This window comes from Ceratotherium simum, chromosome 6 (assembly GCF_057802395.1).
Source record: "Ceratotherium simum simum isolate JZ-2026a chromosome 6, ASM5780239v1, whole genome shotgun sequence".
Taxonomy (NCBI): Eukaryota; Metazoa; Chordata; class Mammalia; order Perissodactyla; family Rhinocerotidae; genus Ceratotherium; species Ceratotherium simum.
The window spans coordinates 78,986,794-79,058,882 of NC_141905.1; positions in this window are offsets into that span (position 1 = coordinate 78,986,794).

The following is a 72,089-nucleotide window of genomic DNA, read 5'->3' on the forward strand; positions in this document are numbered from 1 at the left end:
AGCAGAAATGCACAAGTGTTCAGCATGCATCACATCTATCAATATCCCATTGACCAAAGCAATCACGTGGCCAAACTCAGAATCAAGGGATGGCGAAGTAGACTCCTTGTGGGAAGAACTGCCAATTCCCATGTAAAAGGATGTGGATACAGGGAAGGGTGTGGAATTATGGCCATCAGTGCTGCAATCTACCACAGGAGGCAGGTGGCCTAGGCTTGGCCAGACAATGGGCAAACCCAGGTGGTCCTCGCCAAGTGCAGCAAAAGGGCCCATCAGGGGCCTTTCCTGTATTGATACATAAATCCTGGGAGGAAGAAGCTCACGTTTCCACTGGGTTGCTCAGCTGAGGCTTCAAACAGCACATTCCCCACTGCTTCGAGAGGGCCTGCTTGCTGCAGGAGGGAATGAGACCAGCATTCAAAAGGAAGCAGAGATGAGGGTGGGTAAGACACATGCAGAAAGAAAGAGCCAGGCGGTGTGAAATCCCTGAAACTCTTCCTTTGTGTCTGCAGGTCACTCCAGAATCCAAACTAGTCCCCCGAGCTGATCCATTTTCCTGTTTGCTGTATCAGATGGTACTCAAGAGCATGGATACTGCAGCCAGCTGGCCTGCGTTCAAATCCCAGCTCCATCACTAAAGAACTGTGTGACTTGGAGGCAAGTTGCTTCATTTCTTTGTGCCTTAGTTTCTTCATCTCTAAAATGTGGATAATGAGTCTTACCTCCCAGAGCCATTGTGAAGATTGAATATATTAATATATGAAGGGACTTAGGACAGTGCCCGGCACCTAAATATTTGACAGTTATTTTTTGTTGAGGTTAGTTTGCATTGCATTTCTGTCACTTGCAATGGAAAGATTCCTGGCCAACAGAGTGACTTTCATGGGTGGCATCTCAGTTGGATTTGATGGAAAGACAAGGATACCTCACATGGTGGCAGAGCCCCTAACTTCACCCAAAGCCACTGACCTGCCTTCCAATTGCCAAATCTACCAACCAAGAAAAAGCAAACTGAACACTATTAGCTCAGATTAGTCTAATCCGTGACTGGTCTGATGAGTGCATCATCTGTAGAGGCATCGTAATTAGATGACTTTGTACATGAAGGCAACGTTCATGGGTATCAATCTCCCCCTTTCCAGATGTGGGTGAGGTTTGCCTGGGCCCAGGACTCAGTGGGCTGGGCCAGATTGCTGTGTGAGCTCGTGGAACGGAGTGTAGATAATCGGCCTCTAGATTCTTACTGTTCGGCAGCCACCAAGCTGCACCCCACCAATACGGGGCCCCTCAAAGGAAACACAAGGCTGCTAACGGCCCGGATACGCGGAGTCTGCGCCACCATCAGGGCTCTGCGCAGCCCGGCTGGAGCCCCCTATCCCTCCAGGTCTGCCATCCGGCTGAGTCTGCTCAGAGAACAACAGTTTGCAGTTGGGCTGGCTACAGCCTGCCTCCACATGGGGAATAAAGCCGAGCATTGTGCTGGGCTTGCAACATCTTTCCCTTCCCAGAGTTCCTGATGTGTTTGTTACCCTGGATCTGGTCTGAATGTTCTCTTTGTCGCGGACCTTCGCGTGCTGAGGTGGGTTTGCCTGCTCTGTGGCAGTCCTGGGTTAAATAAATACATTAAGGCAACACACACGGCTTGACACTGGAGCCAGCCCCAATAACTCAAATAACTCATGTGGCAAAAGACGGAGCTGCTGCGGTTTTGAATTCGTTTAAAGATGGATTTCTTTGTCCAGTTCCTTCGCGGGAGGACAGCATAAACCAGGCAGGGGCAGCCGTGCTCCGGTTCAGCGGGCCATTTTTCTCCAGCAAGGCTGTTTGAGAGTTTCTAAATCCTGTGCAGATGAACACAGAACATGACCTTCAGCCAGTTGCAGGATACCGTGCTGACATCACCACATAAATATACACTCCAAAGAAAGCCGTGATTAAGCTCCGCGCTGATTTTTATCACTTTTCCAGCACACCGGCAGACTGCCTGTTCGTCATGCACCTTCACAAAACTCATAATATTTAGAAATGTGCTGTGTTAGCCCCAGAGGCTTAAATAAACTAAAGCCTGTGAATGTTTCAATGTAACGAATTACCTTCACATGTGAAGTTATGACTCTATATGATACTCAATACTGCCAACATTGTCTACACTCTGCTCTTTTGGGGCCATACGTACATTTCTCCTTCTGCAATATCTGATTCAGACAGTCTTTTACGAGAAAAAAAATGTTTCTATTTCAATACCACTCTATATGTCCAAGACACTAAAGAATGAATGAAATTGTATATTTTTTAAAAAATCCAGAATCTCTACTCGAGGAGTTTGCACTTAAAGACCAATGGAAGGATGAGTGGGAGGGTGCAGTCATTATAATAAAATCAGTAAATTTCATTTTTTTTTAAAAGCAGAGACAAAAGATTTGTTTTCTAAATATATAAGAGATTCTCAAGCAGAGGCAATTTTGCTCCCTCTGGGGACACTTAGCAACGTCAGAGATATTTTTGGTTGTCACAACTGGGGCGGCGGGGTGCTACTGGCATCTAGTGGGTAGAAATCATGATGCCGCTGAACATCTTAGCTTGCACAGGACAGCCCCTTTTAGCGAAGAATCGTCTATTCCAAAATGCCAGTAGTGGCCCAGTTGAGAAACCTTGAAGCATAGAGCATCTGGGGGCTGGACCGCATCACCCACCAACAGGATGGGTGATCGTAAACTTCTTAAGATGCTTTCGTAAGCGCTAACCTTACCTTCCAGCAAATTTACTGGCTGCTAGATATTGTTTCAAAATTCCCATTCCCCATTTTCCTAAGCACAATGCCATAAAATGCCCAGTGATAGGCTTGCCTGGCTCAAAATTCAAGGAGCAAAAGGAGCTGCTCTAGTTTTTTTTTTTTTAACTTTTAATTTTGAAAATTTTAAACTCACATAGACATTTCTAAAATAGTAGAGAGTGTCCTTCATCCAGCTTCCCCCAATGACATCATGCATAACTATAGTCCAATATCGAAACCAGAAAATTGACTTCAGTACAATACGGTTAAATGACAATCTTATTTAGATTGTACCAGTTTGCTAAAGTTTTAAATAATAAAACACTTAAGCATGTATCCCCCCCTAAATAATCAACTTTATTCCTCTAGAAGTACTTTCTATGGAAAGCGAAACAATGATGATCTTTCTGCTTCTAAATGATCCTCATGGCCAAGGATGCCAGGAAAGGAAGTTACAGGTAGAAATAAGTGGCTTCTAGTTTTATTAACCAACCTCTACCCTCTTCAAAACTAAGACCCAAATGACACCTTCCTGCTTTCAGTCCCTTCTATTGGTTTTCAATTTGTCAGTTTACAAATCCCCCCCCCAATTCAAGTATTAAGCCTCATGACAAAATGTAACTACTTTCTCAACCTTCATGCCCCTGGGCAAGGTGTGAGCGCTGCAGCCACTGGGAAGCACTCTCCAGGGCTTTCCTGCCAAGACACACACACACACACACACACACACAAACATACACACACACACATTTTTAAGAGTCTTTTACAAATAAAAATAAAAGGAGAGCGCATGCCCCAGGCCTACTAGGGAAGATACTGTCTTGATCTCTACTACTTCACAGCTACCATGACCTTCAGAAGTAGTAAGTGATGGGCATAGGATACTAAATGCCGCCTTCACCCTCAGCTTCCTTCAAGAGCTTCAGAGAAGAGGCTGCGGGGGGCGGGGGGTGCGGTGCAGGTAGGGGGTAGGCCCCAGGTGAAGTTCATTAAGTTATTCTAGCCATAAAATAAAACATAGAAGAACAAAGGATGGCCAAAAAAGGCTCTGGCAGATGGGGCTTTAGCAAAGACTTTTAGAGTGCTGAGAAGGCCAATGTCCAGTGGGAGAGACAGCTCCAGACTATGAGTCAGAACTGAGTTCAAATGTTGTCTCTGCCACTTTCTGGCTGTGCGGCTGCAATGAACGAAATGTTTGTGCCCCAACCTCGCAAAATTCATATGTTGAAATCCTAACCCCACTGTGATGGTATTTGGAGGTGGGGCCTTTGGGAGATGATTAGGTCATGAGGGTAGAGCCCTCATGAATGGGATTAGTGCTCCTATAAAAGAGACCCCAGAGAGCTCTCTTTCTCTCTCTGCCATGTGAGGATACAAGGAGAAATCAGCCGTCTGCAACCCGGAAGAGAGCTCTCACCAGAACCTGACCATGCTGGCACCCTGACCTCAGACTTCCAGCCTCCAGAACTGTGAGAAATCAATGTCTATTGTTTATTAGCCACCCACTTATAGCAGCCCGAACTAAGACAGAGGCCTTGGGGAAGGCACTGAACTGAGCTTCAGTTTCTTTATCAGTAAAATGAGGATATGGGTACCAATCCTGCTAAACACAGAAGGTGGTTGTGAAGGTCCCTGACTTGCTTGATGTGAAGGTGCCCTTTATAGGAGGAGAAATAAACACAGAGTGTATGCTCACATGGTGCAAGTGAACAGAGCTACAGCCACACACACCAACATGGACAAATCCCACAAATACAATATTGAGTGAAGAAAGTTGCAAAAGAACCCATGAAGCGTGTATACCATTCATACAAACATGCCAAACCATACTATGCACTTAGTTGAAGACCACAGACCGACGTAGTGAAAGTACACTGCAAATGCATGGGCATGAGAAGCATCCAGTTCAGGGGAAGAGTTACCCGTGGGGACGAGGGAGGGCAGGGAAGGCAATTGGGTCTAACTGTGCAGACAATATTTATTTCTTAACCTCGGAGGGAAGCTGCATGAGCATTCCTTCCATTATTCTTGATATGTCTTTTTTGTATGTCTTTAATATTTCAAAATGCTCAAGATTTAAAAAAAGTTTTCCATCATTGTCAAAAGAGGCCTTAAGTGTGGAGTACAGGGGGGTGGTCGAGACCCTGGAACTGGTCTGAATGGGGCGCCATCACTTTGCGACTTTGGGCAATTCGCTTAACTGCTCCACGGCTCTGTGGTCCAGGTTCTCATCTGTCAAGAGCACCTCCTTCATAACACCTGGGAGGCTTAAACAAGATAATGTTTGAAGCCCACCTACCAGCGTACTTGACACATAATCACCTCTCAATAAATGTTAGATTTTAGCTACTGCACAAAATACACAGGATTGTGTGATCATCGTGATGACTCATCGATTGACAATGGAGCAGCACTGTGTGTAAATAATATACATGCTTCCATCTTCTGGCCACTGTAATGAAATATTTAGGACACAGAGTAATGTTATTATTCCAACCACAGATTTATGAGCCAGAATCTTACTTGGATAACTTGGGTCACTCCACTGAAATATCTTGTGGAGAGACAGTTGATTCTTTGTTTGGATTCTTGCCAGTAGCCATAAAAATTCTTTACCACTCAGTAAGGTTATGTATTATAGCCATGTAGGCATTCTGGCTATCAGAGCTTTCACTTTTTGGGCTGTGCCAGATAAACTTGAACATAAGACACATTCAACAGTTTCAAGATTTATGGCAAGAAATTCCAACCTCCTGGCCCAGGCCCATGCAAGTCATGTTACTTACCACCATATAATGTTACCCTGTGTAGCCAACTCACAAAGCAAGGTGCCTAGAACAATGTTAGGCTTCATTGCCAAAATACCAGTGAGATGGAGTAGACTTTAATAACCATAAGCCACATTTATGTCTCTATGTTCTCCAGCACTTGAGTCAATGAGGAGAAGTTTGTCTTTGCCATGTTGCTCTCAAGTTATTCTGTTAAAATTTAAGAGAGCCTTGCTATCTTAAAACAGTCTAGTCCTTGAGTTGGCCAGCCAACTGCTGGGATTTCTACTTTACAAAGAGAGCAGAGGGGAGTGGATTACAACCTGAAGCCTCAAGTGGCCTAATAAAGGTAAAAGTCACCTAGACCTGCCATTTGCAGGGTGGACGTCCTGTATTTAATCTGTTTTAAGAATGAAAGTATCTTTCTATCCTGAAACAGCACAATTGTACCCGCCTTTTCTTGGGCCTATAAATTTACTTTTCACATGTAGGTCTGTGAAGTACGGCCTTGTTGATTCAACATCTGGAACTACTCAGGTGGTTTGTCTCTGCCGACTTTATGAACAATAAAAGCAAACCACTGGATGATTCCTGGATATTTAAACTTGGGGAACAGGCATCCTGGCCTCACCACTGACAAACACAAGATTTTAATTTTCCCTGCTGGATCCAAAGGCAACAAATGTGGTTATGAATAGAAGGCTAAGTGTTCTCCTCAAAAATGGGCTACTTGTCTAAGATATAATTTTATAACTGTGGGGCACATACCTCAGAATTTCCAAAGTCCTTGCAAATCTCAGGTCTGTCCCCAAACCCAAGCACAGTCCCACTTTAAAGAAATAGACTAAAGCTGATGACTTCCTAACTTCAGTTTCTGCCAAAACTGGGAAGAAACCTATCAGACTACTGTGGAGCCTCCAGAGCCCGCCCCACTCCCGGAACTGTTTAATCAGAACCGTTTTTATTACATGGGCAAAGAATTCCCTGAAGAGGTCCCTGAGCTATTTGCAGCCAGTATGCAAATTTATAAATATCTTTAGGCATGTCATCAGAACCAAAGAGAATGAGTCCTTGAGGCCAAGTATGAGAAAGAAAAAACAACTGCACAGACCAAATGGGGAAATATAGAAAAATATATGATTGTGCTGTGAAAATATCACCTGATGGTCACAATGGATGATAAGCTGATATAAAGAATGCAAGGTCATAATATTACTAAGTGTTAAAATACATGGTAGGTTAAGAGTCTCAAAATGATGCACCAACAGAACTTTAAACATGGGCCACCAGGAACAACGCTGGCCTACTGCACTCTGAGGAATCGCTTTTGTTAGTTTCTGCATCCTCAATGCCAAGTATCATGCCTGGTACATGGTAGGTACTTAATATATGTTGAATTTTGGAATGCAAGTGTAAGTAATAGAGTCATGACTTTCTTGAGCAGAACATTACCAAAACTGCATAATAATTCCTTGACACTTGCCTCCTTAACTGAGACTTCAAAATGCAGACCCAAAGAAAGATATTGTGGCCCTTCGTACAACTTACTGAGACATAAATAATCCCTCACCTGTACACAGATTGTGTTCAGAGAGGTGACTTTGGAAAACAGTTGTTTGGAACTGGAGTCCCCTCCATTTCACTCTGTCCAGCAGCCAGGATGATCTTCTCAAAATGTAGAGGGGCCAGCCCTATGGCTGAGTGGTTAAGTTCAGCAAGCTCTGCTTTGGTGGCCCGGGTTTGGTTCCTGGGCATGAACCTACACAACTCATCAGTGGCCATGCTGTGGTGGTGACCCACATGCAAAATAGAGGAAGATTGGCACAGATGTTAGCTCAGGGTGAATCTTCCTCAGGCAAAAAAAAAAAAACCTAGATAATGTAGACACTTTCAGGGGCATACTCTTGCTATTTTTACAAGGTGGAAAAGCTCCTCCAGGACCCACCTCCTGCCTAATCTGCAGCTGTTTCCTGCATCTCCTACACCCTCACCGTGCTCTAGGCACACTGATCTCCATTATGTCCTTTCAAAGGTCAACTCTGTTTTCCCACACGGCCTTCGTATTTGAGACTTGGTAGGCCAGTTTATGATCTTTCCCACTTCTCCATATGGTCATCTCCAAAATATCCCAACACAAATGTCACTTCCTCAAAGAAACCTTCTTTGACCACTCACTCTAAAGAAGTCCCGGCCACCCGACCACATGGTCCTTGCTATCTCATCATCTTGTTTATTTCCTTCACAGAGTGGCAGAGGATGGGGTCAGAAAAGAGTAGAGATGGTGGGAAACATGGCTGACAAAGTATTTGTTTGGGGCCAAGTTTTACAAGGCCTTTGGAATCAGTGATGAAGTTCAGATAGTGTCTGGAGAGCAACCTGGCATCAGATGGGGGAGTTCTAGGACTGAATCACGTTGCATTGTGGACAGGAGGTGATACTGAGAAGACTGGAGGCAGGGAGCTCTTCTAGAAGCCACTTTAATAGTCCAGTTAGAGACGGGGATGGTCCATAAGGCAGTTGAGACACGATGAAGAATAGGAGATAAAGATGAGTGAAACAATTCCTGATCTCAAGGAACTTACCCAGCAAGGGGTGAAATCTAATACTGAAATAACTGAACTGCAAAGCCCTATAAGGGAAAAACTCCAAGCGGGACACCTCAAAGGAGGTGGTTCCCCATGACTGGTCCTGCTTAATTGACGTCATTTCCTCCCTCCCGCTATTAAAGCAAGGGTCTCATTCACTCCTCCTTTGAGCCTCATGACTTGTCTTTGCAATTTCAGTAAAGTTTGATTTGATTATTTTCTTCTGTTTTCCTTTTGAAATGAGATCAGCCTTCCAGATTGTTCCAACAAGATTTCAAAGTGAAACTTATGGAGGGCTAAGCTTCAGGCCTCTTAAAGATCTAGCACAAACTAGAAAGACTCTAACTTAAAAAAAAAAAAAAAGTACGTTGTTTCTCAGCTGCTGAATCTGATATAGAAATTTAAAAGGAAAACAAATAGTTATCATAAGTGCACTTTCTTTTACTAGATAAATATGTGAACATAACTTGCTCTACAGATTAAGTCAATGCACACACAGATGGCAGAGGGAAAACTGAAAGGCAACAGAATAAATATCGTTGTAGATAGTGATTCTATATGCACAAGGGGCACATGGCCATTTGGTGCTATTGTAGCATATGGCTGAATATTTGCCAAAAAAATTTTTTTGGATCCAGCACTTAACTCTTATGATCCGTGATGTGGCTTAAGAACTCTTAAGTAACTAATCACTAGAGAATTTTATTAATTGAAGCTCTATTAGATTCATCTGCTAATTGCTTTCCATTCAATGATGATTATATTGCTAACAGCACCATTAAATTGAAGCCACTGGGAATAAGTTTTGGCCAACATGGCAGGTGATAAGGCATGCAGTGGCAGAGTCAGGCAAGTCTGAGTTCTAATCTCTGATCTACTATTTATTAGCCACATGACTCTGGACAAGTTATTTACCCTCTATGAGCCCCAGTTTCCTCCTCTGTAAGATGGAGTTAACGGAGTTAACATACCTTCTAGGGATATTGTGAAGATTAAGTGAAATTTGTGCAATGTGCCTTGTACATAAAGCTCCTGAATCAATGAGAGTTTCCTTTCCCTTCAGGACCTGAACAAGATGATGATGCTCAGAGCCTCAGTTTCCCCCTGTGCAAGATGACTGCAAGCAGTGTGTTACTGTGCTGTGCGGAGAAATGCCGTGATATTGGGTAAAATGAGAACCAGGCTATAGTTTCTTTCCTAGCCCTCTATTAGTGAATATTGTAATTGCCAAAAAATTTGCTGGCTGCCATTCTGAAGGCCATGTAATTTCTATCTTTTCCAAAAACTAAGAGTAAGTCAAATAATTTCATGAGACTTTAAAGATATTACTTATTACTTCTGCACAGAATGAAATAACAAAAGGGATGACATAATAATTAATTCAAAATTTTGTTTTAATTAAGGTTACCTGGCATGTGCAGCAATAGTTGTGGGGTTACAGAAATTTTTCTTGTGTCTAATAAGCCAAAGAGACTTTTTGGCTACACAAATCGTTTATACTTAACACCAGTTTAATAGGTTGGCAACTGCCTTTTAATAAGTATAAAGTACGAAACGTCATGGGAGAGTTTTTAAAAATGTGTGAGTCCATATACCTACCAAGGAATACCTCACTTTTTACAGTCTTTCATAGGTTCTAAAGCACTTTTATTTGCATGATCTCATTGAATCTCCATTTTGCCCCTTTAAGCCCATTTAACTGGCAAGAAAACTGAGATTCAAGAGGTTAAACAATTTGCCCAACTGATAAGTAGTAGAACCTGGGCCCCAAATCAGGTCTTCCAAAGCCGAGTCTGATGATCTTTTCAGTACCACAGAGTTACTTCTACATGATACCTAACACTAAAGTTAGAAAATCAAAACTAGTAGTTATGGGCTGAGTTGTATCCCCCAAAATTCATATGTTGAAGCCCTAATCCCCAGTACCTCAGCTTGTGACTGTCTATGGAGACAGGGTCCTTAAAGGGGTGATCAAGTTAAAATAAGGCTGTTAAGGTCTGCCCTAATCCAGTCTGATAGATGTTCTTATATAAAGAGGAAATTTGAACACACAGAGACAGCGGGGATGAGCTCACGCAGAGGAAAGGCCATGTGAGGACACAGTGAGAAGGTGGCCATCTGCAAGCCAAGGAGAGGCCTCAGGAGAAACCAGATCTGCCGACACCTTGATCTTAAACTTCCAGCCTCCAGACCTGTGAAAAAATAAATTTCTGTTATTTGAGTCCCCAGTCTGTGGTATTCTGTTATGGCAGCCCTAGCAAACTAATACACAATAATACCAGATGAAAGAGCTTACACCAAAACTAACCACCCAACATTCATAAATGAACAATGAATTTAACCATATTTGTTCCAGGTTAAAATCTCTCTCTCTCTCCATAATTATATGTAAATTTTCACCTTGGGATATGAATCACTCAAGGTCCAATCAGGAGAAAGACACCACACAGTAATTTGTACAAGAAAAGTTTAATATAAAGAATTATTAACTATAAGATAGAATTGGAATAATGGGGGATTGGCTGCTAACAGATAAACAGAACTCTAAGGAACATAGGAATAGCAGATACAAGGAGCCGTCACTGCCTGTAGAGCTGGTGTCGAGAGCCTAAGGAAGAGCCACACCCCACCCAGCCCACCCTCAGGGCTGAGATACATTTTCTTGGAGAGGGCACTGTCATGGCTCACTGGACAGCAGGGAAGTTGCTGTGGTGCCATGCCCAAGGAACTTGTCAGAAATCTGCCTTTTAGGATGCCAGGGAAAATGGACTTCCCAGGGTAATGTCACCAGAGGTACTCCATTACAAAATGGCTCCAGGGAGACATGAGGGGAAGCTGCTGGCTACTAGGAGCTGGGGACAGTAGCCCTAGTCACCACAGAAACCTGGTGCTGGAGAAGTCATGTGAGGGGCAAGAGCCAGAATAGGACAGAACAATTCCTTCCTCCTGCAACGTCTCTCTAGCACCCTCTACTTACAAAGCTTGATATTATGCCAGCTGGCAAAGGAAACATTTGTAAAGGACTCTCTACATTTTCCCAGAACAGGCAATTAAGGGTGAATTTGGAGCTGAGAGACAGGAGATTGATCACTGGTACAGGATGACTCACAGCTGCACTGAATCTACGATTTTTGTCAACTCAGGTGTTTTGTCAACTCCTATAACCAACACTCTAGACCTAGTTGACAGCAGAACCAAAGAACTTGTGGATATTTGGAGTAGTCTCTCCAAAGAGAGATGCAGAATTTTAAGAGAGCAAAGGAAGGAAAAACTGACGGAGGCGAGCTGACAAAGCAGGTTGCCACAACTCAAAGCTCTGTATCCTTAACTGGAATCTCTCGCCCCAAACAATGAATATACACTCACGAGGTTGCACAATCTATAATGTGACCCAACTGCGACATGGGGTTCCTGGATTTTAATCTCCTGAACTTCCTTGTTCATAAAGTTATGTTTGTCTGAATCACAATATTTACAAGTTAAATATTTAAAACCTCAGTCTTCTTGGAATGAGCAAGTACTTAGTGCCAATATGTTTCTTTCTTAATCAACTCTAAACTAGTTCAATAATTAACTTCAAATGATAATTATCTCTAAAGATTTTTAATTGTTGAGAGGAAGAGAAATACAAAAAACTGCTCCAAACTTTAGTTTTAGATAATATGAAGTCAGTATCTTTTTTAACTTTTTACCTTTCTAGAAGGTTCTGGTTCTGCAAACAAGTAAAATACAGCTCTGAGAACCTTACCTAACATTTAAAGATGATGAGTCAGAGCCATGGAATGTTAGAGCTGCATGAGACCTTGGAGACCGTTCAGGTAGTTCTACTTTTCCTTTCACAGATGGGGAAACTGAGTCCAGGGATTTTTGTCCCAAATCACATGGTTACTGAATGGCTACATTGGAACTAGATCCAAGGTCTTGCAGTTTTCTCTAAATTTTCTATATGGCCACCTCAAAAAGAAACCATGCTGCATCTTCCATTTTCTGGAGTAAAGCAGAGGATATGGGGAAGGAAGAGAAGGAGAAAGAATCAAGTAGAGCCTGCTTCTTGCTGAAACTCTACCAGGTGCCCTGCTGGAACTGTCCTTAGAAGAGGTAAGTTGGAGAGAAACCGTTTTTCCCATGACTCCTTGGGCCAGTGTCCGGAGTGATCATATGCAAAACGCTTCAAATGTCTGCCTTCTAAAAGGAAACATCTGAAGGCATAATCATGTCTCAGGATGATGTAAGACACAAGCATTTGGATCCTATTTTTTCCTTGTTTTGCTTTCTTGTTGTTTGTTTCTTTTTGTATTTGGTGGCTTTGGTTTGTTTTGGACATTTAGAAAGTTGGGCAAAATAGCCACTCACGCCTAAGGAAAGAACATACTCACAGTGAGAATTACAAACTAGCACTAAGAACATAATTTTCTCATCTCTCAAACTTACCCAAGAATTTGCATACAAACAGGATGCTCATTGGCTATTCATATTTTTAAACCATTGCAAATATTTTTCCTGGAATCATGAGTTTTGACTTAGCCATCTAAAAAGCAATTAAAGTGTACAATTTATAAATACAGATGTGCTAGAACATTAGAGTATTTAACAAACATTATCCTTAACTTTCTAAGAAAAAACAATGAATTTTCCTCAACTCCTAGACTAGTAGATCTTGGGGGAGGGGAGGATGAGATTTCTGTGATTATCTGTCCCAGCTCTATCCCCTCACTCATAAGGAAATTAAGACCTAGTCCAGGTTACCTGACTTGTACACAGACATTAAGCCATTTAGAGGTAGGACAGTTGTCCAACTGAAATATGCGTGTTGGTGTGGCATGCTCTCCCAATGGTTACCATGTCCTCCCCATCAAGGACTTCTAACTTTAGATTTGGCAGACTTGGGGGGAGAAACAGAGTAGTTTGTCACCATCAAGTCCGAGGACTCCATGTTCTCCCGAGAACTGTCAAGGTCTGTTTGCTTTGGGCTTTTTTTAGAGAAATAAACTGTTTGGGCACAGTAATCTTACTTAAGGAAAAAAGTTATTTGGGCCATAAATGTCCTGATTGTAGGACAAAAATAAAAGTAGGGAAAAAAATCTCTCACCTTTTTCACACTTAGTATAAAGACTAATAACGGGCTGTGCTGACAGGCATAGGGTAGGGGGATGAAACAAAATTCAGATATCAAAATTGAGATCTCATTCCTATTACTTCAATGACACTCCTTACATGTGATGATCTTGTGAGAGGGATTGTGACAGCTTAATAGTCTTGTAAAAGTTTTAAGCTTTAAAATTAGGTGAAAGAGGGAAATCAGTGAGTTTTCCACCATCCCTCTGTCTCACATATTTAAATATTTTAGTATTTTTTTCCCCATTTCCTAAGGTTGGGGAATCTTTTGGAGGTTGGAGCTTTATTCCTCCTTTCCCACCCCCCCATTTTGCATTTGAGATAATAGTATAGGACTGCATCTACAAAAAAAGACCCTTTCTCCCAGTACCCTGTGACATCTGAGTTCCCCGTGCTGCTCAAATAAATCCGTGTCTCATTGCATCAGGCTGTCTAAACAGGTTGGGGCGCTGACAGACTGCAGAATCTTTCTCTCTCCTACTGGAGAACTGGGCATAGGACCCAGCAGGAAAATGGACCCAAGAACCTTGTCCATCCAGCAGCCATGCCAGAAGCACCAACTAAATCTAAAAACCACAGATTCAATTAACTAATCCCTCTACTAGAAGTGCCAAGAAGAAATAATCTTGTCATTCCCCCCTTGCCAGGAGCCCTCATCCAAAGCTCAACATGCTTTCGATTTTCCTAGAGCCTTCATAAAAAGAAATGTTATTTCAGGGCCACTCCCTGTTTTCCACATTCTTGACAGAGGTGTGTTTTTCATACTCTCCACAACACTTTACTGATGGGACAGTATTTGTTTTTAATTTCTGTACAGTATCTTAGTTGGTCTCATCTATGTTTTCATAATTAACTGAACATACAGAGCCAGATTCATTTTGAGGGCATCGTGAGTAATTATGTCCTGGGAATTTTTTTCCTGCTGAAAATATGTAAGATTCATCTTCCTGTTCCTTTCTGGTCACCTGAGAGCCTCAGCAGCAGAGATATTCAATTCCATCTTGTGAAATAACACCAAAACTATTTAGTGGCAATCCCCTCTGAACAATGCTGTAAAGACTGCACTTCGTTACAAACTTTATTCCCCCATCACACGAGCAGGATCACAGCTTGAAATGCGTGTTCTCAAACAGATGGGATCTACAAAGTGTTTTCCTGTCTATCATTTTCGCTTTTCTCTGTTTTCTTTACACTTTCCTGTCACATAAAAATTGGATCAGAGGCTGATTTATCACAGGGGTGACAGGGCACAACTGTGTCACATCTAAGATGGTTTCATGCGGCTTTTATCGACAACAGCCAAGGACAGAAGGAAGTTTCTTATTACGAAATTACCTTGAGAGTCACGAGCCATTTTATTGGTTAAAAAAATTTAAGTGTGAAAACTGCACCACAATGTTACTACAAACACATATTCTCTGTAGAAGTTTCAGAGTCTTAAACTGATGTGGTCCCATCAAAATGGAATTGAAGATTTGATTTGGAGCATCATTTTCTCAGTGAAAATGCTACTTATTTGGAGAGTGGTTCAGACCCACTTTAAGGTCTGACGTGAAGAGAAAGTTGCAAGGACAGGGTAAATCAGGTACTGAGGGTTGTCTGCCTGTCTAATTCATCTCAAATCAACAGCTGACTCTGGTTTATCGACCTCTGACCTCTGGGCCCGAGACATCCAGAATGTTCTTCTGCGTGGTGGTCATGGTGGCAGCTTTTGTTTTCCTTCGAGTAGGATGTTTTGAGACTCCATTGAGAAATAATAGTAATTTGTATGGAAACTTTCAAGTTGAAATTGTCTGTGGGTTTTCTGCTGCTTACAGAAATCCGAGCTACAAGCCTCCTCTCCCTGCTGCTTGGGTTTAATCACAAAAAATGAAGCAACCACATAAACAGACGCTTTTTATCGACTATAGGGCCCAACTTTTCCCTTCTTGAAACACGAGTCATTGGGGCATAGAACTTACACCATAAGCAGAAACCAGATACCCTTAGAATCAGAAGTCTATCCAATACTAATTGGATTAAAAATCATGAAGCATACTCCCAGACCGGAGCATTCAAATCAAATTAGCCACCATCTTATTTTTTAAAAATAAAGAATTAGTGCCTTGTGTGTACATCATCATCACAAGTTAATGAGGGAGGTAGCGTGATTGCAGCCTCTCATGTTACCGGAACTCAGACGCCACAAAATGCCCTCTTGGTTTTTTTTGTGCAAGAGCTGAGCGCGAATCTTAAAGTGCTACTGCTTCATTCTCCACGAGGGTAGTATAGCAGAAACTCCTCACTTTACAAATGAGAAAATGGGTGATGACAAGCGCAAGCCCTCACAGTGGTTTGGCAGCAGCACCTACAGGTGAGCCCCGGGTGTCCTCTCCTGCAGGGTTGTATGTGCTCTGGTTACACTCCCAGTGCGTCCCTTTAGATGGAGGGAGATGCAGTGATCACTCCAAGTAGGAGTGGAACCATCGCGCATCTTAGGCACTGGCTTGGGTAAACCAGAGCTCTGTGATCATCCTGGCCTCATGATACAGTCATGCATCGCTTAACGACAGGGATACGTCCTGAGAAATGTGTCGTTAGGTGATTTTGCCATGGTGCGAACATCATAGAGTATGCTTACACAAACCTAGATGGTGTAGCCTACTACACACCTGGGCTATATGGTGCTGATCTATGGGACCACCGTTGTCTATGTGGTCCATCGTTGACCAAACCATTGTCGTGTGGCGCATGACTACAGTATGTCCTACCTTAGCTCTTCACAACAGCCCACTGATAGATGAGAAAAGAGAACAGAAGCAAAGCAAACAAGCAGAGGACTTCTGCTTCCAGTCAGAATGTAGGAGAATGGGAAAGACCTTTGTTCTTGGGATAACAAGAGAAACTTGTGCAAAATAAAGAGTGTGCTTTTCTATTAGGCTACTTAAGAGCAGTGGGATGCAAGAAACCCTTGATGAACTGAATTCTAGAGAGAAGCGAGCCTCTTATGGGTGAGCAGCTTCCATACTGGGGGAGGAAGTAGATCCTCGTATGAGAAGATGGAGGAGGGTCTTGCCAGAACTGGGGGCACTTTGCAGGGACAAGGAGAACTCAGTGGAGCCTGAGAGGACCTTGTGGGCTGGCGGGATGGAAGGAATCTGGAAAAGCCCCAAACAAATCACTCAGCCCATAATTTTCCCCACCTATTCTACACCAGCCCCAAATTTGTTGAGGAGGCAGTAATGGAAGAGGAGCTAGAAAAGAGCCCTGGGGGAATTGGGTTTGGAAACCTAGACAGAGTTGAATCCAAAAGGAACCACCAGCCTCTGGAATGACAGCTTACCCCCTTCTTAGTTTAAACACTGACAAGATCAGAAAGTAGATCTACAGAAAGAAATGAAGATCACCTGAAAGTGTAAATAAGTGAATAAATGTGAAAGACAATTTTTATCAATGTTTAATTTATGTAAAAGGTGATCAACTGTTTAAAGCAAAAATAATAGCAACGTGCTATAGAGTTTATAACACATGTAGAAGTGAAATATATGAGACCCTAGCACAAAAGACAGGGGTACAAATGTGAGTGTACTGTTAAAATCTTGTAGTGGTACAAGATTAACTCAGTGTGTATTATATGAAGGATGCAAATTATAGTCTCTAGTGCATCATTAAAAACATAAAACAAATAGGCTATTTTTTCTCTCCCTCTTTCTGGAGAGAAAAAGTGAAGGGATGTGCTGCCCAGATTGCCTTCAGATGGAGGCACTCATTCCGTTGGCTCTGCAAGAGTTGGCTACTGTAGCTTCTCACTGAATCCCTCTCCAGAATTGCCCTTGGCCCTGGAAAGCAGCCTCACCCAAGGTTACATCCCTTTCCTGGGGCAGCCTGCATCCTATTACTCATTGACACAGAGGGCGCAGAGGTCCAGCCCTCGGGCCTCAACTGGGGAAAGTCCAGCTCCAGAGCTTCCCCGTGGGATTGACTGAGGCCTTGGTTGCAGCTGGATCACAGTTTAACTTCTCCTTCCGCCCAGTCCTGCCTCCCTCACTCCTCAGTAGTGTTGGTCCTGAGACCACTCCCAGGAAAGCTCCTGCATGCATTCTGTTTGGGGAAGTTGGTCCCAGGAGTACTCTGGAAGCAGGTCACCTGCCGGCTGCTGCAGTGAGGACCTGATCCCCTGTGGTAAGTGCTGGCCATCATGGCGCACTTGTTAAAATTTTCACTGGTAGTGAACTAGGACATGATCCCTGGGAGGGAAACGCTCTGATGGATTCAAGAGCTCAGGTATTTAAGAGTTCTGGAGAAAATAGTAATTATAAGAACTGTGGAATCTGATGGTTGTTGCTAGAAGCTATCAATGCACTGGAGAAAGACAATGAAAGGCGAATGGTGATTAAACATCAATATAAGCCAAAGTATGAAAACCAAAGGGCCCCCTTGGCAGCGTATGAAGAGATTCTCATCTTTTGCAACTGGAGGGCAGAGACAGCTGGGAAGCAGGCCCCAAATTTAATTCTAAAAGTAGAAGAGTTCAAAAGAGCAAGGAAGTCTCAACCCTGGCAGGTCTGCTATGCCAAGGTCAGGGCATTGGTTGGAAAGGGGTGGGAAGGGGTCAAATGAGTTGATATATTAAAACATCTCAAATCCCAGATCTCCTGGAGTTCTCTAGGCCTGAAAAGTATCCTACTCTATCCTTACAGGCTGATGTCTGCCTTTACAGATGATGACGAGATCTGCTTTGCATGACAATACACGACGGCTCCCTCCCATATCCTCTCTTCCCCCAGCAAATCTACTCCCAGCTCCCCTCCTGCCCCCAGACCAATAACTAGGGTCCAGTCACAACATCTGGCCAGAGGAGTGTGGTGCTAAGGGAGGAAAGGAACTATAGCCCAAAGGAGCTGTGGGACCCACCCAACACAGCCTACACGAGCCAGGAGGGTACATGTGGAGTGAATGGTGATGGTGCCTGACAGAGTGAGATGCAATGCTAAGTTGGATGGGGAATTGTACTGAGATGGAAGCACTCTCCTTTGATACAGCATTTAACATCCTGGCAAGGGTCCCAGGAGATGGAGCTAGTACCCTACCAGGTTGGCCCCTGGTAGCTTAGAAAATATGATGCTAACTGAAGTAGAGATGCCAGATCTGCCATGGCAGATGGTGGAGGAAGAGATCAAAAGGCTCAGAAAAGTGGGCAAGCTGGAGTGGATATACTATGTAAGGCACGAGAACCCAACAGCTCTTGTGTTCCACAGAAAGGCCTGGAATGACATTGCATTTGCCGAAGCAAAAAGAATGCAGTGGTGAGAGGGCAAGTGACATGAAGAAGCTCAGTGGTGGCTCTTCCCTGAAGGTCAAGGCTGTTGGTGGAGATCCTGGTACAGCACTGGGCTCCTTGGGAGCCAGGGGGATGATAGAGGCCAGGAGGTAGCGCTTACCATCAGATGCAAGGCATGTGTAATTATCATAATGAGCGGCAAGGTGGGAGTGGCAACAAGAGGGATCTGACCCTCAGGGAGCTATGGAAATGGTTAAAAGAATTTTCATTTCTTAGGGGAGAGACAGACAGGCAGCCAACAAGGGTATTGCTTAACCTATGCAACCAAAATAAATCAAGAATGGATAATCAGGAGGCCGAGGGCAGCCATTGCAATAAAAAGTTAACATCCCATTTCTCACACCTGGAACAGATCGAGTGGAGAAGAGGCTTGTCCCCCAGTCCTTCCCCCAAAGGGACCTGTGGCCATTTACTTGGCTAACTACTCTGAGGAAAGGGGAATGCTCAGATATTTTGAGGATTGTTGGACACAGGTTGTTTCTGACATTGATCCCTGAGGACCTAAAACATTATTTTGCTCCCCCGTTAGAGGGGGTGAATATAAGGCCCAGATAATAAAGTCCTGGTGAAGGCCCAGTTCACAGTGGGTTCACTGGGTCTCTAGATCCACCCAGCGGTTATTCTCTAGTCTCTGAATGTGTAATTGGAATGGATACCCTTGGTAATTGGCAAGTTCTCCCCACACCCACCACGTACACACACATTGGTTCCTTGGCCTCTGGGGTTACAGTTATCATAGTAAGGAAGGCCAAGTGGAAGCCTGTGAAATCTCACCTCCCTCCCCTGGCCAAGACAGTAAACCCAAACGAATGTTTCATCTCAGGGGAAATTGTGGAGACCCAGAAAAAGCTAAAGAATGCAAGGGTGATGGTCCCAACCTGTTCTCTTGTAATTCAGCAGTTTGGCCTCTGCAAACCCAGACAGATTCTGGAGAATTAATGCAAATTCAACCAACTAGTAGCCTTGATTGCAGCTGTGATGCTAGATGTGGTATCTTTGCTAGAGCAGATGACATGGAATGGAGCCATGGATCAGGAGAATGCATTCTTTTCCATCCCTATTAGGAAGGAAAACCAGAAGCACTTAGCATTCACATGAGATGAACGACCATATATATTTATGGTCTTGCCCCAGTGTTAGCTTAGCCCTCCCACCGTTAGTCATAATGTATTCTGATGGGACCTGAGCTATTTGGCCCTGTATAGAACATCACATTTGTCCATTACATCAGTGATATCATGTCAGTCAAACCAGATGACCAAGACATGGATGTTGAAGGCTTTGGTAAGAAACACATACTCATGAGGGTGGAAGATAAACCCAGCAAAGATTTAGGGATCTATCACGTCAGATCTGATTAAATGATGTCACAAGAAACACTGGAGTAGTGGTGGTGGTGGCGAATTGACTAGAAAGAGGCCTGAAGGAAGTTTCTTGGGTGGTGGAAATATTCTATACCTTGACTGGGGTGTGGATACATTTTTCAATACTCATCAAATTGCGCATTTAAGATTTGGGATTTCGCTGGATATAAATACTTCCATAAAAAAAAAAAGAAAGAAAAGCTAAAAAATTAGTGTAGAATCTCCATGTTTTGGGGAACTTAAGACTAACATTTTAACAACCCTTCACTCCCCTCACCCCAACATACACACCTTTTTAAGGGAATGATCAAGGAGGCTATTAGAATGGAAACCACAAGGCTTACACTAGAAGCTCTCCCAAGGGGAAGCATTTCTCTAAGACTCACAAGGACCTAAGAGACCTGCTGCTCCGGGCCTGATCCTGGCTAATAGGAAGGACTTGGTTTGTAGAGTGATTGGTACAGAAATCACAGGAGAAAGCAGGTACCTCTTCCGAGCATGAGGCTTTAGATTTAGGATGGCAGCCCTCACCAGGTGGGGAGAGAAGCAGGATTACATCTTACAGCAATGACACAGTAAAAAGTCCAAGCTTTGAAACCAAACAGGGTTGTATTCAAATCCCAGTTTTGCCATCTAATAACTGGGATTCTTGGCAAATTAATCTCTCAAAGCCTCACTTTCTTGATCTGTAAAATAGAAACACTACTAGCTTCCAGACAGAGTTGTTTTTAGAGTTTAAAGAGACAATAAATGGTAAACACTTTGCACAGTGCTGGGCACAGCATACATGGTAGTCTTTGTGACCGTTATTACTATGAAGGAGGTTTGGAAGGGCCCAACGGTGGGTCCTGACAATGCAATCTCAGAAGGCCCAATGGGCACGCCCATTTGGGTGGTGGTCGTAGAAGCCAGGGCTGCCGCACAGTAGTGAGCCCGTAGAAGGACCTTCGCAAACAATGGCAGACTAGAGCTTAACAGGAGACAAATATAAAAATGTCACATGGGCCACTGGGAAGTGTCATCTGGAGCCATAGCAAATGTCAGACAGCAAAAAGTCTGCTTTAGTTTTGTCCAGAGCAAAGAGCTCAGGGAAAGTTGGGATCCAATTCTACAGAACTCTTACAGTTCTCTCTTGCACCTATTTTACTTACTCAGAATGATCTTGATCATGAAGAGGAAAGAATAAAACAGGAAACTCATTACCTCTATAGTCAGAACAGGCTGAAAATATAAGCAGGCCTCACGGGAATCTGGTTAACTTTGAAGATGATTGATTCTAGAATGCTTTAGTTATTCAGAACTCAGTGATCTAGCAAGCTCTTGTATCTGGTGTGTTTTAGAAAATTTAGAAATAAGTTCACAAAACAGCTCAGGAGTTAAAAGAGAAGTGACAAAGTCGACTCACAAGAGGCAGGAGGGAATAGGAGAGGCCCCTTCTCTGGCCCCTTGGCCAAGGCTTATCGCTTCCTACTTGACCCAAAGCTGTGTGATCTGCTTCCCCATCCCCACAGCATGGGGACCTCACTGAGGCAGTCCACAGCACTCTCATCAAGAGGCGTGGACAGCAGAAGGAGAGGGAGACAAGAGAAAATCAGCATGGGGCAGACATCAGAGATCAAAGGACTGCAGCACAGCCTGGAGCCGTTCCGAGGGGAGGCATCGGGCCTGTCCCTGACCCAGGCAGTCTGGGTTCCAGGACCCTTTCTACGTCCTGAAATATTCACTGTACAGCTGATGACTTTGCCTTTGTCATGGGAAAAAAATGAAAATGAATTTTGGCTGTCCACCGCTGGTTTCAAATAGATTCCAGCAAGGTCTGCACCCACCTGCCTCACGAAGATAAATTTCCCATTATTTCAATAAACACAACAATAATGCAGGAAAAATTCCTATGAGAAATTTTTGTTCAAAGGCAACGCCAGCTGGTTGATTAATGTTGCATCTAAAGGTCAGAGAGAGATCTGCCCACTCTGTGTGCCTCCAGTGGGGTTTTGAACTTACAACTGGATGTCAACACTGTGGTAGCCTGAATAATGGCCCCCAAAGATATCCAGGCCCTAATCCCTGGAATCTGTGGTTGTTCCTTGTTGCAGACGTGATTGAGTTAAGGATTTTGAGATGAGGAGATAATCCTGAATTATCTGGATGGACCCTAAATGTAATCACAAGGGTCGTTATAAGACACTTATAAGGGCCACTTTTGAATCTCAGAGAGAGATTTGACTACAGATGAGGAAAAGGCGATGTGCCAACAGGAGCAGTGGGAGAGATGGAGGGGATCGGAAGATGCTGTGCTGCTGGCTTTGAAGATGGAGGAAGAAGTCAAGAGCCAAGGAGTACAGGTGGCTGCTAGAATCTAAAAAAGGCAAGGAAAAGATTGTCCCCTGGAGCCTCTTGAGGGAACCAACCCTGCTGACACCTGGCCTTTAGCCCCATGGGACCCATAGTGGACTTTTGACTCTAGAACTGTAAAGCAACCTGTGTCATGTTATACAACCAAGTTTGAGGAAACGAATACCACTACCTACCACTTCTTTCTCAAGAAAGTTCATAGGAGGGGTGGAAATATCCCTCCTCCGAATCAGACTCTCAGCTGTGAACGATTCTGTTCACACATTCTCTACCTCCAAAAATGTTGGTGGAGGGGAGTGGTGCAGTGCTTGTCAGACATGTGAAAAAATAATTCATGGCACATGCAGACACTGACACTATACAAGAAGCAGAGGGCTAAAACCAGTGTGGCAACATCTAGATGTATAAATCATTTTTTAAAATATTATCATTTTGTATAGAGAAGAAAGAGGCAACAGAAAAACTCTTTAACTGGCCTCTAGATCTCTTGGCGGCCCCAATTTTCTACTTCCTTGGTTATTTTTTTCTGCCTTTTTCTTTAACAGGTTGATTGAGATATAATATTTCACATACCATATAAGTCACTTTTTTAAAGTGTACAACACAGTAGTTTTTAGTACATTCACAACATTGTGCAATTGTCCCCCTTATCTAATTCCAGAACATTCTCTTCACTTTGAAAAGAAAGCTTGTATCCACTAGCAGTCACTCCCCATCCCAGTCTCCTTGAGGCCGCAACCCTAGGCAACCACAAATTTACTCTCTGTCTCTATAGATTTGTCTATTCTAGACATTTCGTATAAATGGAATCCTACAATAAGTGGCTTTTTGTGTCTGGCTTCCCTCACTTAGCATAATGTTTTCAAGGTTCATCCATATTTACCAATATCAGTACTTTGTACCTTTTTATGGCCTAATAATATTCAATTGCATAGATATACTATATTTTATTTATTCATTCATCAGTTGATGGACATTTAGGTTGTTGCTACTTTTTGGCTTTTATGAATAATGCTGATATGAATGGTCATTACAAGTTTTTGTGTCGATGTATATTTTCAGTTCTCTTGGGTATATATCTAGGTATGGAATTGAGGGTTTATATGGTAACTTTCTGTTCAACTTTTTGAGGACCTGCCAAACTGATTTCCAAAAACAGTCGCTGCACCATTTTACATTCCCACCAGCAGTGTATGCGTGTTCCAATTCCTCCACATCCTCGTCAATACTTGTTTTTGCCTGTCTTTTTGATTATAGCCATCCTAATGGGTGTGAATGGTATCTCATTGTGGTTTTGATTTGCATTTTCCTAGTAACTAATACCGCTGAGCATCCTTTCGTGTGCTTATTGGCCATTTGTATATCTCCTTTGGAGAAATGTCTATTCAGATCTTTTGCCCAATTTTAAATTGGATTGTTTGTCTTTTTGTTGTTGAGTTGCATGAGTTCTTTATATGTTCTAGATATAAGGTCCTTATCAGATATATGATTTGCAAATATTTTCTCTATTCTGGGGGTTGTCTTTTGACTTTCTTAATAGTGTCCTTAAAGTACAAAAGTTTTTACTTTTACTGAAGCCTAACTTGTCTACTTTTTCTTTTGTTGTTTGTGCTTTAGGTGTCATATCTAAGAAGCCATTGCCTAACCTAAGGTCATGAAGATTTATCCATGTTTTCTTTGAAGAGTTTTTAGTTTTAGCTGTTATATTTCAGTCTGTAATCCATCTGAAGTTAATTTTTATGTACGGGGTGCGGTAGAGGTCCGACTTCATTTTTGTATATGTTGCTATACAGTTGTTTCATCACCACTTGCTGAAGACTATTCTTTCCCCATTGAATAGTCTTGGTGCCCTTCTCAAAAATCAATTGACCATAGACGTATGGGTTTATTTTTGGACTCTCAATTTTGTTCCATTGATCTATATGTCTGTCTTTATGCTAGTACTACATTGTTTTGATTACTCTAACTTTGTAGTAAGTTTTGAAATTGGGAAGTTTGAGTGCTCCACCTTTATTGTTCTTTTTCAAGAAATTTTTGGTTATTCTGAGTCCCTTGCATTTCCATATAAATTTTGGGATCAGCTTGGAAGTTTCTGGGGGAAAAAAAGGTAGTTGGAATTTTGATAGGGATTGCATTGAATCGTAGATCACTTTGGGCGGTATTGTCATCTTAACCATATTAAGTCTTCCAATTCATGAACATAGGATATCTTTCTATTTATTTAAATCTTCTTTAATTCTTTCAACAATGGTTTGTAGTTTTCAGTGTGTAAGTCTCATACTACTTTGCTTAAATTTATTTCTAAGTATTTTCTTCTTTTTGGTAGTATTGTAAATGGAATTGTTTTCTTAATTTCATTTTCAGATTGTTCATTGCTAGTGTATAGAAATACAATTAATTTTATAAATTGATCTTGTATGTTGCAACCTTGCTGAACTTGTTTATTAGTTCTAATTGTTTTTAGCGGACTCCTTGGGATTTTCTATATACAAGGTCATGTCATCTGCAAATAGAGGTTGTTTATGTCTTCCTTTCCAATCAGGATGCTTTTTATTTATTTTCCTCAGCTAATTTCCCTGCTCAGAACTTTCAGTGCAATGTTAAATAGAAGTGGCAAGAATGAACATCTTTGTCTCGTACCCAATCTTAGGGGGCAAACGTTCAGTCTTTCACCATTATGTCAGCTGTGGGTTTTTTATAGATGCCCTTTACCATGTTGAGGAAGTTCCCTCTTATTCCTAGGTTTCTGAGTGTTCCTTGGTTATTTTCCTAAAAAATCAAAATTATGCCCAGCCTAGAGTTGTGTGGACTTCTGACTTTGTCAAACATCCTGTGCACTCCAGGAGGTTTTATCATATCCGATGCTCACAATGACAACCCCAAGACAAAAAGATAAATCATTCTGTCCTATCCCATGTTTCAGGAGGCACAGCGCTGTGTAAAACACTCTGAAATCTTTCTGTCCATGATGGTTTAAGTAAAGTGAAAAGCATTATTTCTCAAAAGGCTAATTCCTCTGCCTGCCCCATTCCCCACCCGAGCCCTGAGATGCCGCTCCCTGTTTACTTCCAGTTGTCCGTTAGAAGCAATATATTCATTCTAGAACCCTTCTAAGGAAATACTTAAGTCTTAAGCCTACACCTGTTTTTATTCCAAACTCTAGGTCATCTTCCTTTGTCCTGTATCTGCAGGTCTCCCTCTGTTATTTTCTATTCCCATAATTTTCAATTCCAGTGGAAGACAACACTTGGTCCTTGGGGAAGAGCAGAAAAAGGAATGAAATCAAAGCTATTCACAGCATTTCAGGGGATTTGTTTGAAGCTGCAGTGATGACCCCCCTCCATGTCCCTGCTGGAGTAAAGGAGTCCCCATGGGACCACACAGAAGTAGGACTCTATCCTCAGGCCCCTCCTGAGGGTGTCACAGAATGGCCCCTGAAGGGGCTGCCTCTTTGCTGGGCCTCAGGCCTCTGGGGTCTCTGGGGCACATCACCCTCTTTCCCGGTGTCCTCTGTGCAGAGTGTGGCTGCCTCAGCCACAGCCAGTGGCAGGGGCCCCCAATTCACTCCTCCGCCCACCCAGATACCAGGCCAGGAACTCTGAATAAACACTTCCCTGGGTTTCCTGTATCCTGATTCTCTGGATGACTAACTGTCTCCAGAAGCCTGAACAATCCAGTCATCTCAAGCCCCCGGGCTTGGATTTCCAGCTTCTCCTCAGAGGGCTCCGGGAAGCCTGACTGAAGTAGGTGCGGCCCTCCTAAGTCACCCTCCCGGAACTCTCGGAGCACAATAGGCTCCCAGGAGTTGAGTGAGGAGTCTTTATTGTAGACTTTTGCTCCTGAACAGGCTCCAGCAAGTAGGACAAGCACAGCTCTCTGTTTCGAGTCTCCGTGGAGACCATGTTCTACAGAGTTCCTCTGAGCACCAAAGCACCCCTCTTCTCATAAGAGAACCCCAAATCTCCTTTGAATAACAACTACTCCTCTCTGAGCATTGTGACTCAAACTGGTCAATTAGCATAATTTTAATCTCTAGTGACAGAGATTGCTTCAGGGACTGGCTCAGAACCCGAGTTTGTCCTATCAGAGTAAATCTTGGTACCTGCTCAGAAGCTAACAGGATGAGATATGTTTTTTTTCTCCACAGCCTCTAACCTGAAAGACTTTGGGCCCTGGAGCTGTTGGCTGCCATCCTGATCCACCAAATGTAGTCCAAGAATAAAGTCTATATGAAGGAAGGAGAATAGAGCTGAGGGATAAAGATGTTGTTTAACATTTTATGACCCCCTGGATCAAGCCATGCCTAAACTCAATTTATCCCCTGAACTTTTTAATTTCATGAATAAATAAAATCTCTTTTTGCCAAAACCAATTTGTTGCATCCAAAAGATTCCTAAAGGACGCAATCACCATGTCTATAGACATGTAGAAGGCTCAGGCCCTGCTCCCCTCCTCCTCCCCCGACCAGGCAAGTCTTCCTTCTCCACCATCTAAATCTTCCCCTTCCTTTCAAGTATTGCTCAAATGTTGCCTGGAGTGTCCCATGACTTCTCCTGTTTCACTAATTGTTTCCTCTTTGTGACATAATAAATATATATTTGGTCTCTGCTCCCAGTTTCTGACACAGTGCTCCTAAAACCCCTGTAGCTTCCTGAGTCACAGGAGCATCTTTTGTTCCAATGAGGTGACTCTTAGGTAACTCTTAGGCTCCCAGGTAACTTCAGGATGGGGGCTGCTCACCAAAAGACCAAGCCACGTTTAGATGCTTAGAACTCGCATCCCGACTCCCCACCCTCCATAGAGAGGAGAAGGGCTGGAGATTGAGTTAATAATTGATCGTGTCCATGTGATGAAGCCTCCATAAAAATCCTTAAACTACAGGGTTTGGCGAGTTTCCAGGTTGGTGAACACATCCATGTGCTGGGAGGGTGGTGCACCCCAACTCCATGGGGACAGAAGCTCATGTGCTTGGGATCTTTCAGATCTTGCCCTGTGTACCTCTTCATCCCTCTGCTCATCTATATCCCTCCATCATATCCTTTCAAAGAAACTGGTAAACATGAGTAAGTGTTTTCCCTAAGTTCCATGAGTCATTATAGCAAGTTACTGAACCTGAGGAGGGGGCGTGGGAACCCTGATTTATCACTGGTCAGTAGCACAGGTAACAACCTGGGACTCGTGATCGGTGAGTATGAAGTGGGGGCAGTCTTGCGGGACTGAGCCTTAACCTGCGGGGTCTGTGCTGACTCTGGCTAGTTAACGTCAGAACTGAATTGTAGGACACCCAGCTGGTGTCTGCAGAATCCAAGAACTGGTTGGTGTGGGGAAGAGCCCCCCATATTTGGTGTCAGAAGTGTTGTGAGTAGCAGAAACAGAGGTGTTCACCTTTACTTCTCTAAACAGATGTAATTGTGACCTATAACTTTGCATCTAATTCATCCTTTAGAGCTCTCCTTAGAGACTTCTTAGAGATCTTTACCCCAAACCTCATAAGCCTCTTAAGGGTAGGAACCAGGGCTTGTCTGCCTTGTGCCTGCACTTCCCACCCCCAGTAGGTCCTCAGAATTCATTCTGAGGCACTGTGGGCTCTACAGGGTCAGGGACCATGACAAATAGTATGTGGGGGTTACAATGGGAAGGAACTGGGGATGGATAATGGGCAGGACTTCTGTGTTTTACTTCCATATTATTATTTGCATCTTTTATAATATGACTATTTATTTTAAACTATTTTGCAAAGAAAACCCTCAGGGTGAATAACTGAGGAGAGGTGGTGAATTGGCCAGCACTCCTGCTCAGCTTTCTGAAGCCCCCGGAACCCCTGTCTCCTGTGGGAATCCCACACTTGCTGCTTTAAGCAGAGACCCAAGCACCAACCCAGGGGCCTTGACCTTGTGTGGGAAGAACCTATGCCCAAGAGGCAGGCATGGACAAACTGCTTCACAGAGTGTCTTATCCCCCAGAAAATCCCCAGCCCCAGCATCCTGGGTGCTGCCCAGACTCTTCAAATACAAAGGCAAATCAAATAAATAAAAGTAAATATTGTGCTCATAAGCAATAGAACGCCTAGCAACCAAGAACAAAGGAGGGCTGAAGGCAGAGGGTGACTTTCGCAGGCCCTTGTGTGTAAACTGCAGTAAAGATCTGTGATTTCTGTGTGAATAATACATTTTTGAGTGTTAAATTACAGAAGGTGTATGGGACGCTAAGGCTAAGAACCACCGGAGAGGTGACATGCCTAGGCCCCACCTTAGAGGAGAGGTCAGGGGTCACCTCGGCCTTTGTCCCAGTGACTGGCATCAGGGGAGGGGGAAGTCTCCCCCGTAGCTTTGGGACGGGGGCTTGATTCCGCCCTTTAGGGGCCCGGAGCCCTGAAACAACGGTGCTGCAACCTCATGCGTAATTCAAAAGAAAACGTTAAGACACAGAATCAATGTAAGAGATCTTATGTTTTCTATCATGACCATTTCAATGCTTTGTTAGAAATAATGACTATAAAGCACATTACATTGTTCTTATTAAAACTTTTTGATACGAAAACTTTTAAACATACTCAAAGTAGAGAGAATAGTATGATTTTTAAACCCGTCATTGAAGTTCAATATTATTAAAATTTGGCCACATGTGCCTCATCGATCTTCTCTTTCTTTTTCTTTGCTAAATGATTTGAAAGCAAATCCAAGACTTCATATCATTTCATCTGCACATATTTCAGCATGCATCTCTAAAAATTATGGTCATATTCTTATATAACCACAAGGCCATTATCATACCTAAGTTAATTTTGGTTGTTTTTGGCATCCTCCAATACTTAGAGCATAATCAACTTTGCCTGATTGTCTCAATCATTTGGTCTGCGTTCTTATGTTTTTAATGCTTCTTCTTTGTCAGTGCCCTGGGCGTAGGTTTAGATTGACTTTTGGAAATCTAGGATTATTCGGGATATATTGAAAGCAGGGAAGAAGCAAGAAAAAAGAAAAAGAAAAAAGCATTAAAAACAAACACAACATAGCAGTGGTATTTTTATAAGATCCATGTGGAATTTTGCTGGCCATTAGCTTTGCCCATATGGGACTCCCAACTGGGTAGGAGAGCATTCAACTGCCCCCGCCAATAAAGCAGACATCTTCCCTGGTGTCTTCGGAATCTTGAGAGCTTCTGAAGATTTAGAGTAGGAGGTGGATAAAGGGTTGTTGTCGTTGTCTGTCGCCATGGCAACTCTAACCAGGATTTGGCATTGCTAGGATTTTTCCAGTGGATTTTGAAGACTGCTAACCCTAGGTCAGAGTGAGCGGGAATGTGGATTTACAGATACACAGCTGCTCCCTGGCATGGCTTCCCCAAAGAAGAAGGAAAGGGGCTCTTCCGGGCCAGGGTCAGTAGCAAATGTGAAGGAAAGGGAGAGGAGCCATTGAAAGCTCACTTACTCCACAGCCTCCCCTTGCCATGGGGGTGGGGACGCATCGGAGTCCTGAGAACTGATAGCTCTAAGAAGAGTGAAAAACGCTCCTGCTTTATGACCTGTAACCCCACCTCTAGGAATTTAGTCTAAGAAAAAGCCAAAGTTTGCACAAAGATTTATTTTGTTTGAGCACGTCCCCTTTGAGCATTATTTACAGCAATAAAAAGGGTGGGGAGGATTACCTTAAGGCTCAACAATACAGGATTGGTTTAATAAATTATAGCTCATCCCTATGAGGGATACCAAGCACCCATTCAAAACATGCTATGGAAAAATACTCAATGATATGGGAAAATGTCCACAATGCATCAAGTGGGGAAAAAAAGAGGTTATAAAATCAGTCTGATATCAATCTCATTTCTAAAACATTAAAAGAAAAAGAAAAGAAAGGAGGGAGGGAAGGAGAAGTCTACACGTTAAATGTTTTTAAAAATGTATATACATAGTCTTTTTGCCAAGTGGTTGGATTTTTGCCTTTTTTCTTCAAATTCCTCACAAGGAACTTCCATCAATTTACAATTCAAAAATTTTTATAACAATAATAGTAAACCTAACAGAGAGATAGAGGAAAGAGAAAAAGAAAGGCATGGGACAGAGATGGGGAGAAGAAGGCAAAACTGTTTGAAAAGAAAAGAGAGCCAGCCCTGATGGCCCAGCGGTTCAAGTTTGGCATGCTCTGCTTTGGCAGCCCGCGTTCATTTCCCTGTCTCGGAACCACACCACCCGTCTGTCAGTTGCCATGCTGTGGCAGTGGCTCACATAGAAGAACTAGAAGGACTTACAACTAGGATATACAATCATGCACTGGGGCTTTGGGGAGGGGGATAAAAAAGTGGAAGATTGGCAACAGATTTTAGCTCAGGGTGAATCTTGCCCTGCAAAAAAAAAAAAAAAGAAAGAGAAAAAAGGAAAGTAATCCAGGCTAGTGGGATTGGAGAGCACTTTTACAAGGTTCACTTAGAATTAAAAACAATTATTTTACATTTGGAAAGGAAACAAAATAAAGACTTAGATAGTCTAAGGAATCATCTAATAAGTTGTTGGCATATACTCATTGACTGGACAACCTCAGGCCAAAATTTTCTTTGGAGAGACTGTGGCTCCCTTTCTTTATAAGACTAACTTCCTAATGAACCTTGACGTTTTAGGTTGTGAAGGATTATAAATAATTCATTATATCATAGAAATAAATTTGTACAATTTTTCTGAATGATCCTTAGGTAGCTGTTCAATCAATCGGGGAACCGGCATCGAGTTTCACGTAAGTTTATTAGCTAACAAGGGTCTCCTGCTCATTAAAAAAAGTGATGACAAAGTTGGGTACCATTTCTCTGAGGTTTTCTACTGCAGTCGGAAAGTACTCTCTGTGCTCGACTGCAAAAGCGTCCAGTTCGTGATGACAGGTACCAGCTAGCAAGCGGACGCATCTTAAAGAAACACGTTTCTTGGGGGAAATTGGCCTGTCAGCAGGGGGCGGTGGCATCATCTCACCCATTGTCTCTGTCCCAATTCTACAGATTTTGCTGGGGTTTTAGGGGCAGGGGCACGGGTCGGGGCACGGCCAGGGCTGGAGAGTCTCCAGCACTCCGTCCCTCGATGGCTCTGACGCCCATCCCAAAGCAAACTGCCGGCCCAGGGGGTCCCGCAGGCATTTAGGACAATGCACCTGGCGCCATGCCTACTGTAGCCACAACAAGCCGAAGGCCCCAGGACACACTTGGTTAATTCTCAGATGCTCAGGGCTTGTCGTCAGCTTGTGTCTTCAGCATCTGAGACTGTCTTCCTTTCTCTGACCTTGGTCCCCTGAGCTGCCCACTTGCATTTCCACATATCAGGGCTGAGGAGTAAGTTGAAATGACTCCTGAGAATGGGGCCTTCCAGTCATGGGCACACTATGTACCTATTACACTCAGGCTCCATCCTAAACATTCATCAAACAAGTATTTAACGAGCATCTACTGTATACCAGGGCTTATTCTAGGCACTGAAGATACAGCAGTGAATAAAACAAAGTTTACCTTCCAGGTAATAAACAACAGAAAGACAATAAACAAGGAAAATAAGGAAAAAAAATAGTGTGCCAGATAGGCTAGGGCTAAGAAAAAAATAAAGTAGCACACAGGATCAGCAAGTATGAAAGGTGGCTGTATGGATGGGTGGCCAGGGAAGACCCCACAGAGATGACGTGTATGAAGAAGTGAAGGAGGTAAGGGACTGAGTCAGGCAAGAATCTGGGGAAAGAGAATTCCAAGCAAGGAAACAGCAAGTGCAAAAGTCCTGAGGTCTGTTGTTCCTGGCATGACTTAGGAAGTGTTTCTCAATCTTTTTTCTATTATCACCCTCCTAAGGAGACTTTTTAGATTTTTTCTTTTCCTAAATGCCCCCCTGATGAAATTTTATTGTATATCTGTTTCTGTACTGTGTGTATATGTATGCTTTATAACTAAAAAGAATATTTTTTACTCTCAAGAACCAATTTTTGTGCCCTTGGGAGTGGTAACATTCTTGTAGAGAATAAGGGACATAGGCTCAGCAAGGAGGCCAGTGGCCTGGAGCAGAATGCGAGGAGAGCAGTAGGAGAGAAAATCAGACAGGTGAAGGACAGGTCCGCTCAGGCAGGGCCTTGTAGGTCATCATTTTTGAGGGAGATGCAAAGTCGCTGGCGAGATTTAGCCAAGGAGTGACAAGGTTTGACTTATGTTTCATTAGGACCACTCTGGCCATTGCGGGACATTATGGGAACACAGAAATGAATGACAACACTCCCTGTCTTGATAAAGTTTACAGTGGAGTGGGAGAGGCGCCTCTCTTTCTCTGTCCCTCCTTCCTCTCTGTTCCTTCCCTCCCTTCCTCACTGCTTCCTCCTTTCCTCCCTCCCTCCCTTGCCCAACCCCTTCCTCTCTCCTTACATCCCCCCTCCCTTCCTTCCCTCATTCCCTCTGTAAATATTTGCCCCGTGTCCCAGTTCTGGGCAGGTAATCAAGATGCCTGTCAATGCCCCGTGCTGAGTGAGAGGAAAGGGGCAGGCAGGATGTTGGGGGACACAGAGTAGGGGACAGGCTGGGGGCAGGGCTCAGACGGCTTCTGAGGAAGGAGTCAGCTGCAGCCAAGGACTGACGGAGGACTGGGGCGCCAGGAGAAGAAGCTGTCGAGGCACTTCTGGGGTAGAGGGCAGCATGGGCTAGAGCCAGAGGCATGGCCAGCAGGGCAGAGGCAGGAAGTTCAAGCCACGGTGCTTTGTTGGAGAGAGTGCACGGTGGGAGGGAGGTAGCAGAGGCTTGACTGGACACCAGGCAGGGCCAGATCTCGAGGGGCCTTAGAGACCACATTCAAGATCTCAGACCTCATGCTCCAGCATGGGGATCACACACGGGTTTAGAGCTGCACTGTCTCAGGGACACTTCAGAGCACTTGCGTTGGTGACAGCATATAGATGGTGGATTTGAGGGAGTGCGAGTGGAGGCAAGTGGCAGCCAGGATGCATTAAGGAATTCAGGCGAGAGATGCAAAGGGCCTGGGGTAGGATTTCAAGGATCCATGCTCTAATCCTCTCTAATCACTCTAATTATTCATCTTACTCTCAGGCAATAAGACGGAGTTAGAAACCAGCCTAGCATCAAAGGAAAACCCAAATCTGTTCAAATATGGATATAACTGGATAGACGATCAACAGGGACGTTCATTGTCTGCTGCTCCTCTCCCTTCACCTGTGGACACCATTTCCCAGCTTTTCCTGCACGTTTTGAATGACTGATGATAAAGCCAGTGAGAGGGAGGTCACAGACAGAACTCTCCCGGGGACCTGGGCAAGTAGGGCCAGCCCCATTGGCAGGAGAAGGGCCATTGGCATAGCCACATTTCCCTCTAAGAATGGAATGTTCTCCGTGGCACCATTACCTCCAGTGCAGGCAGTTCAGGAGGCCCAGCCGGGACACCTCCGGGTCCGTCTGCCTATGGCTGTCAGCATCTCAGCCCACGGCTCCCTGCTCTCTGCTTTCCTCTTTTCCATTCACTTTAACTACACTTGGGCAGATCGGCGAGAATAAATTAAGAACAGGCAGACAAGGACCTGCATCCAAAGCAAAGACCGACACTCCTCCTGGGGCCGGAGCCCACGAGGAAAACTGCTTCTGCTCATCATTTTTCATTTTCTAACAGCCCCGTCTTCTCCAGTTTCTAAATCCCAGGAGGAGCCAGTAGCAAGAAGCTTCCAGCGTCCAAGGCTCAACGTTAGAGGGAAATGAGACCTGGCGGCAGACCGCCCCCTCGCCCGCCACTTCACACTCCATGCCCCCACCCACACTTGGGGTTAAGGGTGACAGTGCAGAGGTCAACCCTCCCTCCAAGGAGCATGGAGTTTAAGCGACCAGAGTCCTGGCTGGCTGCTTTCAGCAAAGCTGGTCCCGGGTGAGGAAGGGCACTGCAGGGGCCCGGCTGCCTGGCGAGGCTTCTGACACTTGCAATGTGAGGTCTGCAGGGCCGGCTCGGGCCTGGACACTCCTGCTTGGTTGTCTTACCCGTGGCAGAGAGGATAGCTGGCTGGAGGTCACACTTGTTGTTTAGGATGCCAACCTCACACACTGGGAGGAATGCTCCCATGTCCCCAGATCGTCATTAACGCCCGCCGCATGCCCAACTCCTGTTGCTCTCCTGGGGGCTGATGCTACACATGAAAGGCACACGATGGAGTAGTCAAGGGGCTGGCTTTGGGGACAGTCAGTCCTGGGTCAAATCTTGGCTCCTACCTCATATTATACACTATTACGCTACACTACACTATATTATACTGCACTACACTGTACTATACTATAATATGCTGTACTGTACTATACTATACTGTTCTATACCACACTATGCTGTACTACACTACACTATACTATACTGTACTCCACTATACTATAATATGCTGTACTGTACTATACTATACTGTACTATACCACACTATGCTGTACTACACTACACTATACTATACTGTACTCCACTGTACTATAATATGCTGTACTGTACTATATTATACTGTACTACACTACACTATGCTGTACTACACTACACAATACTATACTGTACTCCACTGTAATATACTATACTATATGTTGCACTGTACTATACTATACTGTACTCCACTGTACTATAATATGCTGTACTGTACTATAATATGCTGTACTGTACTATACTATACTGTACTACACTACACTATGCTGTACTACACTACACTATACTATACTGTACTCCACTACACAATACTATACTGTACTCCACTGTACTATACTGTACTATAATATGCTGCACTGTACTATATTGTACTTCACTGTACTATACTGTACCTTGATATGCTGTACTGTACTATACTATAATATGCTGTACTGTACTATACTATACTGTACTCCACTGTACTATACTGTACTATAATATGCTTCACTGTACTATACTATACTATAATATGCTGTACTGTACTATAATATGCTGTACTGTACTATACTATACTGTACTCCACTGTACTATACTGTACTATAATATGCTTCACTGTACTATACTATACTATAATATGCTGTACTGTACTATAATATGCTGTACTGTACTATACTATACTGTACTCCACTGTACTATACTGTACTATAATATGCTGCACTGTACTATAATATGCTGCACTGTACTATACTGTCCTATACTATACTATACCATGCTGTACTACACTGTATTATATTCTATTGCTAGCACAGTGCCTGGCACTTAATAAGTACATAACAAATGGTAGTCACTACCATTATTTAATAAGCCCACCTCACTTGTCCATCTGGCAATATGACCCTCTGTCTGATCTCCCGGGTCCATTCAGACCCTCATTCTCCTCCACGCCCACTGTGTCTTACACAACCCCACTGGAGCAATGAGGGTAGTGTTTTCGATTGTCTGCTAGCTCCTCGGTGGCTGGGACCGTATCCTTTCACCCCTTTGTCCCCAGCACCAAGCACAGCGTCTGGCTGAGAGGAACACTCTGTAACTGCTGGAAGAAGGGAGAAAGTTGCGTACAGGGGTCTTCACTCAGGTAGGACCTTACTCCCTGTCCTTGTCGTGGGCCCGGGACTCCCTCCAATGAGGACCTCATCTTCTCTTGTGGGTACGTCCCGATCCCCACACAGCCTCGGTGCAAAGGCAGCTATGGGAGTTAACTGTCTCCCAGTTTCCCTCTTTCCAGTTTCAGGGACTGCTCCTTCTCCTGGCAGAGATTTCTGGCATGTGAACATGGCCATACTTACCCCTTCACACATTTATGGGCTTATATCTACATTCCCGGGTCTTCATCATTCCAGAAGCCAAGACCTAATCTGTCTTACCTGCTAGTCCTCACCCCACACCTCAACCTCTCAATCATTTTCATTCCCCCTCTGGCCCTGCTCCAGCCCCTCAAGTCTTCCAGGAGGGGCAGGGAGCTGATTCGCCCACTTGAGTCCAGGTGTGGGCCTCACGCCTGTGCCGGCTCGGCTGCCCTGGCTGATGCTGCCTGCTCCTCCTCCTCCTCCTCTTCCCCCTTCTCTTCCTTTCCCTCCTCCTCCTCTTTCTTCTCCCCCTTCTCCTTCTCTCCCTCCTCCTCCTCCTCCTCCTCCTCCTCCTCCTCACTGCCCCCATGGGCCCAGCCACACATAGGACCTTAGAGTCTGCCATTTCAAGTGATTTCCGAGAACCATCATTGGAAAAAGCCTTGCATCTATCAAACGGTGCCGATCTTATATGAGCTAGCACAAATCCAAAATTAAACTCAGCAAAAGGTGCTAATCTCATCATCATCATCAAACCCAGGCCCGCAACGCGAGGCACAGGAGGACAGGGGGCCGAGCTTCCGGGTTGTGTGAGGGAGGCTCCCGCGATCAGCTTGCCGCAAGATCAGGTTCACCGGGGATAATAACCACAGTTGCAACTACATGTGCTGTTTACATACTTTGCCCCTTGTCCTTGATATAGTCCAGAAGGAGCCCCGGGCAGCTGCTCAGCGCCTGCCTCTCGGGGCGAGCCACAAACTCTGGGAGAGAAGAAAAGCCGCCCCCACCCTGAAAGAAAAACAGGGCCCATGCAACGTCCAGTTTGGGGGTCTCTTCAGACCTGATGCCCTTGAAAGGCTTTTCTTTCTTTTCCCATTTCTTTCTTGTCTTTCTTTCAACAGCATTATTACAAGATGGAATTCCTCCTCTGCATAGAGAAAGAAAAACAACTCTCCTGGTGTTTTCAGTCTTTTAAAAACAGAGGTATTGGTACAATCCCAAGTCTTTGAAATGAATTTCCAGTAGTTTTTCCAGGTACTGCTGGAGGATTTGGAAATGAATAAGTAGTCCTTTAACCTAGTGCAGGAAAACAAACAAGCTTTATCATTCTGTAAAGATGTCACAGTGTGCCCTCAGTACTTGTCACAGCCTCAAAAGCCAGCTCCATCTATGTACAGTACTGCAAAAACAGCCACTTTCCCCAGCTCAGCATCTGGGATAGCTAACAATCTGGCCTACAAGCAATCTGTTAAGTACTATAATGGAGGCTTGCAGATTAACCTTGCAAGCTTGCAGCTTCAGGGTGTTCAGGGGGCATTTCCTCCTGAAATCAACAACAACAACAACAAAAAAGCATATGAATGTGAGCACAGTGCGTTAGAATTTCCAAAATGGTTTCTAAACACTCCGTCTCACTGCAACAGAGCAGTGCTGTTGGTAAAGCTGGGGATAAAGAGGAAGGCATCTGTAATTCGTGAGCTCTGGGTGTGTGCAATCAGATGGCGGTTAAGAAAGGCGAGGAACAGTGTAATTTGCTGGATTTGGCCAGGGCCGGGCTCCCGAGAGCTGGCGAGTTAACAGATTGCAGCCTAAGCTGCAGCTCGCATGTTTTCTGACTTGAAAGATAATGAAGCAATAAAAGTGGCCCAGGCAGCCAGTGAGGATTGTGTCCCGTGGGGCTGTGTGAGAGCAGCTGCCCACGGGTGCCTGCTCAGGGTGCCACCAGGGACACGGAGGACTAAATTCCCTCCTTCAGGGGCACCAGAACCTTGCCTCCCAGGGCTGTCACGGAGCCGGTCCTATGCCAGGGTGGCCCATATGGTCGAGCGGTTGTCGCCAGAGACACGGAGCATAAACAAACCCTGGGAGTACAGATGGGAGGCCGGCCAGGCTGGCTCCGCTTCCTGATCTCATCACGGGGGAGTCGGTGTGGAAGCGCTGGGAGGCACCTTAGCCATTTTCCAGGCCAACGACTTCATTTGTCAGGCGAGCAAAGCCAGTGGTTAAGGGACTTGCCAAAAGTCACACAGTGAGTCAACTGCAAAGCAATAAGAGGTGGTGGCTAAGAGCACAGCAGGACTCCATTGCCCTTGGCTTTGGCAAGTCCTGAGGTTCTGTTTCCTCATACCACAAGTGTGAGGTTAGTACCTTCCACACCAGGTGCGTGGGACCTGATCAAACGCAAATGCATGAGAAGCCCAGGCCTGGTTCATAACAACTGCTTAGTGGATGTTGTTGGTTCTATGACCGTGACTGCTAGGAGCTGGAAGTAGATCTCAGGGTCTCTCCTGCCCAGGTCAGGGGTACAGTGTGATGAATAAAATTGCAGGAACCAGAGTTTGAATTGTGGCTTCTGGTTTTGTAACTTTGGACAAGGTATTTCCGTATCTGAGCTCTCGTTGTTCTCACCTGTAAAGTGGAAGCAGTGACACCACTGTTCATAGGCTTGCTCGGGGATCCGAGGGGATCAGAGGCAGTGCGAGGGTGAGCATTCACGGCAGTAAACCGCAGCTGCTTCCAGCTAATCCAAGGCTCCCCCCGCTTAGCAGCGAGGACAACTGCTTTCAGTTTGAAGAATGGTGAGTTGATGCAATGAAGGTGCTAAGTGTGTGGCTGCGGTAAAGGCTGGCAGGAACAGAGCAGCCGGCTGGCGGATGGCACGATTTGAAAGGAACCATATGTTTAAAATTATGAACCCAGATGTTAGGCCTTGGCGCCTAAGGTTCACACCATTACACTTGATCCTTTAGGTGTCTCGAATGGTCTTTGAGGCTCTAGGAAACTTGCATTAAAATGCAAATCAGTTTCTTGTAAAAGGAAACATATTAAATTACCCTTTTAGCAAATTGCTGAGCTGGGTTTCTTTGGGGAAGTTTGGGGTGAAGAAGATAAGAGAGAATTTGAAAGGACAGAGGCAAGAAATTATCTTTCTATGGAAAGATAGTTATCTTTCCACTGATCCCACCATGGACCAGGGACTACGTGTGATAGCTACAGTGGGGGCTCACAAGGTGACTGGGGGTCCTGGAGGAGAGAGGCGAGAAGCAGAGAAGCTAAAGCTTTTCACAGTCTTAGAATCCTCTCCCAGCCCAAAGCACAGAGGTGTCAATTCCATCCCGTCCCTGCTGTGTGAGGCCAAGAGATGGAGGAGAGCTAGCCCAGGTGACGAGGCTTAGCCGAATCCTCAGGGATGTGCAGAAGGCAGGCGGGCCCAGAAAATAACCCTCGGAAGGAGGGTCTGTTTCTTATGTGTGTTGTATCCCTTAATGCTTAACACCCTGCCTTATACACGCTGGGGCCCAGTTAATGTTTGCACAGGGAATAATAAAGGCTACAAAGGTGAAAAGTGGTTACGGACGTTAAAAGTTTGTTTTATAGGGGCCAGCCTGGTGGTGCAAGTGGTTAAGTGCATGCGCTCTGCTGCAGTGGCCCGGGGTTCGCCGGTTCGGATCCCAGGGGCACACCGACGCACTGCTTGGCAAGCCATGCTGTGGTGGCGTCCCATATAGAGTGGAGGAAGATGGGCATGGATGTTAGCCCAGAGCCAGTCTTCCTCAGCAATAAAAGAGGAAGATTGGCATATGATAGCTCAGGGCTGATCTCCTCACACACAAAAAAAGTTTTGTACACAGAAATTAGAAGAATTCATCCCTTAGCAATTATGGCATTCCTGTTCTTCACACAATTACCTTCTCTTGTGGCCTTTGGATGAGCAGGAAATGGCAGAAGGGACCTTTCTCTTTGAGGGGCCTGGGGTAGAATTTCTATTTCTTTTTTCTTTAAAGCCAGAATTTCAAATTCTTTCACTGAAATCTAGAATGTTGTGCCTTCAAGTAGGGAATAGGAATCACCTTAGATGTACAATATCTTCCTGTACTAAGGAGGTAGGTATGAAGATACTTCCCTATAGGTCAGTACTATTTCAAAGATTTACAAATTTTAAAGAATAAAGGAGTCATGAGACAAGGATCAGTGCCAGAACTTTCTGTGTACCAGGAAAGCCTCTTTTGAGCACCTCTCTTAGGTTTAGGAATTTCAGATTCCTAGTCCTGATTTCTCCCACAGACTTAGTCAACCCTGGAATCCCAAGTTGATGATAAAATCATAGTGGTTCCCCTTACTGAGTCCTACTTGTCAAGTACCATGCTCATCACTTTACACATTAATTCCTCTCTTCTTTACAGTAACTCAGAACCATTATCATCCCCATCTCACAGATTAGAAACAGGCTTGGATGGGTGATCAAGGTGTTCTAATTCATACAGGTGAGAAAGTGACAAGAAACAGGATTTGAAACCAGGGCATCTGGCCCCTAAGGCTGAATGTTGGTGACTGGCTGCTTAACCTCTCTGCCTCCATTTATGAGAGGAAAACATCTGAGTCCTTGTCTTCGAATTGTTTCGTCTCTAAAATATTCTTCAAGCAAAGAGAAAAACTACTGTCGAAGAAAATACCACTGAACACACAGGACTCCCCAAAACACAGAGACAAAGGAAGTCCAGGAAAGCAAGGGAATGAGGAAACATGGATTTAGTTACACAGTGAAAATATTCCACACGTCAACCTCTTGGTAAAAAGTACATCAAAGCGCTTCTTAAAAAGCTCTCCCAAGAAGACATAGCAGATAGATCTTTTCAGATATGCTACATACCTATCTATTATTAGCTCCACTTCAGTTTACCCACTGAGTGATAAGAATTTTCCAAGAGACTGTCAGCTCTAAGAGCCAGTATCTCCTGGAAAGATCTTCAGATTCAGCAAGTCAGATCAAGTGTTTCTTCTAGTGATTTCTGAGTAAGCTATGCAGTTCAAATTTTGGCTCCACTGCCCACTAGCTGTGTAACCTCAGGCAAAATGCTTGGCCACTCTGGGCCTCTCCATTCTCATATGTAAAATGGGAGAACATTTAGGGTGACAAGGTGTGGTGAGGGGCAAGATGCTTGGCTCATAATCCCTAGGAAATGGCTTTCTCAGGGGGGCCAGATCCGATGCTTCTTCAAAAGATTTCATATTTTGGGAACACGGGGCAGCCTTGACAAGAGAGAAAATCCAGTCCCACTCACCACCAATGAAATGTCTCTCAGCCTTGGGAACACACAGCAACCAGGTGGCATGAGCCAGGACATATTCCAGGCAGTGGGGGCCAGGTTTAGTCCTCAACTCTGGAAGGCCCTCTCAGTGTTAAGCCCAAGGATTGGGGGCAGGGAGGGGGGAGTTCGTTTCTCTTTTGTGACTTGTTAAATCCTCACCTCTCCTATGGCCCTATGTGAAGATGATTCACATTCCCGTTGCGACACAGCTTGGGGGTGAGCCAAACAGAGTCTTGGAACCTTTACCCTGAATTGGGTGGCTTTTGAAGGACATTCATTCTCACGATGGGCTTTTGTTCTTCTGGAAAAAGAAAAATTTCTCTTCCCTCTTGCACGTGGCTATAGCAAGCTGCAATTCACAAAGCTGCCAATTTCAACACATGTGCATGGGCACACACACACACGCACACACTAGTTGATCCTAGTCCTGGCTCCCTCTGAAACAATCCATCTTCAGCTTTCACTGTTAATTATGACTCTGAGCACCGATAACCCAATGACACTGAGCCGGGAACGGCTGTCCCTGTCTCTGCAGCACATTTACGCAGGTTGATGACATCATTCTGGGCAAGGTTAAGGCAAGTCTCTACAGTGCAAAGGTTCTGCTTAAAACAAACACTACTCACTTTCAGGACCTGGCAGGGAAATTAAAAGGAAACCCAAGATGCTCTAGGCTTCTGTCCTGGTTTCCAGGCAACCAGAGGCTGGGTGCAGGAAGGGAGAGGGGCTTTCTTCTGGTGCCAGACAGTATTGATAGACAGTGGGCTAACTTTCAGAGCCAAGGAGTTGGGGAGGGACAGAGGAAGCCTGCATAAGCCTCATTACCCTAATCAACCATAGAGTCAGCCTGCTGGCAGGGAGAGCTGGAAAATGAGCCCATCTGCAGGGGCTGAACTGGGGAGAGATGCTTTTCTATACTTTACAAAGACTCGGCTGCTACAAGCGTGAGGATTCCTGGGGAACTGTTGTCATGGCCGCTATAGATGGTGTGTAGTTCAGGTGGGCAGAAGGAACCTGACAACTGCATCCTCAGGGAGGCCTGGGATCCACTCTGGTGGGCACAGGCAGGAGAGAGACAGGAACAATGCTGGGCACTTCTTTCTACAGCACAATTTAACAAAGATCTTCTGAGAGGCTACATGTGCCCAGCTCAGTGCTGCGCCAACATACAAGAGTGGAGTAGATGGACACGCACCAAACCATCAATCCCCCTTCGCTATTTCTTTTTGTCAATGTCCAGAGCCCCCGAGGGATCACATGGTGTAGTGGAAACGTCAAGGGCTCCTCAGACAGACCCGGGTTCAAATTTGCACTTGCCACTTACCAGTGGAGCCAGTGCCCCTGGGTACCCTGCCTCATACATCTGAGCTCCCTTCCTCTTCTGTCCTGGGGTGGTTGTGAATCAGCACACAGCGCAATCATGTTATTTCTACTCAAAAAATGAGAGTTTTTCATCTTAAAAATTTCCGTGGGGACACTGTGAAAAGTCTGTGCAGCCAAAATTGAAAGAATTCCTCAGGTTTGATCAGTGCGGTTATTGGGCACTGACGTTCTCATGGTACTGCATGGCAGACATAATGTATAATACATGTGTTGGCATACCTACAGTATTTCATGAAATAAAACTGTGCGGCATAATACTTTATGCCAGGAATTATCATTCCCTTTTTTGTAGAGGAGGAAACTAAATCGCAGAGAGAGTTTAAGAGGTGTGCTGGAGGTCACACAGCTGGGTCACAACGAAGCAGGGTCTCCATCCCAGAATCTGCAGGAGGGACAAATTCGCTCAATTGTACTGAAGCAGGAAGTGCCGTAGTCCTGCCCATTGTCGCTGTGCCTCTCCTCCTCCAGGGAGGAGTCCCCACGGGACTGGTTCCTGGGACTCCCCGAGGGTGGAGCCAGACTGCTTCTGCCCACCTGACTGTACGCCTGTCTGTAGCGGCCATGTTGCCCCATGTTGAGTTTTGGCATCTCGTTGTCGAGCAGCAGCCATTGTTCCCTCACTGGTGCCTGTGTCTTCTGCATCTACAATATCAAAGGAAACAAAATAACAAGCAAACAAGAACAGGAATCAAATCCCCAGGTTTTTGTCCTGGCTCCCCTGTTTACTGGCTTTGGGCAAGCTCTGAAATTCCCCAAGGCTTGGTTTCCTCATCTCTGAAACAGAGCTTACAGTCCTCATCTCATAGGGCCAGTGTGCAATTTAAGTGACAAAATGCAGATAAAGTGCTCGGCAGAGCACACCTGGCACTTGCTTGCTGGCAAGCATAATTTTCTCGTCTAAAGTCTTCCTACAGGTCTTCAGAAGACAGCCCTCCACGCAGTTAAATACTCAATTTGGCCTCCTCTGATGAGAATTGGGGGAAGAGGCCTCACCAGGTGGGAGGCGGTAATAGTAACAATAACAACATTTATTGGGACTTACTAAGCATGAGCTGGCTACTATTCTAAGCACTTTATAGGATTTGCCTCACGTATCCCTAACATTGACCCTGCAAGATAGACCCTATTGTTGTCAACCTCATTTTGCAAATGAGAAAACTAATGCCCAGAGAGGTTAAGAAACTTATTCGGGGCACACAGCTAATTCGCCCCTGTGTGTCACCTCTATGCCACACAGCCTCCCAGCCCACTGCACTTTCCCCCAGTCTGTCTCTCTTGCGGCGACGCTTGGGACCAAACCCTTCCCAAGGGGCTGTTAAGCTAAGATGAGGCCAGGGCATCTCGAGATGAGCCGTGAGAGTGACGCTGGCCCCCTGCCTCCAACCCTCAGAGGCCAGGAGGAAGGGAGCTCTCGGTAGGAAGGGGTGGCCAACAGCAGACCCAGCCTCTTTGCCTCACATGCACCAGATTGACCGCTTCCAGTTAAACAAAAACATCAAAACCATAACACGCATAAGAGCACCTGGGGATGAATGTATTACCGAGCTGTCATCACAGCTCTCACTCAGCGAGCTCCCGGTGCTCGTGTGCGACGCACATGGAGCTCCTTGGCAATCGGGACCGGGGCTTCCCTCCAACACAGGTGATCCACTTCCCGGGCCAACCTGGGGATCCTGCCGTGACCCTCCCACAGTAGCCATTCACTGGTTCCATCACTGGGTTTTGGTTTTTTGTTTTGTTTTTTGCACTGACTGAATTAATCACCTATTTTCTACCAACTCGCCCCAGGCCGCCTCTAACAGGAGGGAGTTTGAACGAGATGGGTGTTTTCGAAACTGGGCTGCTGGGGAAGCTCTGGGCATTTCAAGGGCCTCCCTAGAGGCTGCTGCAAGAAGGGGGCGCCCCGAGAGGCACTCTGGGTCCCTGACCTGCTCGTATCTGTTTTACATTTTAGAACCACGCCTGAAATTTGCCAAAAACCCATTAAGTATTTAAATACATAAATCAATTACATAAAACTGCTGAGCAACGTGATTTCTCAGTTCCCGTGTAGCGCGCAAACCCCCTCTGCACAATCAGCGGTGGACGCTGACAACAGGAATGGCTGAATCAACCGAGAACCACGCTGCCTGCACTCTTTGGTATTTGCCAGGGACACAGAGATAGCAGGAAATGACAAATGAGGTCAACGCCAGTGAACGATGGGACTCCACTGTGGCATGTAACTGAGAATTCTCCTCTGCTCCTGCCTAATGACAGAGACAAGGCTTGGTGGCCTTGGGGTGGGTCTGTGAAGGGGGTAAATCTAGCTGGGCAGCTGGGGGCTGGAGTGCAATCGAGTCCCCCTCCCACAACACCAAGATCCTGATGTCCTCGGTCCCTAGCTCTTGAGTGATTCTTTCTAAGTCCCAGTGACAATTGGCGTGATGTGATGGGGAAGGGAACACCCAAAGCTCATCGATGAGTTCTGGTCACAAAGCATTTTGTGCAAATGGGAAGAACCATTACACACCTGCACGCACACACGCACACGGGCTATTCGTTTTAGAAAAATTGTGGTCTATTTAGATGATGTCTTAAGTTTCTTTCTAAATTAAGTTCAAATTGGCATAAAACCATGTATTTTGTTTTGTCCGTTGGCCTCTCTTCATCTCATTATCTGATTTTCTTTTGAGGATTCAGATGCACGTCTATCACAGTAAACCGAAACACTGAGGATGGGGTGATTACAAAGATCAGCTTCCAGAGTCACAGGGCACTGGGCACCCAAGGACTCAGGCACGTGGCAGAGCACATGTGCTCCTTAAAGTCAGTAGGATCCTGTCTGTGTTTTAATAATATTGTTCTCAAGGAGGCCATGTCCCTTCTAAGTAATGGCCCTTGAACTGATTCCATCATATTGCCCCATGTTAGTTTATTATTCACAGCACTTATACTTACCTTTACCTTATTGATTTGTTTATAATCTCTCTCCTCTAGAGGAGGGAGGAGTTTGACAAGAGCAAGGACCTTAGCTGTCTTGTTCACCCACGTATCCCCAGCTTAGAACAGTGCCTGCCATAGTGTACGCCCTTGACAAACATCTATTGAACGAGTGAATGAATAAATGAATGGTGCACAGCCTTGTCTTCTTACTTAATACAAGCCTGGGGCAACTGTGATGCAGCAGAGATGTACCATCCAGGAGATCCAGTCTGCTACCCCAAGAAAATCCCTAAAACTAACTGTCCACACCCACACCCACAAAATGGGCATCATCTCCACCAAATGAGATTGCGTGTGAGCGTGCACTAAGTTCATGTAGATGAAAAGTTCCTGTATGTTATCTGGCACATGGTAGGAGTTTGCCCAAGCCTTGTTAAATCCAAGATGGCTTTTATCATTTCCCCCACTTTAGAGAAGAAAAAACAGGTTCAGAGGTAGATAGAAGTGGTCAAGCCATGACTCATGCCCCTATCTTCTGATTCCCAGATCATAGCTTTCTGCCTCTTCATGCCACTTTTCTAGAACAATCTCTCTCACACACACACTAAGTGCATGTTAGTGGTTTAACATTTTTTAATTTAAAAAAAATTAACATTTTCCCCAAACTCTTCATTTTTCTTCTCAGCCAAGACATATTCCCAAGTAAATGCTTGAGACAGACAGACAGATGGAAAGAGGGACGAGGGTCATTTTCTACAGAGGGTGGGCTCTGGCTCTGAGTCTTCCCAGCCTGGTGGCTCTGGTCTGTGGCTGTTTCCACCCCGAAGCAAACAACCTTTCTGTCAGGTTTCAGGGGACAAACCTGAACCCAGGCACGGGGCGGACCCCGGGAACACCCCCAAGCCTCCTCTCCCTCCTAACCCCCTTTCCCACACAAGGGCAGCTGGGTCCCCAGGACAGGATGCAGAGCAAGGACCAGACGCTCCCCGCTCCCCTCTCAAGCCTCAGTGGAATGGAGACCAACATTTCTCTTGCAGGCGAGGACGATCGGGCAGAGGTTTCTGGGCTGTGCCAAGCCAGGGTTTTGTTTTACCTCGTGATGTGGAACAGCTGCGTCCCAAAGGGGAGGCATCGCGGCTCCTCGGCAGGGTTTTGATAAGAGCCGCGGGTCAGCGAGTGTGGACAAGATGAGGTGGGGAGTCTCATTTCTCCCGGCGGTTCTCGCACGCCAGGCCACGAGCTAATCTCCTCTGGGAAACCGAGACCAGAGATGGGCCTCCCTCTCTCCCTGCTATCTCAGGGTATTTTCTGTCACCATGGAGAATGATAGAGGCTGGAAAAGGTCAAAAGGACACGGCCTGCGAGCTGAGGAGGCAGAGCAGGGAAGTCTGCTGGAAAGTGCCAGCATCCGAGAGGAGGATGGGTCGAAGGCCACCTCTGCCTCCCCCAGCTGTGGATGTCAGAGTCTCAGTTTCCGTATCTGTACTTAAACGGCTTGTAGGAGTGGAAGGAGCTGGTCTGTAAAAGCCCTTTGGTGTCTCAGGAGATGTGCGTTGAAGGAATGAGCCCTTGGTCTTAAGGGGGGCGGAAAAGAACCGCCAGGTCAGGTCACAGTCGCGGGGACCAGCTCACCACTCCTCGCTCCTCTGCTGTTTCGTTTTCACTGCGTCGCGATTTTGCAGCTTTCCCACTCTGACTACCAATTTTACCGAGGGTTTAGCCTTCTCTGCGGGCTTCTTTTTTTTTTTTTTTTAATTTTTTGTTTGTTGCAGTAACATTAGTTTATAACATTGTAAAAATTTCAGGCGTACATCATTGTACTTCTATTTCTGCATAGATTACATCATGTTCACCACCAAAATACTAATTACAACCCATCACCACACACATGTACCGAATTATCCCTTTCACCCTCCTCCCTCCCCCCTTCCCCTCTGGTAACCACCAATCCAATCTCTGTCCCTATGTGTTTGTTTATTGTTGTTATTATCTACTACTTAATGAAGGAAATCATACGGTATTTGACCTTCTCCCTCTGACTTATTTCACTTTGCATAATACCCTCAATGTCCATCCACGTTGTCACAAATGGCTGGATTTCATCGTTTCTTATGGCTGAGTAGTATTCCATTGTGTATATATACCACATCTTCTTTATCCATTCATCCCTTGATGGGCACTTAGGTTGCTTCCAAGTCTTGGCTATTGTGAATAAGGCTGCAATGAACACAGGGGTGCATGTACCTTTGCAAATTGGTGTTTTCAAGTTCTTTGGATAAATACCCAACAGTGGAATAGCTGGATCATATGGTAGTTCTATCGTTGATTTTTTGAGGAATCTCCATACTGTTTTCCATAGTGGCTGCACCAGTTTGCACTCCCACCAGCAGTGTATGAGAGTTCCCTTCTCTCCACATCCTCTCCAACACATGTTGTTTCCTGTCTTGTTAATTATAGCCATTCTGACGGGGGTGAGGTGATATCTCATTGTAGTTTTGATTTGCATTTCCCTGATAGTTAGTGATTTTGAACATCTTTTCATGTGTCTGTTGGCCATCTGTATATCTTCTTTGGAGAAATGTCTGTTCAGGTCTTTTGCCCATTTTTTAATTGGGTTGTTAGTTTTGTTGTTGTTGAGATGAGTTCTTTATATATTTTGGAGATTAAGCCCTTATCAGATGTATGGTTTGCAAATATCTTCTCCCAATTGTTAGGTTGTCTTTTCGTTTTGTTGATGGTTTCCTTTGCTGTGCAGAAGCTTTTTAGTTTGATGTAGTCCCATTTGTTTATTTTTTCTATTGTTTCTCTTGCCCGGTCAGATGTGGTGTTTGAAAAGATGTTGCTAAGACCGATGTCGAAGAGCGTACTACCTATGTTTTCTTCTAGAAGTTTCATAGTTTCAGGTCTCACATTCAAGTCTTTAATCCATTTGGAGTTAATTTTTGTGTATGGTGTAAGGTAAGGGTCTACTTTCATTTTTTTGCATGTGGCTCTCCAGTTTTCCCAACACCATTTGTTGAAGAGACTTTCTTTTCCCCATTGTATGTTCTTGGCTCTTTTGTCAAAGATTAGCTGTCCATAGATGTGTGGGTTTATTTCTGGGCTTTCGATTCTATTCCATTGATCTGTGTGTCTGTTTTTGTGCCAGTACCATGCTGTTTTGGTTACTATAGCTTTGTAGTACATTTTGAAATCAGGGAGTGTGATACCTCCAGCTTTGTTCTTTTTTCTCAGGATTCCTTTAGCTATTCGGGGTCTTTTGTTGTTCCATATAAATTTTAGGATTCTTTGTTCTATTTCTGTGAAAAATGTTGTTGGAACTTTGATAGGGATTGCATTGAATCTATAGATGGCTTTAGGAAGTATGGACATCTTAACTATGTTAATTCTTCCAATCCAAGAGCACGGAATATCTTTCCATTTCTTTGTGTCGTCTTCAATTTCTTTCAGAAATGTTTTATAGTTTTCGGTGTACAGATCTTTCACCTCTTTGGTTAAGTTTATTCCTAGGTATTTTATTCTTTTTGTTGCAATTGTAAATGGGATGGTATTCTTAATTTATCTTTCTTCTACTTCGTTGTTAGTGTACAGAAATGCAACTGATTTTTGTATGTTGATTTTGTATCCTGCAACTTTACCATATTCGTTTATTACTTCTAAAAGTTTTCTGGTGGATTCTTTAGGGTTTTCTATATATAAAATCATGTCATCTGCAAATAGTGACAGTTTCACTTCTTCCTTTCCAATTTGGATCCCTTTTCTTTCTTTCTCTTGCCTGATTGCTCTGGCTAGGACTTCCAGTACTATGTTAAATAGGAGTGGTGACAGTGGGCATCCTTTTCTGGTTCCTGTTCTTAGAGGGATAGCTTTCAGTTTTTCACCATTGAGGATGATATTAGCTGTGGGTTTCTCATATATGGTCTTTATTATGTTGAGGTACTTTCCTTCTATACCCATTTTATTCAGAGTTTTTATCCTAAATGGATGCTGTATCTTGTCAAATGCTTTCTCTGCATCTATTGAGATGATCATGTGATTTTTATTCTTCATTTTATTAATGTGGTGTATTACGTTGATTGATTTGCGAATGTTAAACCATCCCTGCATCCCTGGAATAAATCCCACTTGATCATGGTGTATAATCTTTTTAACGTATTGTTGTATGCGATTTGCTAGTATTTTGTTAAGGATTTTCGCATCGATGTTCATCAGTGATATTGGCCTGTAATTTTCTTTTTTTGTGTTGTCCTTGTCTGGTTTTGGTATCAGGGTAATGTCAGCTTCGTAGAATGAGTTAGGGAGCTTCCCCCACTCCTCAATCTTTTGGAAGAGTTTGAGAAGGATAGGTATTAAGTCTTCTTTGAATGTTTGGGAGAATTCACCAGGGAAGCCGTCTGGTCCTGGACTTTTATTTTTGGGGAGGTTTTTGATTACTGTTTCGATCTCCTTACTGGTGATTGGTCTATTCAAATTCTCTACTTCTTCTTGATCCAGTTTTGGAAGGTTGTATGATTCTAAGAATTTATCCATTTCTTCCAGATTGTCGAATTGGTTGGCATATAGCTTTTCATAGTATTCTCTTATAATCTTTTGTATTTCTGAGGTGTCTGTTGTAACCTCTCCTCTTTCATTTCTGATTTTACTTATTTGTGCCTTCTCTCTTTTTTTCTTGGTGAGTCTAGCTAAAGGTTTGTCAATTTTGTTGATCTTTTCAAAGAACCAGCTCTTGTTTTTATTAATTTTTCTCTTTTTTTGGTCTCTTTTTCATTAATTTCTGCTCTGATTTTTATTATTTCCCTTCTTCTACTGATTTTGGGCTTTGTTTGTTCTTCTTTTTCCAGTTCCTTTAGGTGCATTGTTAGATTGTTTATTTGAGATTTTTCTTTTTTGTTGAGATAGGCCTGTATTGCTATAGACTTCCCTCTTAGAACCGCTTTTGCTGTATCCCATAAATTCTGGCATGTCGTATTTTCATTTTCATTTGTCTCCAGGTATTTTTTGATTTCTTTGTTAACCCAGTCGTTGTTCAGTAGCATTTTGTTTAATCTCCATGTATTTGTGGCTTTTCTGATTTTCTTCCTATAGTTGATTTCTAGTTTCATACCGTTGTGGTCAGAAAAGACGCTTGGTATTATTTCAATCTTCTTAAATTTATGGAGACTTGTTTTGTGGCCTAATATGTGATCAATCCTGGAAAATGTTCCATGTGCATTTGAAAAGAACGTGTATTCTTCGGTTTTTGGATGGAATGCTCTGTATATATCTACTAGGTCCATCTGTTCTAGTGTGTCGTTTAAGGCCAATGTTTCCTTATTGATCTTCTGTTTGGATGATCTATCCGTTGGTGTAAGTGGAGTGTTCAAGTCCCCTACTATTATCGTGTTACTGTCTATTTCTGTTTTTATGTCTGTTAATAATCGCTTTATATATTTAGGTGCACCTACATTGGGTGCATAGATATTTACAAGTGTTATATCCTCTTGTTGGATTGTTCCCTTGATCATTATGTAATGCCCTTCTTTGTCTCTTTTTACAGTTTTTGTTTTAAAGTCTATTTTGTCTGATATGAGTACTGCTACCCCAGCTTTCTTTTCATTGCCATTTGCGTGGAGTATCTTTTTCCATCCCTTCACTTTCAGTTTGTGAGTGTCTTTAGGTCTGAAGCGTGTCTCTTGTATGCAGCATATATATGGGTCTTGTTTTTTTATCCAGTCAGCCACCCTATGCCTTTTAATTGGAGCATTTAGTCCATTGACGTTTAAAGTAGCTATTGATAGGTATGTACTTACTGCCATTTTTTAACTTTTTTTTTTTCCTCAGTGTTGTAGTAGTCCTTCTCTGTTCCTTACTTCTTCTATACAGAATTGATGGTCACTTTAGTTTGACCTCTGTCTGAAAGCTGTACTCTTTAACTCCCCTCCTCCCTCCTTTTATGTTTTTGATATCATATCTAACCTCTTTTTTGTGCATTTCTGTCCATTTCCCTCTTATCATGGAAATAGATAATTTTTCCTATTTGTGGTCTTCTCTTTTCCCCTTAAATCAGTCCCTTTAACATTTCTTGTAGCACTGGTTTCTTGGTGACAAACTCCTTTAATTTTTGCTTATCTGGGAAAATTTTGATCTCTCCTTCCATTTTGAATGATAACCTTGCTGGGTAGAGTATTCTTGGCTGTAAGTTTTTTTCTTTTAGCACTTTAAATATATCATGCCATTCTCTTCTAGCCTGTAAGGTTTCTGCTGAGAAGTCAGCTGATAGCCTTATGGGGTTTCCTTTGTATGTAACTTGACATTCTCTTGCGGCTTTTAGGATTCTCTCTTTATCTTTAATTCTGGACATTTTGATTATGATGTGTCTTGGTGTGGGCCTCTTTGGGTTTATCTTGTTTGGGGCTCTCTGTGATTCCTGTACCTGGATGTCTGTTTCCTTCCTTAGGTTAGGGAAGTTTTCATCTATTATTTCTTGAAATAGATTCTCTGCCCCCTTGTCTCACTCTTCTCCTTCCGGGACACCTATAACACGGATGTTAGTGCACTTGATGTTGTCCCAGAGGTCCCTTAGACTGTCCGCAGTCTTTTTAATTCTTTTCTCTTTTACCTGTTCACCTTGGGTAATTTCTTCTAGTCTTTCGTCCAGCTCACAGATCCGTTCTTCTGTATCCTCTACTCTGCTTTTGAGTCCCTCTAATGAATTTCTCATTTCCAGTATTGTATTCTTCATTTCTGATTGGTTCTTTTTTATATCTTCCATTTCTTTGTTGACATTCTCACTGAGTTCATCTATTCTTCTCCCCAGATCAGTGAGCATCCTTAACACTCTTAGTTTGAACTCTCTGTCGGGTAGGTTGCTCATTTCTGTTTCACTTAGTTCCTTTTCTGGGGTTTTGTCCTGTTCCCTTACTTGGAATGTATTCTTTTGCCTCCTCATTTTGCCTCTTTCCCTGTGCTTGTGTCTACGTATTAGGTAGGTCAGCTACGTCTCCTGCTCTTGGATAGGTGACCTTATGTAAGTGATGCCTTAGGAGGTTTCCAGTGTGCTTCCCTCAGTTCTCAATGTTCCAGGGGTGACCCCTATGTGGGCTACGTGTGTCCTTCTATTGTGGCCTGTTAGCTCTCCCTATAGGCGCCCAGGGAGGCTGAGTTATGCTCCTGGCCAGCTGTTGTAATGCTCAGCTGTTTGTAGTTGTTGTGGGCCCTTCAGTCTCTTTATGAGGTGTGGGGAGCCCCAGCACAGTTGGCTGTAAGTTCTAATACCACATTTGTGTTGCAGTATTTCTTTTAACTGAGTAGGCCCCCAGCGTGGCAGGTTGTTAGGCTCAGGGCCTTACAATTGCTGTAAGCCTCTAGCCTATTAGGTCTCTTGTCAGCTCTCTGAGGATTACAGCTGGGTGGTGCTGGCCTCAGGCACAGGAGCACCCAATTGTTTCAGGCTTTGGAAGGTGGGGCAAACCTCCTATGTGGGTCTTTGAGAAGCACAAGTCTTCTGCAGCTGACAAGCCCTGCCGCCCACAGGTCCACACACACAGTCAACACAGTCCTGCCCGGTGTGAGCGCCCCGACCCCCAAGCGGACCCAGTCTCTCCACGGCGGGAGCCCCACACACTCCACCACCGCCCCACACTCTCCACCCGCTCCTTGTGCACACCCTGCCCCACTCAAGTCGGCTCAGTTGCCAGGCTGCAGAGAATCCAGTCACCAATCTACGCAGGCCCACAAGTTGCCTGAGGGCTTGTTGTTGGGTGGGGCCAGTCTCTGGGGTAGCTGCCTGCCCTGGCTGAGCTGGATTAAATTGGTGCTCTAGCGGGTGGGGCAGACCCTGGGCTAGCAGGCCTCAGGGAGAACTCCAATAGCGTCTGTGTCAGCACACTCACACCAGGCCACAACAATGGCCTCCGCCAATGTCCCAGTCCCTGGAGAGGTCTCACCCCTCACCGAGATGCACTCAGGGCCAATTAGGTGAGTCTCTTTTCACCCCAGCACTGTGCACCTTTCTTTCTGGTGATTTTAGGATGCTTTCTGGAATGGGTGAGTTTGTGCACGGACCCTTTAAGAGCCTGTTTTAGTTTCTTTGTGAACCGGGTTTTCTGGGGGTGCTCCCCAATGCTTTAGCAGCCGGCAAAGTCAGATATTATGCCGCTGGTCTCGATTGTGCTGGGTCCACAAAATGCCCACAGCGGGGGAGCTCCCGGCTCAGGACCCCGCGCCTCCAGGGAGGGTGTGTACCTGTGAGCTGCTCCCGTCGGCCCTGAAGCTGGCGGCTTGTGAAGGCGGCGTTTTTCCTCTCCAGAAGGGAGTCTCTGCCTCTTCTACCCCAGTTAGGATTGTCTGTTGTCGCAGGAGTTCCTTTCATCCAGTTTTCAGTTCTGCCTCAGGGGTAATTTTTCCACGAGTAGTTGTAAATTAGCTGTGTCCACGGGAGGAGGTGAGTTCAGAGTCTGCCTACGCCGCCATCTTGACTCCGCCTCCCCTCTGCGGGCTTCTTTTCCCTCAATCTCAGAGCTGAGGGAATTGAGGGCAGGGCCCCACCCCCACATGCTTGAGGATGACAAGAATCACCAGGGGCACTAGGGGGTTGAGAAACAAACTCCAGGGCACGGCTTGCAGGCTTTTTTTTTTTTTTTTTTTGCCAAAACCCACAGTAAGAAATACAGTAATAAATACATTTTACGTTGCAAATCAACCCGCACACACGTCTAATTAAAAAAGTTTCAAGAAACACTGCTCGTCCTTGTTATGTGCACTCGATTATTTTCTTTTCCATTTCTCTCCACTCCATTCCACTCTGTTCTACTTTATTTCGTCTTTGAAAGTGCTGGTTACCACCAAGTAATCTATTTCATTAACCAGCTGCCAGTTTGAAAAACACTGGTTTAGGGTATGACTGCCACGTGATTCTTTCTGTCTGGCCGTGGATTTTATCAGTGGTCCCCCGAAACCAGGCTTCCAATTCACAGCCTAAGAATCATCAGGGCCCCTGATAAATGTACAGATTTCCAGGCTCCATCGCCAGAGATTTGATACCATTTCAGAGACCGGTCAGAACCAGAGTATCTGGTGGGGTCTCAGTATCACTGAGATGGAGCTTCTGATTCCAGGGGAAAAGCCTCTGATTGGTCTAGATGGGTCAGAGGCCACCTCTTGGTCAGAGAAGGAAGACGCCTTGATAGGTAGTCCCAACAACACTGTATCCTTGGGGTGGGTAGCTCCCCAAAGTAAGTAGAAAAAAGGGGGATGGGTGCTGCTATGGACTGTGTCCCCCCAAAATTCATATGTTGAAATTCTAACCCCCAGTGTGATGGTATCTGGAGGTGAGGCCTTTGTGGGGTAGTTGGCTCATGAGGTAGAACGCTCTTATAAAGAGAGTGTTTATAAAGTGCCCTTATAAAGAGACCTCAGAGAGCTCTCTTGTCCCTTCCATCAAGTGAGGACACAGGGAGAAGATGACCATTTATAAACCAAGAAGCAGGTCTAACCAGACTCTGAATCTGCCAACGCCTTGATCTGGGACTTCCCAGCCTCAAGAACTGTGAGAAATAAATGCCTGTTGTTTATAAGCCACCCAATCTATGGTATTCTGTTATGGGAGCCCAAACAGACTAAGACGTTGAGCAGGCAACACCAATGTCCACACAGAGACTGTTCTAGAACACTTAGGTGATGGTTTGTTAAGCTCTGCTTCTCTGCTGCTCATATTCTCTCCTGTGCTCTCTGGGGTGCCTAGCACAGTGCACACAGCAGGCAGCCAATGCATGTGGGTTGCGTGGGAACCAGGGTACAGTTGCATTTTGACCACTGGTCTTGGTCAACATGACCAGGTTTTTGACCCTGTGCTTCACGTACATAACTGAAGACAAACTCCCTGAGGCCCGGCGTCTATTGATTACAACAGAGTCTAGAAGATTTTCATTTATTTCATTTCACAAACTCTTACCAAGTACAAGCCAGTGTTCTGAGAGCTTTACAAATATTAACTTATTAGGTCTAGATAAAAACCCTCTAAGAGAGGTACTATTACATGCCGGGCACCATCTGAGGTGTTGTACCCATGTGGTCTCTAAGATTCACACGTACCCTGTAAGGGGCGGGGATTATTTTTCTCCATAGATGAGACGCTGAGCCTCAGAGAGGTTATATAACTTGCCCAAGGTCCCACAGTCAGCAGCAGAGCTGCACTTTGAACTCTAGCAAGGAAGAATGAGTAAGGCCAGGAGAATCTTTGAAACTGGATTGAATCCTAGAGACATCAGTTCGCTCTTGCACGCTAAGAACAGCCACAGGTTGAAATGGGCCAAGCCCTGGGGGAGAAGCAGCTCCCTTCTTACAAACAGAAACACGAATCAAAATGACTCACAGAAGTTCCAGCCGTGGGCAGGACGCCAGCAAACACATGGAACCCCCAGTGGCTGGCTGAACATTCCTATAGCTTCGATGTGCCCTCATTCTGTTAAAAGCAGTGACAAGGAAATTCATCACGGCTTAGACGAATTTTTTCTTCAATGAGAGGAAGAAAGCTCTATTCGCTCATGGAGACTTTTGTTCAAACGTCAAGCTCTATTTTAATTTTCTAGTAGCAAGTATTGCAGTCAGCCACGCTTTAAAAAGATGACCCCAAATTCCTCTTGCCTTCATTGCAGCAACAATGTTGTTACGGCTGACTAATACTCTTTCTCAGTTTGTGTAGCTGATCAGTATTTTCTGAGTTAAATGTGTCTCTCAAGGTTATCCCAGGTAGGTTCTGGGATAGAAACTCTTGCTCCTAATTTGGAAGAAAGGTCCCTGGAGTCATTTTTCAATAATAAATAACAAGTATATATTTATTAATAAAAATAAACAAGTGACATGATTTGTGGGTTTAGAACTGTTCTGTTTAGCTTTTGGATCCAAATATGTTTTCATGATCTTGGATTTATATTCCATTTGGTATAGTGCCTATGACTACGGGAGATTCTAACAGAAGGAAGTTATATTGGAATTTGTATGCAATAACTACTTTTCCATAGGTGGCAAGTTTAAACATGCCGTTCTTCCTGAATTTCCTTCAGTTGAATGTGAACATAAAATAAATACAGTTGCTTAGAACCACAATTTATTGCTTCCCATGGCTCTGTAGGTTGACTGGGTAGTTGTTTTTCTGGTCTTACCTGGGCTCACTCATGTGGCCTCAGGCAGCTGACCCCTCAGCTGGGTCTGGAGAGTCTAAGATGACCCAACTCACATGCCTGGGGCCTGGGTGCTGGTTGTAGGCTGGGCCTCTCTCTTCATGCGATCTGTCATCATTCAGTATCTAGCTTGGGCTTTCTATAATGGGGCAGTAGTGTGCCAAGGAGCAAGGTGAATGCTGCAAGGTCTCATGAAGACCAGGCTCTGGAGCCCCTTCATGTCACTTCTGCCATATTCTCTTGGCCAAAGTAAGTCACAAGGCCAGTCTAGGTATAAGGGGTGAGGAAATAGATTCCATCTTCCAATAGGGGGGACAGAAAATTATTTTCATTGGTCCCACACACAAAATACATTTACCCCTTGCCCAAAGGTCTTATTCCATTATAGCATCAGTCTCAAAGTCCAGGGTCTTGATCATTTAAATGCAAATACAGGTGAGATGCTCTGAATGCAGTTTCTCAGTTGCAGCTCTTCAGATGCTGCTCCTCTTGAATCCAAGACCTATAAACCAAAGAGCCATGTTATCTGCCCCTACTTTGCAACATACTTTACCACAGCAGATATTTCCCTTCAAAAGGGGAGGAATGGGAGGCACAGGGCAGTTGCTGGTCCATAGCATTCTGAAATCCAGCCAGGCACAAATTTCCAATTTCCCCACTCCAGGAGTACGGAATACTCCTTGATTAGGGCCCACTGCTGCTTCTTTGGAGGGTGTCTTAGTTAGGGCTGCTATAACAGAATACCATAGACTAGGGGGCTTAAATAACAAACATTTGTTCCCAGCCTCACAGTTGTGGAGGCTGGAAGTCCAAGATCAAAGCACCAGCAGATTCGGTGTCTGGTGAGGACCCTCTTCCTAATTTGCAAATGGCCATCTTCTCGTACCCTCACATGACAGAGAGAGAGAGTTCTGGTCTCTTCATCCCGTTATAAGGGCATCAATCCCATCACGGGGGCTTCATCTCCAGGACCTCACATGAACCCAATTACCTCCCACAGGCCCTACCTCTAAAGACCACCACACTGAGGATGAGGGCCTCAAGATCTGAATTTGGAGGGACACAGAGTGGGTCCATAATCTATTCTTCTCCTTGGCTCTTGGCTCTATTCTCTGGGCCTTGGCTCTGCCCTCTGAGCCGTCCTTACTTTTCCACAAGAATTGGCACATGTTTGCAATTGAGTAGCTTTTTTCTCTGCCTGCTTTCTCCCACAGAAAGTCGGGGGCCCAGAGGTCCAGAGGCTCTTTTCATTTTCATTTCATTCTGCCCCTTTAGGTCCAAGTTGGGGGTATTTTCACCAATACAATGTCTTTAAAACTTTGTGAATTTCCCTTAATTCTGATTAGGCTGGAATCTCTGGCCCAAAGATCACATCCATTATTCTTTTTGAGACAGACCTCTCTCTACTTTGAACCTGCTGTGGGATATCCCTTTAAGATTCTCAGAAGCCTTTGTCTAGCTGAGAGGGTCTATTAGGCATCAGCTTAATGCTTTCTGAGGTCTTAATAAAGGATCTCACAACCACACCCTTGATGGATTTTTAGCCCCATGCTTTGTTTTACTGGGAGAATTTTTTCTTGACTAGGACGGGGAGCATGTGTGCTGGAAATAAGAAACAGTCTTGTTTTCTAACCAAGCATGTCCCAGGCCTTCTATATTTCCTCTAAATTCTGCTTGTAAACTAAACAGTTTTTCTTTAGCTCATCTCTCTCTTCATGTATGCTATCATATGCAGCTAGGAGAAGCCAACTGGCACTTTCAATATTCTGTCTAGAGATTTCCTTGGCCAGATCTACAAATTCAGTAAGTTATTTTTTATCTTCCAAGTTACCTTGGGTGATAATTTGGACTATTTGGGACCCTTTTTCCACCGTTACATAACCCGGGCTGCCTTTTCTCCAGCTTCCAATAGCAATTTCCTCATCTTCTTTCCAGCCCTTACTAATGGTGTTCCTCTCACCTTCCACCTACATAATCCACAGCCAATGCATTAATTTTAAGTTTTTGTTACTGCGACATCTCACTTTCAGATACCAACTGTAATGGTTCATTTTATGTGTCGACTTGATTGGGCCACAAGATGCCCAGATATTTGGCCAAGCATTATTCTGGGTGTGTCTGTGAGGGTGTTTTTGGATGAGATTAACGTTTGAATTGATAGACTGAGTAAAGCATATTGCCCTCCCAAATGTGGCTGGGCCTCATCCAATCCATTGAAGGCCTGAATAGAACAAAAAGGCTGACCATCCCAAGAGTAAGAGGGAACTCCTCCTGCCTGACTGTTGAACTGGGACATGAGTCTTTGTCAGTCTTCAGACTTGAACTGAAACGTATGCTCTTCTTGGGTTTTGAGACTGCTGATTTTTGGACTGGAACTACACCATCAGCTCCCCTGGTTTTCAGGCCTTTAGACTCGGATTGAAACTACACCATCAACAATCTGGGTCTCCAGCTTGGGACTTCTCAGCCTCCATAATCACGTGAGCCAATTCCTATTGGTTCTGTTTATCTAGAGAACACTGACTAATACACCAACTTTATATGGTATTTATTGCTGCATGTCAAAACACCCACAAAACTTGGTGGCTTAAAACATGAGTAGGCAAACTTTTGTTTTGTAAAGAGCACGATAGTAAATAGTTTAGGCTTTGTGTGTTTAGGGTCTCTGTCTCAACTACTTGACTCTGCCTTTTAGCACAAGAGCAGCCGTAGGCAATATGCAATGAATGAGCGTGGTGGTGTTCCAGTAAAACTTTATTTACAAAAATGTGCCTGGTCAGCCTGCAGACACTAACGTAAAACTACCAATTATTGTTTCTCATGACTCTGGTTGACTGGGAAGTTCTGCTGGTCTTGCCTGGGCTCCCATTTCATTGCAGGCAACTTCAGTCAGCCAGTGGCTCAGCTGGGGCTGGAGGCACTAAGGTGACCTCACTCACACGCCTGGGGCCTTGGTGCTGGCTGTCAGCTTGGCCTTTCTCTCCATATGGTCTCTCAACATTCATTAATTTAGCCTGGGTTTCCTCAAGCAGTGACTGGAACATTCCAAGAAGAAAAAGGCAGAAGCTGCAAGGCCTCTTGAGGCCTACAGTCCAGAACTTACACAGCTTCTGCCACATTCTGTTGGTCGCAGCAAGCCACAAGGCTGGGTCAGTTTCAAGGGCTGGAGAAACAGACCCTACCTCTGGCATCTAGAGGAAGCTGCTCAATATTGTTGTCATTATTTTTCAATCGGTCTCAGAAATGAACAGAAATGAACTTGCCTATGCCTTTTCATAGCTTTTCTTAGAATCTTAGTCTAATTATGAAGATAGCCCAAGGTCATTAGACCCTGGAAAATGAAAAGCAAAAGGCTATGGGAGATACCCGTGTCTGTCCGGAAGGGGAAAAGGGGTCTTCCCAAGGCCAGTCCTCCCATGACCCGAACTCCTGTTCACAATAAAAACTGCAAGTAAATGAGGATGCAGCCCCGTTATCTTTTCCCCATTCCCGTCACCTTTTCCTGGACGCTGCACAGAAAGGTTTACAGCATGACACCAAACACTATGGAGCTTTTACACTTTCAACCAAATCACAAGCATCTGCTGCAGGTGTTTCAAACTCTCAACCTTCTCTTGGAATCTTCTCTGAGCTTTTTTGTCTCCATTTCTCTCTGAAGTTGAAATCAGAGCAATCATTTTTTTTTAACAAAATAATTAAAATTCCTTGCTGATCCTGGCCAGCAGATGCTTCCTGTGGGATACTGATCTTGTTATTTGTAAATAAAATGCTTTCAGATCAGTCTGCTAACAGATGCATCATTACCTGTAGTATGTTTTTGATGCAAAAGCCAAAAGAAAACATTTATGGATATTGTATGTAATGCATTTTTATCTTTAAAATAAAATTCCATGTGAAAATATAGATGAATTAAATATATATCTCTAGAGGCTAAGAAAGTAGCTTCTAAAAATGTCTTTCCTGAGCTAGCCCTGATGGCCTAATGGTTAAAAGTTCAGCACACATCGCTTCGGCGGCCCAGATTCAGTTCCCAGGTGCGGAACCACACCACTCATCTGTCAGTAGCTATGTTGTGGCAGTGGCTCACGTAGAAGAACTAGAAGGACTTACAACCAGAATATACAACTATGTACTGGGGCTTTGGGAAAGAGGGAAAAAAAAAAAAAGAGAGGAAGATTGGCAACAGATGTTAGCTCAGGGCAAATCTTTCCCAGCAAAAAAAGAAAAAAGAAAAAAAAAAGCCCACCACATAATTAAAATAAAATAAAAAATAAATAAATAAAAATATCTTTCCTTCCTCTCCTTAAACTGTTCTTTTCTAAAGTAGCCATTTTGGAAAGTCATCATTAAAATGCATGAAGATGAAACCTCCCAAGGCACCAGTCATTCTTCCATAAAGAACACAAATGTAGCTGATTATTTGCTTTTTAAAAGTGTTGATTTTTTACGACTCTTTGTTTAAAGCTATTTGTCACTGAAAAGTCTGTGCAAAGCCAGACACAGAATTCATTTTCAAGGAAAACTTATACCAAAGAGTCTGCAAGGGTATTATCAGCCATGTGGCCTTAAGAACTCTTGTTCTCTGAGAAGGTTTTAAATCAAAAGTGTTAAGTAGAGTTTAAGCCCCATGTCATCTTAAATTCCAAGCTTTAGATCCATGAAGCATGGATTTTAGGATGGAAATGACAACTGACCCTCATCTGTAACAGATACAGAAAACTAGCTTTGTGGCTTCCTTAGTAATTCTCAGCAAGTCGTGTAGGCACATAAGGTATGAATGACTAGAAAGGCAGGCATAAAATCAACTGGCCAAAAAGTGGCTCCTGAGGGTTTGCCAGCTGTCCCCTCAATGCTCAGCTTGCACTCCTGTCTGCTTCTGCTCCAGGAAGGGCTTCCTGTCTTTCAGTAAACTCCACCCCACCTTTTACAACAAACTTTTCAGAATTTACACAGTAATAACGAAACAACTAGCAGTTACTATTTATTGAGTACGTACCATATGCTACACACTGGGCTACACACCTTAATGCTTTATGTCAGTTGATCCTTATGACAACCCTTAGAAGGGCTGAGGATGTGTCTCCCAATTTTAAAGACAAAGAAACTGAGGGTGGGAAGTTAATCTTCCCAAGGGTGCAAAGATCATAAGGAGCAAAGCTGAGATTCAAACCCAGGTCTGTCTCCCCGGAGCCTGAGCTCTAGTCTGTTGCAATAGTAACACTTAATTAATCACCCTCCTGTGTCGCTATCTCCCTAATTACAGTGTAAGCTTCTCAAAGGGAGAGACACGTTATATACATCTATGATATCTTCCAAGCTAACTGGCATAAACATCCAGTAAATAGAATTTACGTGCTAGTAAAAAAAATATGTATATACATATATATATTCGTAATTCACCAGTTTACAACATCCATCTGAAAAGTCCACATCATTCAGGGAATCTTTCAGTACCAGGGTACAAAATATTCTTCTTTGGCATTCAATTTCAATTCAATCAATTCAGAATTTGCAAACTAGCAGGCCGCGTTTCAAATGAAACTCCAATGAGGCTGAAACTAGACAGGGGGTGAGGGGCTGGTCTCCACGAGAAAGCAAAGGAATGCACCAAAACGCATCCATTGTATCATGCTTCAGATCAGTGTCTCCTTCAACGCACTGTGGAACTCTGGCTTTGCGAGGAGTGTTAGCATTAAAGCTTGATAAAGTCATATTCATCTAACAAATTCCACTGTCACCTCATTAGATATGAAAAATAGAAAGCTTTAGGACACTTGGAGATATTTTCGGTAAAAATAACATTTTTTTCTTTATAAGGGAACTGAAAGATGTCGCCTAATTGCATGGCGAGCAGTCACGACAGGCCGCACAGCCAGTGGGGTCAGGACCAGAGATCTGGTAGTGTAAACTGTCCTCCATCCTATGAGCATTTCCTCCCCAAAGAGAAATTGTTGTTAAAACCTTAATTGAGAGGTCAGTGGTCTTCGGACAGGCAGGAGATAAGCCACTAGCTATGTGAAGTAATGTCGACTTTGATCTGCCAGGCCTTTTGGCATAGAAAGAAAGCCAGCGAGGAGCCAGAGGTCCTCTAATCTTCTTAGAGATAAGCTGAAACCGTTTGGCTGGGGCAGAGGATCCAGGGCAGGAAAAGGCTTCTCTCCGTGCACTGTGGCCAGACTTATGAATGAATCAGTTTCAGCCTGCCGTCGTCGCCAAGCTGTGTAACCACACTCCCAAATGGGGAGGCAACCGTCCTAGGAGTGCTCGTTCCAAGGAAGAGTCTATGGGAGTTACCACCCTCACCTTCTCAGGGCCTGCTTTGGAAGAAGTCCAGCGGACGGCTTCCCCAAAGAAGCCAGGATCAGCAGAGAGCTGGTCAAAATGCTACAGGACAGGAAGCGAGGGAGGAGGGAGAGAGGAAGGGAGGCCGAAAAGGAGGGAAGAAGGAAGGATGTGAAGAATTGAGTTCTTCGGAATTTCTGTGATGCCAAGTACATGAAAGTAGAAACAATGTTACACTGAAAATAAAAAATTATGTAAAAATTAAAAGGCCATTTTTTTTGTTGTTGTTCTCAAAAAATCCAAACATTTTCTTGGAATTAAAAAATTAGTCAAAGCTCAGGACCCACTTGACAGTAAAAGATTGATTTAATAAAAATTAGTGGGGATATATCCAAGAAAGAAGATCTATCTGCTGGGAAAGACAGATATTCAGGAGTTGGTAAATGCTCCCTTGCCTGCCACTGACTCAGAAATGGCCAAAATGATTGATTCTTGTGACTGAAATCCTCACCCCCAGGACCAGAGGTTCCACACTGGAACCAACCGCCTGAAGGGGACCTTGAGCACTCTCAGATGGAAAAAGGACCAGTGTCCTATTAGGACCTTTTGTGTGACCCTTCTGGCCTTACAATTGTTTCTTTAGATGTCATTTTATAAAGCATCAACCAAATGAGGTAGATATTTTGGGTGCTTTCCAAATGGATGAGCCAAGATGCATCTCTTGTGTTTGGAAAGGGAGCTCAACCACAGGCAGCACTACTCAGAGTAGACATGGGGCCTCTAATCCCTGAGTTCAGAAACAGTTTATTCCATGCAGTGGGGCGCCATAGCCCCTGACCCAGCCAGGATGCATGCACCATCTACACCAACACTTGGCCACCATCCCAGCAAACAGGAGTTGGCAAGCATGATGCACTTTAGTAGGTAGGAATGATGATACAGTAATGACACTGCTTTCCACCCCCAGAGGGCTGGACTCCAGCTCCACAAACACCATCTTGTCTTGCCTTTAAGGCTCCTCACAAGTGTTGTGAAATAGGCAGAGCTTATTGCACCATACTTTCATATTTTTGGAACTGGAGTTGGAAGATTAAATGATTTGACTAATAAAGGTTGCATAGCTACTAAGAGGCAGAGAGTAAATCTGTACCTGGATCTTTGAGTACAAGTCAGAAAACATACTACGGAAGCACCACCAAAGTTAACTTCAGATTTAAAATCTCATAGTGATTGAAAATTTAGAATAGAAAGAACTCTCAAAAGGCAACTCTCACCCAGTCAAGGAACTCCCCACAGGTGGACATCCAGGCCTAAACCCCCACCCATCGAGTACTTATGTCACGTAGCACATGCCCAGCACAGATCAGTGGTGGCATCTCCACCGATGGAGTCTTCACCTTCTAAAACGTTGCTGGCTGCCACAGCAGAGGGAAAAAGAATGTGGTTGACCATGCTCTGGCTCCTTGCTCTGCCACTGATATTTCATTGGCTAAATCAAGTCACATGGTCATGCTTAACTTCAAAGGGGGCGAGGAAGTGTAATCCTACTATATTCTAGGAAAAAAGGAGAGGTAGTGAATGTTGTAATGACCTTTCCAGTGCCCCATCTGAGCCCAGCGTGAAAGGTTCTTAAAACTGATGATTGCTATGCACGATTCAAGTCTGCAGGTATTTGAATTCGTTGGTGTCTTTCTTGATGTAGCCCAAAACGTCTGGTGTTCAAGTGGAGGAACAGTGTTATCTTAATGTAGCCAGAGAGAAGCAAGCTATTACGACGCGGGATTCCCCCTGGAAGGAACGTCTTTGAAGATTTCAAAGACTGACAGCAGACCCAGGGAGGATGCTCACATGGGAATGTTTCTCCTTTTGGAAGCACTGGGGTCATAAACCATGATAAACCTGCCCCTCCTTTTCCCCCTGCCAGCACTGGCCACTCTCCCGGTCTACCTTTCCCACACAGAGAGGGGAAAGAAGAAAAAGAAAACAGAAATGTCAAGGAAGAAATCTTGAAGTAGCTGCAAAGAGGGTTCTTAGAAGGGCAGCACTGCACTTTAGAAAAAACCAAGACGGTTCCAAAACGAGTCTTCGGTTCTCCAGAAGACGCAGAATTCCCAAATAAACCAAAAAGCCTCATGACTGACCGGTCCCCCCTCCTCTATCTTGAATTCCTGAGCACACTCCTCGGAGCAGGCTGAAAAACAGACCTCTAAGTACACAGAAATTTAATGACAATTTCTAAGCATCCAAAATTCCTGAAAGAGACCAAAGCTCCCCATTTTAATATTATTTATCTCCAAAATATGCATTGCCTCATTATTATCATCAATCGGATATTTTCCCAAAGGAAAAAATTAATTGCCCCCCAGAAATGTTTTGAAATGTTTACATGTGTTTCTTTGTATAAGCACAGAAGTGAGTGTGTGGGAGCCTGTTTATAAGTTAGCAAAGTGTTAGTAAACTCTCGTTTGACACTGATAAGGTTCATATGAAAGTCATCACTGAAGCTGTTGCCTAAATAATAAACAGGATCTTCTGGCCTACCCTTTTTCAAGCGTGCTTCACTAGATTAAAAAAAATATCGTAACCAGAAGACATGCAAAATGTACGGAAAAGATGGCTGAATTATTATTGTGTTCAGTGCAGTGTTTAGGGACAAACAACTTTTGGTGAGATCCAGGGTCTCGCAGGGCTGGGATCTCAGCTGGGTCAACCATGGGCAAGTCACTGAACATCAGTCTTCCTCTTTTGCAAAACAGTGATAATAATAGTGCTTCTCCTATAGGGTTTCTGCCAGGATTAAGTGATACAAGGCTTTAAAGACACCTAGAACAGTCCTGGCATAGAGTGAGCCCTCCACAGATTGTTTAACCATTACCGTTATCAGAGGGAGCTTGAGTTTCCTCATGAGACAGATCGATTGTCATGATGCTTCATAAGGGTCTTTCTTCAGCCGCACCTTGCCAAGAGGAGGCCTTGCAATTAGTTTCTCAGAAGGGAAGGACGGAATGCAGAAGGCCCTGGACATTTCCCCAGGATGTGGGGGGTAGTTCTGGATCTGTCACTAAGCACGGGCTGATCTTGGGCAGGTCACTGCAAATCACCTAAACCTCTGCTTCCACACCCGAAAAACAAGGCTGATGACATTTTCGACCACAGCATCTGCTCTTCAAGCGATACCTTACCAAGAGCTGAAACAGAGAAACCCAATAAATGCAGCCCTGCTCTGGCTTTCAGAGTGGGGAGAGACCTGCTGGTGAGGACCCTTCTTCTTCCATCTTCATTCAACACACTTCTATCGTGAATGGTGCCCCCTGTGCTTGTGCAATGCAGCTGCCCTGCCCGTCTTCTGCTGTAGGAAGGTGCTCCCAACACGGCACCTTCCTACAGCAGAAGATCAATAAGTGTCTGTGGACACGGCATCTACTGGATTCGAGCATCTGCACGGGAGGGTCCCAGTGCTTGGCACGCTATCATGCCTACAGGCACAGCTCTTAGTTCCTCAATGAATATTGAGGGAAAACTGATTCTGGACTAAGCACAGAAGGAATAACAATAAAAACAACAAACCTGGTCTCTGACCTCACTGAGGGTCACTCTAGAAGGGAGCATATGGAAATGGTGCTAGTCTGGCAAGGTTGGGTTTGGATCCCGGTTCTTCTACTGGGCTTGTTAATGCAACAGCTTCAGGCAACTTTCTTAACCTCAGAGTGTCTGCCTCACCTACAAAATGGAAATAATATCCACTTTCCACATTGTTATGAGCCTGGATTAAGTAACTTACTGAAAGCATCCAGAATATACCAGCAGCATTCAAACAATGCAAGTCCCGTTCCCTTAGTGGTTGAGTGAGAAGAGCGCAGGGCTGTTAAACAGCCTGAGCTTCTATTTGTCCCAGTATTTTAACAATACCTGTCTACATTTGGGCCTGCCTTGCCCTGACCCTGTCTCAGGAGCAAGGCTGTCCAATTGTGTTCATGTTGGCGCATTAATCATGGGGCTCCTGAGTGAAGAGATCGCACAACTGTCATTACTTCCGGACCAGATGCTGGCAACCACCCCACAGATCACTGCTCCAAGCGAGCCATTGTTCCAGCCTTCTCCCCCACACGGGGCTTACATGGAGCCAGGTCTTCTTTAGCCTCAGAGGCTGCCCTGCGCAACTTCAGGGAAGACGAGGGCTGGATTTGGTCCCCGTGCAGCCTGCATATTAAGCAGCCACTCAACAAGCAGAAGCTCCGGGCCAGCTCTTGGGCTCCCAGGTCACCTGCCAGACAACAGAGGCGAGATAATGCCACCTTCCAGTGGGCGGGCAGCCCCCAGGAGGGGAGGCTCTTAGTCATTCACTTCATTGTTCCAGTTGTAAGGAAGGAAAGCATTTCGTTCTTTTCTTTTCTTAATTTTTTTGTGAGGAAGATTAACCCTGAGCTAACATCCGATGCCAATCCTCCTCTTTTTGCTGAGGAAGACTGGCCCTGGGCTAACATCTGTGCCCATCTTCCTCTGTTTTATACGGGACACCGCCACAGCACGGCTTGATAAGCGGTGCATCAGCGGGCGCCCGGGATGCAAACCTTCAAACCCTGGGCCTCCGAAGCGGAGCGCACGCCCATAACCAATACGCCACCGGGCAGACCCCCCTCGTTCTTTTCTTTAAGGGCAAAAATTCTTCGAGGAAGAAAAGAGCTTCGCACTCTTAATGGCTGCAAGAGGCCCTCCCACCGTCTGTCCGCTCCATGCCCTGTCTACGACGCTGCTGTCTGGTAGTGTTTGTGCAATAAAAACTGAAATGGATTCTACCTAGCCAGGGAACACTTGCATTTGATAGAGACTCATGTCTCAACTTCTTTGTAATCACTGCAGTTCACACCCTTGTAATTTTCTTTCTGCTCCCTGGCAAGGCACCAATAAATGGCTTTGTATTTCCAGGAGCCAAACTTGATTAAAAAAAAAAAACAAGACTCTCTTTCTGCACAGCCCTAAATGTGTTAAGGTAGAATGGCTTTTTTGGGGGTGGGGGGGCTCCTAGGCATCACAATAGTATCCATTTTGGCTCAATGCAAACACTTGCTACCATCCCCTGCTAATCCCACTCCCATAGAACTTTCTCTGTCCTTCCATGTAGGTTTTATCCACACTTTGCCATAGTAGAATTCCTTAGGCTTGTGTCTGTCTTCCCCATCAGTGGGGGGCTTCAGGAGGGCATGGACTATATGCTCAGTTCGTTCCCATTTTCCTCTGGACATGCCCACAGGATGCACAGCAAAAACTTGGTGCTCGATAATGCTTTCCGAGTTACTGGGACCTGGAAGACCACTCCACTGTTACATTTTATAAGGTAAGATTTGCTTCCATATACTGTCTCCCATCCTAATACTACCCCCATTTCATAGATGAGAAAATGGAAGTTCACTCTGAAATTCCAGGAACACCTTAGATCTTTGAAAGGAGCAGGTTCCAAGATATTTATAGACAGGGGAGCCCAAACTTTCCTACCACCTGTCTCCACTTACCACCTGATGCAGGCAATTCTCATCTTCAGGGTCATGACCCACTGGTGGGTCAAATTCATTTGTGAGTTATACCTCAAGTAATTTTTGCTTAAGTTTACATTTAAACAGCTATGTTGTTAAAGCTTAAAAAAAATTCAGCAGATTTCAGGTTACCACTAATGACCTGTTTTCACCCATTTATGTTCCCATCTGCTCTATGAGAGGGAAAGGGGCGGAGACATGGAGTGTTTTCGGGGCGGGGGCATTCCATCACCCTCTCTACCCTCTCCTGTCCTAGCCACACCCAAGGCCAGAGGAGACACTATTGCTGATACTTCATTCCTAGTTGTGACAACACATTCATGGAGGTCTCTATATCCCAGAAAATGTGGAGTGCAGAGATTTTAGGAATCGGGGCCTCCCCACAGGCTGTGACTGTCATCCATGCTGTGGTGGGAAAGACAGAGAACCCCCGTCCTCCACGAGCGCCCCTAGGAGACGTTAGACGTTAGGCTTTAGTTTTAAAAGCTACTTATCACTCAATCCCACTAGAAACCCCCAATTCCATGTTATAAAGAATAATATGGAATAACTATCTCTGGGAGTATCTTAACGTACTTTTTCATACGTCGTAATTCAGTTTATTCTCAAAATTAACCTAAGAAGTAGACCAAGAATATATCAACTATTCCATTTTATAGCCGGTAGAATCTGAGTTATAGGCTTGTTCAAAGTGTCCTTCTAGTTTTGCGAGCCTAGATTGCTTTATTGTTTGTGTGTGCTACGGACACATCAAACAGTCAGACAGGTGTGGCAAGTACACACCAGTTCAAGTAGTGCACAGTTTTAAGTGAACAAGCAACAGTGAAGTCTTGCCTTTTTCTAGCACAAAGAGAGGCCTTTGGCCAGAAACGAGGCGTATTGTTCTACTGCGAGGTGGGTTTCTGCGTTAATTACCTGGAGGATTCCTCTTATTTTTAGCAATAAGCATTAGTGAATGAATCCTGAACCAGCACTCGAGGACACATCTAAAGGAGCACAAAGTACTTTGGGAAGTAATTAGAATGTAGCCCTTTTTAGTCCCATTCCTGTATCATCCATGCAAGTGTTTGTGGATAGATTCATGAGCATAAGGACAGCCTGAAAGATGACCCTGGAAATAAGAAGGCATTCAAGACCTCATTTTTGCTGTTGAGAGTTTCTTCCAAATACCTCAGCAGAAAAACCAGGTTAACTTCTAAAAGAGGAGGACAAGACCAAAGGTACCTGTTTAAACATCTGAAATGTTTAAAAATCAAAATAAACGAAATTGAAAAAACTGACCAAGGTAGGAATTTAAAATTGCTGAAAGATTGCAAATACATTGAGCGCGCTTCAGTTTTGCAATACGTATTGGTGGTCTCATGTGAGACCCTCAGAGACAACATGCTTGCCTTGGGGCTAAGCCATCAATCCCAGCCTCAGCAGGAACACACACGCAGGGACCAGCAGCTGCACCTTCACATGTGTTTGCAATGCATTTTAGTACAGTGGGCGTTTGCTCAGATCTCCCACTTTTACCAGTTTCATCAGGGCTATCTGTGTGAAGACTTGGAGATGTTGGATGACAAGCAGTTCGTGTTAGTAAGAACTCTTCCCTCCTCCCTCAGAAAGTGGGGCAGGAGCTGGGGATTTATTTCATGAATAAGAAATAAATCTGAAAAAGATTTATTTATCTGAACTGAAAAGACCCAAGGGAGAACATGAGACGTGGCTAGATCTAGGAGTGCCAATGATTGAGTCATCAGTCTTACAGCATCACTCAGCTCTGCTCTCCAAGGTTGTGATGGTTAATTTTATGTGTCAGCTTGACTGGGCCACAGGGTGCCCAGACATTTGGTCAAACATTATTCTGAGTGTGTCTGTGAAACTGTTTCTGGATGAGACTAACATGTGAATCAGTAGGCTGAGTAAAGCAGATTGCCCTCCCCAATGTAGACAGGCCTCATCCAATCCATTGAAGGCCTGAATAAAACAAAAAGTCTGACCCTCTCAAGAGTAAGAGGGAACTCCTCCTGACTGACTGTTGAGCTGGGACATGGGTCTTTCCAGCCCAATGAGCTTAGGCTCAGATTGAACCATCAGCTCTTCCTGGGTCTTAGCCTCCCAGCTTTCAAAATGGAACTTACACCATTGGCTCTCGTGGTTCTCAGGCCTTCAGACTTGGATTGAGACCACACTTTGGCTCCCCGGAATCTCCAGCTTGCCGACTCCAGATCTTGGAATTTTTAGCCTCCATAATTGCATGAGCCAATTCCTTATAATATATAGAAGGGTCATGTGCCCATCCCTCGACCAGTCACTGTGGCTGGGCTTATAGAATGTGCTGATGGATTGACTGAGCTAGGGAAGGTGCCCATCCCTGGAGTCACCAGTGGGAATAAGCCACATGAACTGAGAGTGAGAGAGGAATAATCCCCAAAGGAGAGGCAGGGCGCTGCTACCCTAAGACAAAAGGTGACAGCAACACGCAATAACAAATGCTCTGTAATTACAGGGCTATGCCCCAGTTGTTTGAATGACAGTGACCTTGTTGATTGGCTTTGGAGCCAGAAAAGCTAGGATGGAAATCACTGCTACTTAGCCGGTAGTCTTGGACAATATACTTTACCAAACTTCCACTTCCTCATCTATACAGTGAGAACACTATTTAGACTGGACACTCTGTATGTAAGCACCTAGCAAAGTACTAGCACATAACGAATATTCAATAATTGGCATCTAATCTTACCCTATAAGACATGAGAGTTAAGTAACAGTGTCCTAGTTGTTTTAGCTATAAAATTCATTCAAGCTGGTAGTTCTCAACTCTTATATTTCCCCAAGATAACTCAACAATATTGTATAACCCAATAGAAGTCATTCATGCTGGCAAGGAGTTGGGGGAATGGTGCCCCTTAAGCTATATCTCAGAATCTCCAGGGGACTTTACATTGAAAAAGTCCCCCTGCTGATTCTGATATGCAGCTCACCCTCCCACCCACCTTGGGAATCACTGATAAGCCATTAAACTGGCTTGTTAGAGTAAGCCACAGCAAAATTATCTTTAAATTACATCTCCAGCCAAAAATAATTTTAAAAAGGAAAAATATTATTCAGAATCAATGTGTCCTCCTCCCCCTGCTCCCCAAAACAGCAGAAGGAAGATAATTCACAGTTACACTGAAGGTTCTAATCATAACCTACATCTCCATTATAACCATGGTGGTTAAGAATGTGCCTGCTATTTTAAGTCCATAATTATTTTTTAATAGTACTATCATTTCTTTCCATTAAGTCTGTGTCAGTGAACTAGAGCTTGGCCAAAAAGAATGAAAATACATGTAGTCAAAAGTTGACTGATAATAGAAGTATGCCTTTTTTCTTAATCTCTGATACCAAAATGAAAGGGATAAGGGAAACCAGGCAACACAACAAATGACAACTATTAATTTAGTGGTAGTGCAATTTGCATAGTAATGCAGGAAACGTGCTGTTGATTATGGCATTTGCTCTATCATTAGAACCCTGAGAAATGTTCTGAACTTGACTGCATTCTCCACCGGTTAACACTTTTTTGATAATTAAGCCAACTTCATGATATGAATTATTCCATCGGTCCAAATCGGCAACCCTCATTCAAGATATTTCCTTCTTTAAAAAGCATTATTTTTCCCCATAAATACACATTTGAAAAAATACACAGAAATCACATTAAATCATATTACATTCACTTTGGTTTTGACC